Source organism: Chrysemys picta, chromosome 7, assembly GCF_011386835.1.
Source record: "Chrysemys picta bellii isolate R12L10 chromosome 7, ASM1138683v2, whole genome shotgun sequence".
In the NCBI taxonomy this organism is placed as follows: Eukaryota; Metazoa; Chordata; order Testudines; family Emydidae; genus Chrysemys; species Chrysemys picta.
This window is the reverse complement of record NC_088797.1, coordinates 109,524,443-109,585,390: the sequence shown is the minus strand read 5'-3', so window position 1 is coordinate 109,585,390 and position 60,948 is coordinate 109,524,443. Positions and strand designations below refer to the sequence as shown.

Genomic DNA, 60,948 nt, shown 5'->3' with positions numbered 1-60,948 from the left:
TTAAATATTAACTGAGATCATTAATCTCCTGCCAACATCTTCAATCCAATATTTGACTGATCGCTGAACAGAAAATCCTCAGAATCAGACATTTGTATTAAGAGTACGATAAATAGTGCATGTTAAAAATTGTCCAACAGATCTATAAAATATTCTATACCAATAAAAACAAAGTAACACAAAGCGAATGTTTTCCAAATATAGAACTTAAGCTGTGGAAAAGTTTCAACTCATATCCTGAACTGTCCTTGTTAATACAAGTTAAAAGCTAAACAGCTCCTTATAAAATATTATAAGGGTTTGTTTTTAAAGTTAGTGCAGATTAGCACATTTAGAACTCACTATGAAACAATTTTACTAATCTAGGGCCTGATCCTACAAATCCTTACTGACAAGTATTTCCTATTGACTTTGTAAGAACAAGGCCTACTTGTGAGAATAAAAGTTTGCAGGATCACAACCATAAACAGCTTTGCAATACTAATTGTGCTCTTTATTTTAAATTCTAGTAAATATTACAATATATACAATTTTAGTACAAAATTATGAAAAACTACAATTTTAATAATAAAACTGAAAATGCACCTTCCAAACGTACTTAGTAGTCAGAAGGAAATAAGTGTAATCAAATAACTGTTTGGCACAACAGAAAACACAGTAATATGCTCTTTATTGTTAAGCAACCTAAGGTCCCAATCCTGAAATTGTGTCTGCCTGGAGCACCAGTGAAGTTAATGGGGTCCACCCCACAGACCCTGTTGTAGGAGCAGGGCTTGAATGCCAAATCCTGCTGAGTATTTCCATTGCTGTCAATGGGGCTACTTGCATGAGACAAGCAGTATCTGGCTATAACTGTTATACATTTTTAAGAGTTAAAGCTTGAATTCTCTTCTTTTTAATTTCCTTGGGTACTTTGCTGAAGAGTAAACAATTTACCATTCATTATCCAATAGCACCAAAATATGCTATGCAGGGTCCACAAATTTTCAAAATTTCATACTACCTTTTATTAATCCCCCACTATTTATTGTCATGTAGGCCATCTCCCAATGAAGGCCCCCTTTGCGATTGGGCTAGGCAGGCTTCCTCTTATTTCTAGCTACTTCTGTAGGTATCCTGGCTCTTCATTGTGGCCCATGGACCAGGTTGGGAACCATTTTGCTAGAATTCCAAGGCATGTTTTCTATATACGTGTTGATTCAAGTACTGAATGGTTACAGGGACTACCAATGCAAACTCTAGGCCTAAGCATCAGAACAAGAATAATGAAGGGAAGGATAAAAAAACCTCTAAAAATTCTGTAGGATTTGGAGTGATCATTTTGCCACTGACTTCAAAGGGAGTGGGCTCACACACCAATTGTTTGTATATTTTCGATCAGCAGGCAGTTGCGATGTGCAACTTCTACTACCCAATCTTCAGCCTAATGTATGACAAGTGCTACTACAATTCCAACTGAGAATATCTGGTTAAAAACTAAACAGATTTAATGGCTTCCCCAAAGTTCCAAAAGCCTCAAGAAAAACAACTAGTTTAGGTTATTTGGTATAGCATAGTATCAAATGTTTTCCTTTGTGGAAACAACTACTAACTTTTCTAAAAGTCTTTAACAGTAACAATTGCATTTTGGTTTAAATATAATACTCATGCTTCAGTTGATGTTAGATTGAACCATAAAGTATGCAGATATCTGACCAATAAAATGACCTATTCAGAATGTATTTTTTCCACACGCTATTGTTTGTACAAAAAACTCAATTTACACAACCTGTACAAGAGCAACAATCAACCAGATTAAATGCTGAATGAAGTGTAGTGCAATCCTCACAAAGAAAATAGATATTCAAGTGTATGATTTCAGACGTCTAGGTCTCAGTTTATGCACAAGGATAGTGTAAGTGTAGAACTGTTCTGTTTGCGAAGTGTAAGTTTAAAAAAAGCAATTCTAATAAAAGACTAGTTAATTTTTATTACATTAAAATGTATAGTAGCTAAACAAATACATTCTCCAAATATTCTTGAGTTTATTTATGCAGAAAGTTATCAAGGGCCTTATATAAAAGCCCACTGAAGTCAATGGATTTGGATCAAGCCTATAGCCACGAAGTTTCATCTCTGATATTAACTAGTGGCAGGGGATTATATGGCCTAATAGACTTTTTCTATCTCTAACTTCTGCAATCATAAATACTATACTCAGCCAGCCACCGCAAGTTACATACAATAGCCAATGAGTTGTGTAGGTAAGGATGAAAAATAGTCTCATGCTAGACAAATTTGTAGAGCCATGCACTCACGTTCCAAATTTCTGATTAAATAATGGAGTGAAAGAAAAACTCCCAATACCACAACGCTTCTTTCTCCAAGGGCCTGATCCAAAGCCCACTGAAGTAAACAAACGTCTTTCAGTTGACTTCAATAGATTTTTGGATCTTGCTCCAGGACAACAGAAGTTTTTGGATAGACCCCCTACATCTGACATTCAGATGAATCCCCCAAAATGTTAAGGAAGTAAATTTTGTACCTATTTCCCACAAAACATTCACTCTTATCTTGTATGTCCATGTTCACTTGTGTAGTAAAAAAACAAAACAAAACTCGTCTTGCAACAAGTAGTACAAAATGAAATAAAATCAAAGTGAATTGCAAAATACAGAGAAAGTTAAGTTATTCACTTTTCTGAAACATGACAAATTCAGGTGTTGTAATACCCAGCGCTTTCATGGAACTTTGCTAGGATGTTTTATTCAGGTTTTTATTAAAGTGCCCATCCATTAGCCTAGGTGCTTTTACAATGATCAAGATTTAAAATATAAAAAATAGTTAACCCATACAGTGGACGGCATGCACATCTTCAGACAGTATTTGCCAGTCACAGTATTAATCACAGCTCCACATTGTAGCCACCAATATTCCTCTGCCTATCTTCCCCCACAAACAGTGGAGGAAAAAAAAGATGGCCTTTCAAACAGGTCCAGAAGGTTAAAAAACCGAGGCTCTAGTAGACCAGGAACAAAGACAATTCCACGTTAGCTGCAGTTTATATAGACTAGAATGTGTAACTTTCAAACATATAGGCAACCTAGCAAGACAGTTAAAATACATTGTTTTTCTTTTTAAAAAAGTAATTAAAATATGGCCTCTAGTTTTCAATTTATGTATTTAATAACCTTTAAGTGGGAATGTCTTGACAGTTTTTAAAAAGAAAACTGTCCTCATGCAAAGTTGTCTATTTTCTATTTCTCATTTAACATCTTTTACCAAAGTCTCATTCATAGTGTGTGTGTGTGTGTGTGTATATATATTTTAAAAGGTACCTTCTAGTTTTTTTCATATCTAGAAAACTGCTCTAGTTTTTCTTTTTAAAGAAAAAGATTAAAGGCCTAGCATAAAAAGACTTTAGAATTCACTAAAAATTTGATATCTTGATCAGATGAAACTGACAAATTTTAAATTCAAATTGTTTGTATGCATGAAAGTTTATTCTTTAACTCACAGCAAAGATTTTATTCAGTTTGGTAAGCAGTTAGTTTATAAGCAGAAATATGGTTTTCATATGAACCATACATTTCACTGTATTAACAACTTTTACTATATTTTAGGTACCAAGACTTCTTATCTTGTTTAATATCTCGGCTCTCTGTGAGCTGAGGGGTGAAAACATTATCTAGTCTGATGAACTGCAACCTATGTTTAAGGACACAATCTGGATTGGCATTTGTAGAATGTTTTTCTGGATCTTAAGTGCAAATAACTTAAATGTAACAAACATAAAACATGTTACTGCACGCCAATCCTCAACTTTTTATTTTAAACAGTGACAAAAAACTACCACCTCCATGACTCAAACATCCCTGGCATATTATATGACAACATGGAAAGAATTTTGCCTCCATTGTCAAGTTGTTTATTGGACTTCTTGTTGGGGATGAGCAAGGTCTCCTTCAGCAAGTATAAAACATATGTTAAAAAAACTAAATGAAAGCACGTTGTCAGTCAATGTTGGTTATGTTGACCTCTTGCAAAATGGCAAGCAAAGTCATACTTATTTTTACATTTGCACCCACATATGTTGCACTGAAACGGATTTTCAAACCCATGACATCCCATGTGAATAGTATAAAGGATATTGTCTGCAAAATACATGTCACAGTGCTGGCAGTGATGCAGAAGCTGAGGATCCTGAACTGGAAGGGTTGGAGCTGGAGTACTTGGCTGACTGTTACTTATGCTAGGAGTACTAGTATGGACGCTGCGATCACTGCTTGGACCTGCCACTGGACTGTAGTTCCTTTGACTGTGTGGGGGCCGAGGATCTGGGCTAGTAGGAGATGAACTTTGAGGAATATTTGTTGACACAGATGAAACTACTGCTGGTGCAGCAGGCTGCTGTATTATAAAAGGCTTTTCATCTTGGCATGGTACAACATCAGGAGATGCTGGGTTTTGGGTTTCAGGTGGCAAGCTAGACAACTGTCCTGCTAATGTTGATAGCTGATTTAATGGATTGTCTATCTTAAGGTCTTGTGGATCTCTCGGCAGGCCACCAGTCTGTGTTGTTTTTGTCATGCTTTCATATGCTTCAGTCTGAATATTTGGGATTTCATGGGTGAAATCATTAAGGTAGTCTGGTTTCTGAACCACCATGGAAGGCGGGCTCAAATTAATTAATGATCTTCTGCTGTATCCCAGATTGCTGGTCTTCTTCTGCAAAACCCCCCACATTTTCTTGCTGCTTAGGGAAGACCTAGTACCTTTTATAGGTACCATTTTATGCTTGCGTCTACGATGATGAGACAGGTTACTTCTGTCACTGCAGCGGAAGGAACACAATTCGCATTTATATGGTTTTTCACCAGTATGTGATCGCATGTGCGCTTCCAGATGACGTTCATAGGCTGATGCAAATGGACATAGATGGCATCTGTGTGGCTTTTCACCTGAAAGAAAGAAAATTATAGTGTAACAATTTATGTATATATGCGGAAAGCGGCCTAACAGAACATGAAAGAGAGTGAATGGTTGTGGGAGCTACTAATTGAATAGAGCATTTCACTTTTTAATCAACAGTTCAAATCCAGTCCAACTCACTGCTAATGGAAGGTTGCAAGGTGTCATAAGTGTTTTCAGTAGGCAAGTGTAAACATTAGAAAAGCCACCACTATTACTACAATTGGCACTAACTGAGACCCGTGTTGGAATGGTGCCAAGATATGAATGGTATGTAGTCTGAATAATACTCTCACACCTCTAGAGGTGCTTTGTCCAAAATGCGTTTGAGGTATATAGGCAAGACAGCATGGCAAAGCTTGTTCAGTTACCTGCCATAGCTTTATTTGTTTTATGAATAACTATGCTTCAGACTGAAGTTTGCAGTGTTATCAGTCTGCCTTTTTGCAAACACCCAGATGGCTTTCAAATTTAAGAAAAATATAAGGTTTTTAGGACCCTCTGGTTAATTTAAAAAATAAAATAAAAAAAGTAAACTATGCCCCCAGAGAAGTAAGTGCTGTGTCAGGGAGATGCAATTCTCGAGACACCCCTAACATCCAGCTCCCGCCATCATGGAGTGGAACTGCACTGGTTACACTGTCTGGGGAGGTTCTGTATTCAGGAGGCTGGAGATAGATTTTGGTTTTTTAATGATGCCACCTGAGCTGTGGTAGAATACCAGATATCATTTAGGCTCTATCCTCACTAATGCATTTAAAGTGTTTGAACAACACTTTTCAAACACGATTACAGGAAACACATTCATAACAGTACAGACGGCGCCTATGATCTTCCTTTAAGATAGAGAGATCCTTCAGAGTTGTTTAGAGGAAACCTATTCATTTGATCCAGAATGTTTTAAAAGCCCAAAGCTTTTAGTGCTTTGTGTTCTGGGAATTGAAACTCCAGATTTATGCTGGTAAAGAGGCTTAATGCCCTGCTGATGCTACTGATATCGCTAACTTCATAACTAGAATTATAGACCAGCTTCCATGCAGATGCTGCTCCATTAATTCTTCTACAAAAAGGGTATAACAGACTCCAGGGTATAGCAGGTCTGACCTCTCTCCTTGGCACTGGGCAGAACAGCCTTAACCTTCTCTCTAAAGAAGTTTCCACCACATAGCAGGTTCCCAAACTGACTTCCAAAAGGAGTTACGCGTCTGCAGGCATCTACGGTTGATCTCACATTGATTCAAGATTGTAGGATGCATGCATCTGCTGTTGAGCTGTCAAACCCTCCCAGATGAGAATTTTTATGTTCATGTTTCTCCCAGGGGATATTTAGTTGGTTTTCTGCCAGAGTTCAAACCAGTATTTGCTCAAGCAGGACTGGTAGATCCCGATATAGAAAAACTGGGAAACAGGCATCTTATTGCTTAGTATCACAGCTTGAGACAGTCAATTGTGAGTCTTTCTTCTAGCCAGACCTGCCTATACCACCAGCTTCAGAAGAGAAGCAAAAGAAAAAGCAGCAGCAGCCCTTGATGCAAGGTACTTTTGTACTATCTTTTCAGAGGTTGGCATGTGTCCCCCAACTGGGACTTGATATCTCTGTAATAAGCATACAAATTTATACCAAGATTAAGCAAACAATCATATAAAGACAGGAGGGGACACTGAGTACTGGAACGCCACCCCTGAAAGGTAATTTAACAGCTTTAAAGTAAGAGTTAGGGGAGGTTCCACTGTGAAATGGAAGCGTGGTGGAAAGGAGTGGGGCTCTAGTAGAACTTGTACTTTTTGGAGAATGGATTTTTCAGTTCACTAACTGATCTTTAGTGTTCAAAAATGCCTTCATTATGATTTTAGCCACCGTGCTTTTCTTGTGTAATTGGCCTACAGGCAGATATTTCAACATTATCTCCTAGTAATAAAATATAATTTCATTTACTAGTGTAAGCATAATATTTACTCAGTTTCTTGGTTTATAATTAGTTTGTGATTGAGACCCTCACAATAAAAAGAGCTATTCTTTAAGATTCAAAATCCTGCCAACGTTTACGCATATGCTAAAACTTTACCACCAGGCCTAGTCCCATTGAAATCAATGCAACAACTCATGATAGTAAAGCTAAGCATACACATAAGTGCTTATAAGATTGGGGCCTAAACAAGTATTATGAAAATACAGTATCTCACCTTTTAAAAACGTAAAGAAAAATCTTTAAAAACCCCCACAGACTTAACTTTCCTCAATTGTAAGCAGTCATCACTACGACACTGCTTGAAGATACATGCACACATCTGCAAAGCCTATGAGTGAGTTAGTTCCACATACACTGAACATAGAATACAAAGGTACTGAAACGCTGCCCCACAGCAAAGTACTTGTAGGATCCTTCATACCTGTGTGAATTCTGATATGCTCTATAAGCCGTGCTGTTCCTTTGCTGGCATAGTTGCAATATCGACACTTCAGCTTTCCATCAAATGTCCTTTCAAACCCATCCACTAACATTCCTGAGTTTTCATCCAGTGAAACTTCAACAGAAGGATGATCTAGTCCATTCTGATCACCATCTGCCCCAGCTATAAACAGTAAATGCAGTAGAGATTCTGACTGAGAATCACTGGGTTGTTGCTTTGTTACAGTGACACTAGTCCAAACTTGTTAGCTCCTTATTCCCTTAGCCCCCACACAAAAATAAACTAATGAGAAATAAGTTTTGATGAAAAAGATGTTTTTTAGAAGACTTCCCCCCCCAAAGGTTCTACAGCTTTACAGACTAGTATAGTAGCCTTCATAATAAGCATGTTAAAATGCAAACATCAGCACAGTCATCCCCCCAAAAAACTAGAATACTTGACAGCACTGAAGAGAGCCTACCTCCCTGAAGGGCATCTGCATCATTGTCTCCACTAACAGATCCAGAAATCATATTTACATGGTGTGTCTGTTGAGTAAGATATTCCTGAAAATCTTTTACGAAATCCAGAGGCTCCGGTTTCTTTTCACCCATAGTCACACTTTGAGTTTACAATAACTTGTGCCTAGAAAAATCAATCAGAATCAGAGCCCATTTCACTGAATTTGAAACAAAAGAATTCACATTTACAGAAACCACTGTAAATCAAAGATTACATCCCTATAGTCTTGTTAAATAAAATGCATATGGTCAAAAGTAAAATACACATGAACAGACAATCATAAGAATATTGTTGAAATCTTTACAGCAGCTCAATACTGTTTAAAGTTTTCAGATAGTCACAGTTGGGAAGATGATTCTCAGCAACAGTATTATAAATACTTTTTAAAATTTAATAAAAGGATTAATAAAAGTCAAAGTTTAGTTGACTATGCGGACATGAGAATAAAATTCAATCTAACCTTACCATTCAGTTCAGAAATATTTGTTAAATAATCTTTACAAAGGTTTAGATTCAAAGAGAACATTTTTTGAAATTCCAGATTTCTTAAATGCTGAGATTTGAAATCTTAGCATGGAAGAAAATTTATTGTAAAGAAGAGACAATTTTATACTGTAATTGTTCTGTAACTTAGAATTTTATGTTCAGAAATAATATTGCTCATGGACTTAATGTTAGGCACATGCACAGTTATGATTCATGAAATAATGAACCATAACTATGCATCACAGTACATTCAACATTGTCAAGAATGTTAATTACTATCTGGTAAGAAAAGTTATATTTTTATTTATTCAAGTGTCAAATCAGCAACTGAGGGGAACAGATTTCAGAGGATGAGAAATTCCAAGTTTTCAAGCGTCAAATTCGGTGTTCAATGCAATGCATTTTTGATGCATATTTTCTGTTAGTGTTATAAAATCATATCAATTATAGCGGGAACTCATTCATTAAAAAGAGTTCATTACAAAACAACATTCAATCTTAAAATCACTGAGATTTCAAAGTGGTACTGATACTATTACAGTACCATCACTTTCTCAAAGTTTCAAATAACTTGGATACATTTTACTTTTTTTTTTGGTAAAGAAACCCATTTTACTTTTTTGTAAAGAAACCCATTTCACATCCAATTGTAAAGCTCATGACTCTTACCAACAATATGAATTGAAGTAAGTGACTCTACCAATCTACTCATCTGTAAATTGGACATAAAAACCCTACCTACATTAGTGGTTTTGTGAGACTAAAGAACTGATTATTTTACTGCATTGGATAACTAAAAAATTCATTTAATGTACATTAAAGAAATTAAGTCTATATGTAAAAATACTTGAAAAGACTTGAAAAATCTTCACTGTCATGAACTGAACAGCTTGGCGATGCCTGAGGCTACCATTTCATTGATTATTCCAGTAGGAAACACAGCTGAATGACACATATCACGACAGGAAAATCAGAGCTGCAGCCAGACAAGAATACAGCAGGAGATTTCTCCAGCTATTTTTAGCTAAATTCTTTAGTTTTTCCCTGGGTTTGTTTTTTTAAAGGTCTACATGAATTGTACCTGAATTTCAGTTTCCTGCTAAGTAGCAAACATACTCCAACCTGTACTCCCAGTAGGTCAGACAGAAAGCAAGGGAGCACAGCTGCCCCACTTTCCCTGGAACAAAAGATAAATAAAAAAATTAGTCTGTCAAACTTATGTTTTCTGATTTCTTAATCAAATCTTTTTTGGCTTCTTGCTTAACCTTCAGAAGAGAGGCTCCCCTGCAACAAATAAAATTCATAGCAGTAGTTCAATTATTTCATTACATGAACTACATTTCCAGGAGGAGATCCTTTCATGGACCCCAGCCACTCCATGGACCCCACCCATCAAGCTGTATGAAGCTCTCAAATATTTCATTCTGCAGACAACTAGTAGTGATCCACAAAACTAGGGAACCACTTTTCTGTAGGACAGGCAACTGGAAAACACACTCTGTAATAGTGTTGATTAGTAGTTATGGGAAGAAGGCTTGCAGGGGCAGTGCTGCATAATTCTGTGCTCCCAGCCACAGAATTTGAGTTTAATATTTTGTATAAGACATGGGGTTTTGTTAGACTGTATTATCTTTCAATAATAAAAAAAAAATCACCATTTGTCACCTTTTTTCTAATATCGCCATTGTAAATGACCAGACTTTCCTAGAACTTTGACTTGCAATGAGTTTAAGATGGAAGATAAGATTTAGTCTGAAAAGGGGACAGTTTCAATCAGACATTTCAATTGCTGCAAATTATCACAGAAATCATTAACATCTACATTTTCAATTGGCAAATCCTTTCATTTTATGGAGTGACCAGAGTTTCATTAGATGATCTGCAGGTGTCCAGTACCAAACTCCAGATCACTACTAGGCACTTACATAGTGCTTTGCATTTTCAATGTGCTTCACTAACACCAGGTTAAATAACTTGTTAAAGTCACCTAAGAGGCCTAATTCAGCACATACCACTAATTACTGGAACACTGGTTTTCTGCAGACTATCTTTAGAGAGATGTCTATATGAACCTTTCTTTCACAATGATGCTTTGTATTAAACAATATAGTATTAGTGCAACATGGTACTGTACTGCTGATCCCAGTTTTATACACCAGTTAAGGCCCTTGCTACTCGTCTAGTAGCAGCTGGAAACTTTTCAGTGTCAACATGCTAAGCTCCTAGAATAGGGGGTGTCTCCTATACCAATTTACTACAGTGGTATGCAACCTGTGGTCCTTGAGGGCAACTGTACTAAGAAAATTTCTGTTAAAATACAAATTGAAAATCTGTTCTCTAGGAAGCCCTTCCAGAACAGAAGTGTTTGAACAAAACCCACCACTTCAGGAATCAGTAGTAGGCTCCACCCCCAACTGCTGAAATACAAAGGCAGAAAACCACTCTGGTAGTATATCCCCCATACATACAGAGATAATTTTAATAAAATATGTAAAGTCCCACAAGTCTACAGTGAGAAACAAAATCAAGACATTCCTAGTACTCCAAACTGTATAACAATTATACTTTCTAACAACTGTCACACTAAAACCACCTGAAGGTAAAACCACAACAAAATCAAATCGATAGGCATGGAAGATCCCCAGGTACCCTTGGTTTGCAAATAAGTCAAAGGGGTTTCCCTACTTGACATCTTTTTTCATTTGTTAAACATGATTTCTCCATTTTCTTTTCTCCCTTGCTCCACACAAGCCAACATTCCAATGGGTTATTTATTTCCTTGTTTATCAACATTGATTATTGGTATCAATTGTGTCTAAATAATTCTTGGGATGGGGTTAACCAGTGGAGGTTTCTTAAATAGGCTTTATTTGCTATTTTTGGAATCTGATACAGCAGCTTAAATTCAGCCCTGGAGTAAGTAGGTGCTGTTGTGACAATTAGGCCTACAAATTTACCCATAATGTGAGCTCAATGGTAAAAAGTATGTATACATTAATAAAATGTTACAGTAATCTGTAACAACAAAGGTTGATGGATAAAAGTCCAAATGGAAGACAGAATAACTGAATTGGTCTAAATAAAAAGACCAAGTTGATATGACTCAAGGACTGTTAAAATTAAACTTGTTAAAAACAGGAGATGTGGAGCCAGAAGTTAATAAACCAAGATTGGTATGTCGAATATTAGGCCCAATTGGTGGACAAAATAATGAGGGGATGGGCTATTCCCTTTTTGGGTCCTTAAAAGAAAGATTTTGTGGAGAAAGTATGAAAACAAAAAGGACATATGGAGAGAACAGATAGAGGCTACTGGGGCAAGTGTCAATATCATGGTTGCCAAACCCCAGTTTCCTGGGACCCTCAGCCTTCATCATCCTGATCCTGAGAGGTGTCCTGACAAGAACAGGCTAGAGAGAGAAGCCCAGATGACATCGCCACCCCTACCATCTCCAGCTGAATCCCAAACATCACCTGGGATGATAGTTATTAGCATCTTTGATACCATGTAAGAGACTGTCAAACAAGGGGGCTTTTCCTTCTAAGACTGGACTTTAAAAAACAACAGCTGCAACACCATCTCCAGCCCATCTCAACTAACTACTTCTCTTTTCCCCAAAACGACAGTTATTACCATCTTTTGATACCATCTAAGACATGGGTTTCTCCTTTTAAAAACACTCTCCTAAAGGGAAAGGGAACAAAATATACTGTTACAATGAAAGCCTTATTTAATACTTTGCATTTCAAAGGTTTTAATTATTTTTCATTCTTTTCTGTATCTTTAATAAAAGGTTAAAAAGATTTTTAATTATGTGCTTGCCATGGTGCTAAGCAGGCTGAGATCTCTGTATATCAAGCTCCAGGCCTTGCATAACTCTGTTTAATATTAGACCATGACTGGGTTATGTCACCACCTTTAGACCATTTATTCCATCTAAATTAATACAACAGTGCCACTCTATTGGCTTCCAAGGAGTGGTGCCCTTTTATGGCAGGGCTGAATATGGTCCACTATCCTCTCTTCTAATCACTGTAAGTTAACTCTGAGCAATCCTTTTTGCCTACCCTCTTTCAGATGTCATCAGCTTCCTCTAGGTTTAATTTAACTTGTGTTCCATTTGGTGGTGGCTCCTGCAGTAAGACAAAGATACCAGCTCATACATTAAAAGGGGGGAGGGGGAAGAAAGTAGTTTAGATTCCAGAGGCCGTCTCACCAAGTTATAACTTTAAAGCATGTCAAATATAGGGATTAAACCAGTGGTGCACAAACTGGGGGGTGCCAGAGGTTTGGAAGGGGGAGGGGAAGAGATGGGGGGGGGGTAAAGAAACTTCAGCCTTTCACCCTTTTTTAAAAAACCGTACAAATAAAAGCACAGGCTGGCTTATTTTCAACAATTTAAGTTTCATTAACTACAGTAGGCCTACGATGCCTTTAAAATTAATTTTGATTCTCTAATTTTAAAACTCATTTAATGATTAATAATTGATATTAAAAGACATAAACCAGCAACATATAAAATAATAGTTGAGCGCCTGGGACCTCTCAAGTGAGTCAGACACTATAACACTAAACTAAATGAAAGAACAGTGATCTCTATTTTTCCCCTCCACCTTCTGGCATGAAAAATAGTTTCAGATCACAAGTATTGGAGGAAGGGTGACAAATTCTGTGAATAGTAAGTGGGGGGGCTGTGACTGGAAAAGTTTGCGCACCACTAGACTAAGCCGTTCAACAATGAATATTAGAAAATTGAGTTTTGGGATGGCTTAACAGGAATCAACATTAAAAAGAACTATATTTTCACCAAAGAGTCTGTAGTGATACTCTTTACTTCAAGGGGATACTCTTTACTTCAAGGGGGAAATTGATTCATGTGGTAATTTATACAGTAACATTTCAGTCTGAAAAATTCTCACAGACGAATGAATACTGAAAAGTGGAACTGGGGAAAGACAGAAGACATGATTTAGTGGTCTGCCCATCATGTTTAAATTAACTCCAGTCTCTGGTACTATAGTTTTGAATTTCAGAAGCCCCTCATCCTTCTGATTAACGTAAATTCCCAACAGGATCTAAGAACTAACTCAAACCTCACCATTTTCTGTTTCACGTGCAAGGAATATTTCTGTGACCTTGCTTAAATTAACAAATACCGTATCATGCATTTTAAAAAAAATTCACAAAATCCTAGAGAGAGGAGAGAGAGAAAAAAAATCCCACAAGTGACAGTCATATCACATACTAAAGTTACTCATGACATGGCTATGGGTACCTGAACAGAATAAATTAAACTATATATTTTAGTGTATAATTTTTGGATGACACCTCATACTACTCATATGAAATTCTACTCATGTGGGGAATATAATTTTTTTAAATGCACCACCAAGCATCATGGAAAATGGAGGGGTAATAGATTTTGTACCTTAACTGGTAAGTTTTCATGATAATTTTGACAGGCTGTATATAATAATCTAAGATTCTGCCTACTACAAGTGTCACAGATAATTCTATAACACATTCTTTAAGAATAGGGGGTTTGTTTAATTCATTGCTCTTGGGCAAAATTTTTCATCATATACTTCACAGTTGTGTAGAGTGCTGGGCACTGGTTGTCTGCCTGGGTACTCCCATTCACCCCAAAGCTAGCTGCAATTCAGCAGTGCTGTATGCATATATTCTATAAAATGCTATAGAAGGCTTTAATATGAAAGCCTTACGTAAAATATTATTGAAATCTTCTACAGTTCTCTTGAAGAAAAAATTCACACACAAGCACTCCTGAGCCTTCTGGTTTGCTCCTACACTTCAGATATCATGGCTCTGAAATAGCTGTGACACAGACAAGCAGTTTGAAACCTTTGACAGCAAGCAAACATACATATGAAGTGTCACATTTTTCCTCAAGGAAGTCTCAAAAGTCTCTCTGAAACCACTGACTTGGTATCTCAGAATGAAGGGATTATTTCATAAAGGGAAGAACCAAACACCTCTGAACCTCCGTAACTGTCATTTGACTTGTTCTATTACTTTCTTCCCAAGGAGTACGTGTGTGGGGAGAGGGTGGGAGAAGAATCAGGATCTAAAGCAGTCCCGCATAATGCTCAACGTTTTAACCAGTTGATTCCTCACAAGAAGTTACTAACAGCTTTTCAAAGAGCTCCCACCTGGCACTCTTCAAAGTCTATGACACAAATGAGTCTTCATACAAAGGCCAAGAAACAGACTCTCCACACCCCATTCAGAGCACTGCTTCCCACACCAATTACCTGGTAGGAGCCAAACATAGGAGGAAAACAACACGACCACTGCAGAATTCTGTTAAGCAAATTGCTCTTGATTTAAAGAAAACTTATAGCAGATACATATCCATCCCCAAGGGTGTGCTATGAGCTCCAGGCCAGAGAAAACACTTCCTTGAGACTGTTCTCTCACACCCCTCTCACATTCAATACCCCTGCTTTGTGTCTGTTTAAGTTTTGTTAAAAATTAGAACACCACATTTGGAACCGCACCAGGTGCATTTGTCTCCCATCCACCCTTGCCATCTGTCTCCCGTGTGGAGCGGTGCAAGAGAAAGAAACGGCCACCCCATTTCTAGAGAAGGGAGAAACCCTCGTGGGCATCCCTCCTGAAGTCTGGGAGCGAGTGGCACCCTCATCCGCCTGGGGCCAGGCAGACATCCCACCCACTCACCTGGGAGCCAGACAGAGGGCAAGGAAAGTCCCCCACTCACCTGGAGGGAGAAGAGAAGACCCACTGCCCCCCAGGGTCCACCTCTGCAGGGCGGGGAGGTGTCACTGCTTCCGCCCTCGGCCCCAGCCCCACTGCAGCCTCCTGCTCCCCGATGAGAGGGCCTCGGCCCTGGCTGGAGAAGACAAGGGGGCTAGTCACAGGCGACGGCGGCCCCTGGGGGATGAGGGCACTGGGCGGCTCTCACCCACCCCCATAGCCCGGCGCCTGAGCTACGGGGCGGGAGCATCACTCACCTCCCCTGCACCCCACCGCTCCCAACACCCACCGCAGCCGCCATGTTTGTTGTGAGTGTCTCCCGTAGTAGTAGCCCCGCCCGCCCCGTTCCTCCCACCTCGCGAGACTAGCGCGCGCCCGGCGCAGGCGCAGTCCGCGCACTTTGGTCGTGGCGCTGGACAGTAGCTGTTGCGAGCCCGAGCCGCGGAGGGGCTCGCTGGGTTCGCCGCGGGCGGAGGGGGGTCGGCAGCCGCAGCGAACATGATGGTAGCGGCGCTGTGGCGGAGCTGCGCGAAGGTGAATCGTGAACCTGAAGGGGTCGGGCTGCCTCTGCCCCGCTCTCCTCGGGGGCCGGGAGCCCCCTTCACCAAGGAGAGGGTGCGGGGGTCGCGCCCCTCTGCCCCGATACTGTCAGCGCCCGGAGTAGGATTGTCAACTCTCTATGGGCACAAACCCCCAACTCTAGCCCCGCCCCTTCCCTGCGGCCACGCCCCCTGCTCATTGCATTCCCCCTCCCTCACTTTCACTGGGCTGGGGGTTGGGGTGTGGGAGCGGTTGAGGGCTCTAAATGGGGGTGTGCCAGACATGAGGGGTTCAGGCTGTGGGAGGGGACTCCGGGCTGGGACAGGCTCGGGCTAAGGGTGCAGGCTCTGGGCTGGGGATGAGGGGCTTGGGGTACAGGAAGGGGCTCCAGGCTGGGGGATGGGGTTGAAGGATTCTAGATGTGGGAGGGGGCTGCAGATTAAGTCAGGGGGTTGGGCTGTGGGAGGGGTGATGGCTCTGGGCTGGGGCTAGGAATGAAGGGTTTGGGGTGCAGGAGGGGGGTGAGGGGTTCAAGGTGTGGGAGGGGGCTCTGGGCTGGGGTAGGGGGGTGCAGGCTCTGGGATTCAGAAGGGGTTGGGGTGCAGGAGGTGGTGTGGGCTCTGGGCTGGGGATGAAGGGTTTGATGTGAAGGAGGGAGTTCAGGGCTGGGGCAGGGGGTTGGGCTTACTTAAGGCAGGTTGCTTGTCTATCCTAGCAGGGCTTTGGAGCTGTGCTCCTGCTCAGCTCCAGCTCCAGGCAAAAACCTGCTGCTCCAGGGCTGCTCCGCGCTTCAGCTCCGGGCTCTGCTCCAAAGCCCTGTATAATCCTGGGGCACTGTGCTGTGCCCTGGAAACTGCCAGCAGGTCCGGCTCCTAGGTGGGGGCAGCAGGCTCTGTGATGTGTGCTGCTCTCGCTGGCAGGCACCGCCCCCTTCCGCTCCCGTTTGCTGGGAACCGGTTAATGGGAATGCAGAGTTGGTGCTTGGGGTGGGGGCAGTGCGCAGAGCCCTGTGACCCCCTCGTCTAAGAGCCGGACCTGCTGGCCACTTCCGGGGCGCAGCGCGGTGCCCTAGGACTAGCCTGCCTAGGCTCCGTAGCACTGCCGACTGGACTTTTAATGGCCCGGTTGACGGTGCTGACCGGAGCCTCCAGGGTACCTTTTCAACTGGGTGTTCCGGTCGAAAACTGGACACCTGGTCACCCTAGCTTCATTAATGGTTAAAGAGTTTAACTTTCAATCCTGCTAATAAAGCGAGCCTGGAACACACATAGCATGCTATCATTAATCTAGTGTTCCATAGGAACGTTAATAAGTAAAGAAATATTTATATGTTATGGGCGTTCTCGAACATTCTTCAGATTTTAATAATCTCATCAACATTTGAAACTAAAATCTGTTATTTTCCAAAAGATCACCACTGCCCCCTACTGATACTCACAGCTTCTTATCAACTGTTTGAAATGGGCCACCCTGATTACATTGGCCTCATTACCATTACAAAAGTGATTTTTCCTCCCTTGGTATTCTACTGTTGAGAATAGCCCACTTCCACCTTAATTGAATTGGCTCGTTAGCACTGACCCCCCACTTGGTAAGGCAACTCCCATCTTTTCATGTACTGTGTATTTATACCTGCCTACTGTATTTTCCACTCCATACATCTGATGAAGTGTGTTTTATAAGCTTTTGTGGGCTGCCCAAATACATTTATTAGTCTCTAAGGTGCCACAAGTACTCCTTGTTGTTTTTGCTGATACAGACTAACATGGCTATCAGTCTGAAAGATAAGAATGTTTGCAGAACCTTTACGGTGAATTTCCTGATTTCAGCTCTTGGTGCTGTATCGCTTTTTGACATTTAAAAATAATCAGTCAGTTAAGGCTTATTGCCAGTTGGCAGTCTGCTGCTTATCGTCATTTTCATTACACCAACTCTGGATTTAAAATCATTAAATAGAAACATGTTTTTATATCATTGCATCTTCTCTGAAATGCGTACTCACTCTTAAAGTTATAAAATGTTAGATTACAGTTTATTTTGACAAGTTCCTGTATGATATCACAGTTGTGCCATAAGTTCTAAAATTATTTTAGTCACATGTTTAAATTATTTTAGTCACATTGTAGCTGAATGATTTGGATGCTGGGGCTGCAGAACACTTAGGAACAAGAAAAAAAAATAAAAATAGAGTATTAATACAACAGTCCATGTAGTTGCTAGCATTACTAGTTGATTGGTCTCAAGGCGAAGACACACTGAAAATAGTGAATAGAACTATTAATGTAAAGAAACTTATTAGAATTTAATACAATGATGTTTTGAATGGAGATAAAATCTATTAAAATGTACAGCTATTAATGTGAACATTCCAGCAAGCTTCTAATATTTGCAGTACTGAAAACAGATTCTAGCTGGTAGCTGCAATTCTCAAAACTATTCTCATTTTAAAAACATTAATATTTTTGAATCGTTGTCAAAATAACAATATATTTACCAAGATATAGAAAACTGACAGGAGAAGAAAGTATTTTGTAGGATTGATAGACACAGGTTGAAAGGAAATCAAATTGGTCGAGCCTCTTTGCTCCAAGTGCTCAAAACTTTAAATTAGTAGCACTGAAAATAATGAATTATATGTAATTGTATTTCCTTTTCAGTTACTGAATAGAGAATAAAAACAGTGGGTGAAAATGTATTTTCCTGTTTATAAATACTTGAACAATGTTTTCTGTGCCTCAAAATTAGTTTTTATAACTTTCTTTATTATTATTTGTCAACAGCTAAGAAGAAACATGCCAATCTACTTGGCTTCTTGGAAGGCTCCTCCTAGTGTCTTTAAATCATCCAAATCAGAAGCTATGGTAAACCCAACCAATGAGGGGGTAGTGTGTGCTCCCCTTGACACACTTACAGAAGAAGAAATAATGATGAAAGAAATGGGTAATTTGCTGTTCAGACTCTTAAAATGGAGCCATTTATGACTAGATGTCATGAAAAATTCAGTGTTAAATATTTGTAAAATATTTCTTTTTATTCCTTATTTATAGCTAAATTTTGAGACCAGTGTGTTGATCCAAGTTTATGTGAAAACTTGATTTCAAATTCTGTTTAGGTCATAAGTGACTAGCCTTTGCCACAATTTCTGCTCTGCTATTTTTAGCATGCTAGTTCAAGCCAAGCTAATGTGAGTCTATCTATCCATGTTGGAAATCACACTTCCCAGTTGTAGTGTAGATATCTGTAAGGGTAGAGTACTAGTATGTATACAGGGCACACTGCAGGAATAAAAATCAATAGAGATGAGACCAAGGTACGACTCTGGAAGTTATGTGGGGTTCAGGCTTTAACACCTGACCATGCTTTTGAATGTGATATTGTAAGGAAAGTGATGCTTTTCAGATTTGACAACTTGCATCAAGCCCTTACAAAGGATCCTGTAAGAGCAGAGGTGGGCAAACTACGGCTCGCGGGACCCTCCTGCCCATCCCCTCCCCTGCCGTTCCCCCTCCCCCGCAGCCTCAGCTCACTCCGCTGCCGGTGCAATGCTCTGTGCTGCGCGGTGGCGACAGCGTTGCTGGCTCCAGCCGGGCGGTGCGGCTGTAGTGCCGCCAGCCACCAGTGCTCCAGGCAGCGCGCTAAGTGGGGCAGGGAGCGGGCGGGAGGGGGAAAGGGGATTGGATAGAGGGCAGGGGAGTTCGGGGGGGTGGTCAGCAGGTGGGGCGGTCAGAGGGTGGGGAATGGGGGGTTGAATGGGGGCAGGGATCCCAGGGGGGCAGTCAGAAAGGAGTGGGGGTTGGATGGGGTGGTTGGGGGCAGGGGTTCCTGGGGTAGTCAGGGGACAGGGAGAAGGGATGGTTGGATGGGGCAGAGGTCCCGGGGGGGCAGTCAGGAATGAGAGCGGGGGTTGGATGGGGGTGGCAGGGGGCAGTCAGGGGTAGGGGTTCCGGGGGCTGTCAGGGAACAGGGGTTGTTGGATGAGGCAGGAGTCTTAGGGGGGTGGGCCATGACCCTTCCCCTAACCGGCCCTCCCTACAATTTCCGAAACCCGATGCGGCCCTCAGGCCAAAAAGTTTGCCCACCCCATGTAAGAGTCTGCGTCGCCAAATTCATTCTCAAACTTCATGGCTTGTTATGATTATCAAGGAACAAGATAACAACTGTTATGTGTGGTGTTAGTGTGTTGGGGCATCACACAGAGGGCGATGTTAAAAATTGCACTGCAGAGGTTATTTGTACCTTGACTCTATATTTCATCATTTTCGGAGGATTGAGCATAGTGAACTCAACATCCTGGAAGGTCACGAGACACCACTGAGCAATCTGAACTTTACGTTAAGTTTTTGAGCAGTGGGGTTTGAGATTTGTTTGTTTTTTGGGGCGGTTCTAAAATGATTTCTCATTACCCTCTTGTCCAAAGCCCAGTTTTCCCTCTTCACTGCCACTGGCTCCTTGGAAATGGTTTCCTTGGCTGCAGAGGGCACTGGATGCATGTTAGTCCCTTAACTGTCCATGATCATCTCATCCCCCATCTCTCTGTCCAGAACAACCTGATTCTCCCTTGTCAGCCCTCCGTCCTATGGAATGGCAGGGCTAAGCAGTGGCCCCACAGATTGAGGACTAGGCAGAGCGTACAGGAGCAGTGCAGGGATCACTGTGGAGTCATTGGAGCTTGTTTTCAAAGGGGGACAGAAATTGGGGCAATGGTTGGTGGAGGCTTGAGGGCAGAGCGAAAGTTGCCCCCAAGCTGTGATATGGATAACTATCCACTAGGAATTGGATCAAAGTAGTTGTAATTGGGCCACGGCCTGATCAGCTTGAGAGAGTAAATAGAAGAACTAGATTAAACAAAAAAACTTTTTCCAGTTTATCATTTACAGGGTTCTTGTTCAACCAAAATAATACACACCAGCAAGGTATCTGGCCACATTCACTGAAAGCATTTTTAAGTCTGTAAACTCTTTTTAAAAACAAACAAACAAACACCCTAATATGAATACCAGACAAACTAAACAGGAGAGCTCTTATGTCTCCAGGGGTTTCTGACCTGACTTCTGGTCAGCAAAGTGCTCTTGCATGAAACTCTCAGAAATTTAAAAAGGGTCTAAGCTGTAAATAGGCAATGCCCACTTACATCAGCACAGGGACTTGCATCTAGCTAAAACTATTAAACCTCTTGCCGGGAATTAACCCAAAACACCCATATTGCTCTCTGGAACACTTGATCTTCCTTCGTGGGAAACCACTGGGTTAGGGTGTTGCATATCTGTGAGATCTCCCTGCATTGGGATACGTATACCTTGATACAAATACTAAATCGCTGACTCTGATATTATGTAAAGAATTGGCTAGAATACTTATGTCCTTTCTTTTTCTTCATTATAGTGAAAAAATTTGCTCAAGACCGAATTGCACCTTTGGTAAAAACAATGGATGCAAATGCAGAAATGGATGAATCTGTACTGCAAGGACTATTTGAACAAGGGGTCTGCATATTTTATTATTTTAATTCAAGGGTTACATTATTATTAAATGTTACTGCCGGTTGTGCAACTTTTTTTTCTTTTAGATTAAGTAGTTTGAATGGATGTTAGTCTTTTCTGTTTTCAACCCTAAATTGATGTTTAGTGAGAAATTACAGTTAGAAAAGTTTAAATGTGTTTCATTCTGACATTTAAATTCTAACAAAACAAGATCAGAGTGGTCATGGTGATGAATCGCATATGTGTTGATAGCTCTGTATTCTGTTTTTCGTATGAGTAAATAACCCTATCTTGACCCCTATGCAGTGATTATCAGCTTGTTAATTTATTGTAGGCATTGCAGAGGGATCTGAAGAGATGTTACATTCTCTGACTTGCACACAAGTATTTTAATTGCTTATTACCTGTAAGTAATTTTTTTTCCAGTAGTGAAAATATTTTAAAATCTTGTCAGCCTAAATTACTGTCTGTGATAATCTCCCTACAACAGTTGTATTTACATTCTTTCTTTTTTAGCTAATGAGTATTGAGCTTGGACCAGAGTATGGAGGAACTGGATCTTCATTTTTTTCTACCATACTGGTGGTAGAGGAATTAGCCAAGGTTGACCCAGCTGTAGCTCTTCTGTGTGAACTCCAGAACACAATTACTAATAAATTGTTTATTACATATGGAACAGAAGAACAAAAGAGAACTTATTTGCCCAGACTGGCTAAAGATTTGGTGAGTTAAGTATGTCCTTTACTAAATTACATAAAATTTTATATGATTTCATAATGTTAGTGTCCATTTAGGGAATTAAATTATGCATTGCATTCTAAGGCAATATCTTCATATGCATACATTGGAATGCTATTTGAGAACTGAAATCTGTCATTCCAAAAATAGCCTGGCACTTTTGTAGCCGGTGTTGCAAGGTATTTACGTGCCAGATATGCTAAACGTTCATATGCCCCTTCATGCTTCGGCCACCATTCCAGAGGACATGCTTTTTTATCCAAGGATCACTACTATACCAATATTAATCCTCACAAAACCTTATGAGGTAGGAAGGAAGTATATGAAGTATTAGACCCAGACTACTGGTTGGCTAACTGAGGCACAGAGGGTTACACCATGAATAAGTTTGGAGAGCAGGGAAAATGTTGAAGAAGTCATGACTTCGTTCTCCCTAGCTCTAACCTCTAGACAATCCTCTCTTCACACTTATAAACCTAACTGATACTACCCATAATATATAGGTTAAGAATGGTTGAGCTATTTAACAACTTTATACTTACTTTCCTTTCAAGTCTTATATTAATGTTGCATGCAGTGCATATATTTTAAATAAAACCTTTCATGTAGTTTTCCCTTCAATTGATAGACAGGCAGTTTCTGCCTTTCAGAGGTTGGATCTGGCAGTGATGCATTTTCTTTGAAGACTCGTGCTGATAAGAAGGGAGACTACTATGTTATCAATGGCTCAAAGATGTGGATAAGCTTTGCAGAACAGGCAGGAGTGTTTTTCGTGATGGCAAATGCAAATCCTCCTTTGGTAAGTTGCTAAGGAACAATTGTGGCTATTTCCTGTGGCTGTTGATAATATGGTACTGATGTAATGTGGTGTAAATTCTTTGCATCTTGCTCCCACTAAAAATTGATTTTTAAAAATTAGTCAAATATTTTCCCAGAATCATCTATATGACAAAAATGGAGAACCTGGTAAGTATTTTAACAAATTTCTTCACACACCTGGGAAAATAAAAATGTCAAAATAGTAACTGCCCAAATGAGGGACCCAGCAAATATTGACACATCCTGTCTCATCAAAGAATAGACATTCTGAATCTTATTGGCACATCTGTTGTATCTTTTAATGTTTTTGTATTGGCAGGATTCTGTGATTAAAAGTGCAATAGAACTAGGCCTATATGCAATGGAAAGGAAAAGTTAGTACAATATTAAAATATGCCCATGTGACAAAGCACATATGAAAAGAGACATGCCATGTTTTTTCATTTATCAGTTTAGGTATAAGTAAGGTAAAGACAAAAAAAATCCTAAACTACATAGTTTAAAATGTAAAAATATTTCCACCAGTTAGCTAAAAGAGATGGTGCAATTGAAAGGTGAAAATTGAGCAGCTGCAAAACTTAATTATTAGCAAAGGTGTTATGTTTATTTATTAGAATTGTTTTGCAGTGTCCCATTCAAAAAAAAGCCTAACTTGAAAATATTTATAAAACGTTATTATTTAAGTTTAAGTTTCAACTGATCAAAAGGGTTTTTAAGTTCCATCAGTGAAGAACTGACTTTTTAGTTGAAAATCATGTAATTTCCAGTCCAGTCCAGTCCAGGTCGGTCTTTCTTTCTTTCTTTCTGTAATTTCTTCATTCATAAATAGGTAGACAAATTAAGAAAAAGTTCCATATTCTGTTTTTAATCTCCTTCATGAACACTGAAATTTTGAGGGAAATTATTAATTCAGGGAAACAATGTATTTCTGTGTCAACAAACAGACAATTTCAAACTATAAAGTGAAGTGCAATAGTTAATGAATGGGATAAGTCTCACACAAACACTAATTTCAGCTAAATGTGGAATCTGTTCATCCTCTTGCCATTTGTGTGCAACTGCTATTACTGTAAATGGGAATTACATATGTGCTATGTGAGACTAGACCGATAAAGAATTATACACTGAAATATCATGTAGCCTGTATTTTACACAAAGCTTATAAATATTGCAGCCAGATATTATGCTAAGAGAATATTAAGGTTGCAAAGTGAAGTAGCCAAAATTTAGCATATGCCAGGATTAAGGTTGCTCATGTATATTGCCACATGCCTTATTTACTGCATACTATTAAAACTCTGATCTGAATACAAAATTAATTTCCTCTTGGACTTTTCTGTGATACTGTAGCAACTGAGTGCTTCACTAATGTTAACTAATTTATTTTCACAATTCCACTGTGCTGTGAGGTAGTAGTATTACCCCCATTTTATAGATGGGGGAACTGAAGCACAGAGTGATTAAAGTCAAAAGTGTCTACTAATTTTGGGTGCCCCAATTTGAATCATGTAGGACCTGATTTTTTCAGAATACTTGGTATTTTATATAGCCCTTTAAATGTTCAAAACACAGTTTCTACTAACTTCAGTAGCAGCTGTGAGTGCTCAGCTCCAGGGGTCTTATTTTGACATTCATAAAATGAGGAACACACAATTTAGTGGACATTTGCAAAAAGTTTAGGTTGTGATTTACCTTGCATCACATAGAAACTCTGTGATAGAGGCCGGGTTAGAAACCAATTCTCCAGGATAGTGGTCAACTGCCTTAACTGTGAGACCACACTTTCTCTTCTTGCAACCCCTTGCATTCACTGCACACCTTCCAGCTTCTGCAACAAATGAAGCAGGTATCCTACAGATCACTCTCTTTCACTGCACAGTCCTGATTTATCCCATGCCAAGTCCATTCTGCATATTGAAAAAGTTAGGTGTGTGCTGTAGAAAAAATAGTATTAACGGGCAATCTTAATTTGGGCTTATCCTAACTTTTGATTGCTTTTAAAAAAAACTAGGAAATTATACACAAAAAATACGTCAAGGTTGCAAACTGAAAAACAGAAATTCCCTCATGTGGAATTATACTGACCTCTGTGTGCGTCATCCACAGGGTTGGAACCTTTAGAGCCTCTGCATAGACCTGCTTGAGCTAACTTGGTAACTGATAGCAGTCATAGCTTGTCCTCCTTTATGGGGACTAGCCATTAGAGGTGGACGAGAGAAACACTTTGCCATTGGGTTTCACAAATAGTCGCTGACAGCAGAGGAATTTTAAGTTCATTTCTAGATTCTTTTGGGTGTATGCTCTAAGTGATCAAACTCTTCTGTCCCTCTTTCTGTGTCCACAAGACCTGACTCATTCTGCCTTTGTCTCCTCCAGACAGACTGTCTTCTGATAGTCCTGTCTCTCCCCACTTCTAACTCCATATACCAGTCTCTGCCTTTCCCCAGGCTCCTTGTCCCAGTCTGTTTCCTTGCCTAAGGAAGGAATCTCAGGCTCCATGCCCCTCCCCAGGCTCCTAATCCAATTCCAGTCTTTTTGCCTAGCCAGTCAAGTGGATAAAGCACAGTTGGGTGACCTTGTTTTTGCTGATGGCACTGTCCTGCTTAGTTTGACACCTCATTTAATAGAAAAAAAAATCCAGCTTTTGGCAGACACAGCAAATGTGTTGGTTTGTTGATAAACAAGGGGAGGACAATATACATGACTATTGTTGATGCAAAAGCAACCGTTAGAGTAGACTTAGAAACACTAGGAAGAAGTAATTTTATCTGTTTAGGGAGTCAGATGTGCAGTGATAGTGACACCATGCTACATGTCAAGCAACAAATATCAAAAACAGCTGTCACAAACTTGAAAAGATTTGAAAAAGTAGTATGATTGGCACTCATACAAAAATACAAATTTGTAATACTGGCATCTTGTCTGTCCTCCTTTATGGAGCAGAGTCATGGAAATCTATAACAGAAATTGTAAGCTCAACTCATTCCAAAGTAAATGCCTGTGGAAGATCTTCAAAGTCCATTGGAAAAAGTTTCTTGCAACATCAGAAATTCTGATATTAGAGCAAATAGAGCAAACCAACCTAAAGCATAAACATGGTAAGAAGAGAGTGATGGACATATTTAGGACACGCTATTAATGATACCACCAACATGACTTCCATGTCAAGCAATAACATGGACACCACCTGGGAAGAGGGGAAAAAAGAGTCACCTAGAGAAACATGATGCAGAGCAATAGAGAAAGAAGCTAAATCCATCAACATGACTCAGAAGCCTGAACAGAGCAGCACAAGACCTAAATAAATGGTGGAAACTAGGTGGATGCTCTATGCACCTGAGGATGTATGGGGGATAAAGAAAAAAATGAAATCTAAATCTTTCCCTCTGGTCTCCTTGTCTAAGTCCGAGTCTTCCCTCCACCTTCCAGTCTCTCCAGTCACTCTCTCCCAGGCTCCTTACTGTTTCAGTCCCCACATGCCTCTCTGCTCCAGTCTCCCCAGGCTCTTAGTGCAATCTCAGTCTGTTTCCCATCGATCTCAGTCTCTTTGCTAAACCGTCCCATTATTTTTCACGCCCAGTCTTCCCCTTCCCCCCTACTTCGGGCCTGATTCCTCATTCTGCATTCCAGCCGGGCTGATTCCTCCATCTCCACACTGCCTGGGCCGCACAGGACAAGCACTGAGAGCACAAAAGAGATGTTTTTCCTGCTCTCCTTCTCTGTGTCCACTGTCACAGCAGCACCTGGCAGATGGGAGGAGCAAATACAATCTGGTAATGAAGCATCCTCAGTGGGGGTGGAATCTCTAGAGAATTTAGGTGCCAAACTAACACATCTGTACTGATCATGTGTGAACTGAGATCTTTCAGAAACTTATAATTTGGGCAGATTTTCATGGGGACAAGAAAAGCTACTGCCATGCTAAATTTGAAATCCCTGCACCACAGCCTGGATGCTTTAGGGATTCTCAATGAAGTGGTGCTAAGAAGTATTTTACCAGGGGGAAAATGTATTTTTCCTAATCTTGAAAATGGCTGAAACATGTTTGCTGAAATTCCGCTGCTCCCTCCTCCCCCCATGAGCCTAACAGCCAGCATGGAAAATTTTAGCCTGAACAGTTAAAGTTTGGCAAAGCTGTTATAAGCAATTGAAAAGAGGGTCTTCTAATGGGATGTGTCCGAAAACCTTAATTATTGGCACTACTACCATGTCCACATATAATAAGTCTTGTGACTCACCTCGATGCTTTAGGTGTAATACTAAAAAAGGCATATTAACTTTTTTTGTTTTCTCGGTAACTCTGATTATGTTGGGTTCAAGTATTTAAGGTAACTTCTGTTAGGAAATACACGTTTAACCAGATTTAGAAATGGCATAAAATACCAGACGTACTAGTAAGAGCTATCAATAATAATAAATTGATAAATTATCAAATTCAATACTTCAGACTTTTTATAGTGGATTTTATCAGTATGAAAAATGTGTAAACGAATCCTGGGGATTGGAGAATGACACAAATGAAACAGTGTTACATAATATGAAATAGAAAATAACATTACAGAAACTGGGAAACATCTTTCAATGATGTTGCAGGAACGCTATTTACAAATGAACACTGAAAAGACTCAAGAACCTTGTTACATTTTTTTTTCTCTTTTACAGTCTTGATGAATATTAATTTTTGATCATTGTGATTAATATTAAATAAGCATTATGTGATAATAGACAACAGCTATGTTTTTTAATCATGTTTCTGTGAAAGAAACCTTTAAATTATTTACATTTTTAAATTAACATACACAAGTAAAAATTAAACCATTATGGAAGAATATAGTTATTTATTAACTTAGACTTCAAGTTAATATTCGACTAGATGTTCCCCACTATTTAGTCTTAGGGGAATTCTGCACCAAAAAATTAAAAATTCTGTGTGTGATATTTTAAAATTCTGCAGATTTTATATGTCAAAATAACACAATATAATCACACCAATTTCAATTATTTTGGTAATTTATTTCAAAATAACTGTCAGCAAGTATGTCTCTAATAATATAGACAACAAAAAATTCAGAATATTTTTTTTGACAAATAGATTCCTTACTAGGCAAATTAATACAGAACTTTGAGTAATTCATTTAAACTATAATACAGAAACGTATTTCCCGCATCCCTCAGAAGTAGTAGAAAGACTTGCGTGAGTTAGGGCTAACAGAGGAACTGAGGGAGAGGGACGGAGCCTGGGAGTGAACCTGGAGGATTGTTGGGTGTGCGTGGCAGAAGTATGGAACAGATTTTCGGGGGAGGGATAGGGAATTGGGGAGTCTCCACCATGCAGGCCCTGACTGGCCCCTAGCCTCTCCCATTCAGTCAGGCACTTTACCCCCATGCCCTTGTGGCCCTGCACCTCTTCCCATTCAGCCCCGGCTCAATGCTGTCACCCCACTAGCTCCTGAGCCCCCGCCCTAGTCTGTCCCCCCAGTAGCCCTTCTGAACCCCAGTCCATAACCCCACAGCAGGCTCCCTGTGTGCCCCCTCTGTCTATCCTCTGCCCATGCCGCCGAACCTGGCTCCACAGGCAGGGTCCTGTGATGAATGCAGCAGGCTGCAGAGTGTTACTACCAGTAAGCTGCTGCTGTATGTTCTGGCATCACAGTGGCCTCTGGTGGGCAAAAGGTGGAACTGCAGCATTTCTTGGACAGAATGTATTTTCGTCACAGAGAAAAAAAAATTCTGCGCTGGATATGAATTCTGCATGTACGCAGTGGCACAGAATTTCCCCAGGAGTAAGACTCTATTTTACAGCATTGCAGGAGAAAATTGTACGTGGAAATAGGCAAGAGAATGGTGCCTAACGCCATGTACGTCCCCATCTGTCATATATATAATAGCTGTCTGCAGCCTCACCACATGAATGCCATACTGTTAAGGCTTGTGAAGGTGCTAAACTCCCCTGGTCCCTCTGATATCAATGGAAATTGATGGTACTTCAAAGGATCAAGCCTTTGGGGCTCTGCTGAAATTGGGTTCTGGTTGCTGGAAATGGGGTGAAGCACGGGAAACAGCCACTCTGAACAGCATGATTTCATGGGAAAGGCCACAGATTTACATAATAAGATGGTGTGATGTTTCAGAGAGCAATGCTAATTTTTCCACTTCACAGAGTAGAAGTTAGCGGCTTTAGTAGGAGAGCCAATGGGAGCAGAGCGCAAAAACGGGATTTGCTGTCGGGTAAAGTGATCTCAAAGGAGCACAGAGGAGGAACTTCAGTTGCATGAGGCCTGCAGGATTGGGCCAGAATTTCCAACTGCTTTGCATTCTATATAGGTATTACAGACCCTATCCTTCCCCCTTTATTTGAAGCTCTCCTCCTCACCATATGGTTGATATGACTAAGAGAGCCACTCAGACTGTTCTAAATGTGCTTTTTTCTCTGTTATTTTTTCTACAGAAAGGGATGACTTGGCCTTTGTTAAATTATTGCAATTGCAAAAGATCTAGCTGGGGGAAATAAAATAGATGATGGTTCCACATTTTGTATATTAATATAGTATTTAACAGGTTTATATTGCGATATAGAAATCAAATATTCAAAGCCCATTTGGTTTTATCTTAAAAGTCAGTTCTTTGTTTTTTATCCATTGCTTAGGGATACAAGGGAATAACATGCTTCATAGTAGATCGTGGCACAGAGGGCCTACATGTAGGGAAAAAGGAAGATAAACTGGGAATCAGAGCAACTTCTACGTGCCCAGTAACATTCGAAAATGTTAAGGTACAGTAAGTGTTCTAGAGGTTTCGGCAGAAATTTAGTAACCTTGTTAAGTGTAACTTGCATACATCTTGAGTATGATACAGGATTAGGAAAGAAGACTTGGTACGGACTTGATTTTCACAGATACTGAATTTTTGGGGGTAGCTGTGGCTACCCAGCATACCTGAAAATCAGGATTTAAGGGACTTGGATTACTCACTTGGCATCTCAGTGATACAAGTTTTCATTAGTGGTCCAATTCTGAATAATTTTGTCTGTTGTCGTTCTTGTAGTCCTGTGTGTGTTGGGGAGGTTTCTACCAAAGTATTATGGGAATCAGGTGCCCATTTTATATTGCTGCCTTCAGTTATGAGACATGTTAAATAAAGCATGTACAGCTGTGAGCGGTACTAGCAATTACAGAACAGAAAAGAAGGAATAATTGAGTGGTTTTATTCTTTAGGTTCCTAAGACCAATATCCTGGGACAGCTTGGAGAAGGCTATAAGTATGCAATTGGAACGCTAAATGTGGGCAGAATAGGAATTGCTGCACAGGTGAGTAACATTGTTTAATGTGATAATTCTGTAGTTTGAATTTGGATTGAAACCTTTAAGATATTATAAGAAAGAGGTTGGTAACGGAAAATTAAGGAAATACCTTATGAAAAGAATCTGTGTTGCCACTAGATGTCACTCTTCTTTTATGTAAGATGAAATAATGTTTGGTATAGGACTATACATAATACTGATTATTGTACATAGAATTTTGCATTATTAAAAGCAATACTGTTTTCATTGTAATAATCTATTTTGAGAACCTCAAACAAAATTAATCTCCAATGATTAATTTATTAATTTTCAAATATATCTAAAATGTCATCTTCATCATTAGAGAGACAAGGTGGGTGAGATAATATCTTTTATAGGACCGACTTCTGTTGGTGAGAGAGACAAGCTTTCAAGCTATATAGCGCTCTTCTTCAGGTCTGGGAAAGGTACTCAGTGTCACAGCTAAATACAAGATCAAAGAGATAATTGAGCATAAGTAGTTAGCACATCCAGTGTGAAAGATGCCTGCTGGTGGAATCTCTCAGGAAGCAGGTGGGAGAGCTACAGGAGGAGGTGGCTAGGCTGAGGAGCATCCATGCCCATGAGGAATTCCTTGAAAGTATTCATATGGAGACATCCAAGGCTGAGGAAGCTATCCAGCTACAGAACACTGCTGTCACACCACCAGGGGAGGAGGAGGACACTGGCTGCTGGTTGCTTCTGGCAGCAGGCCGTGCTCCACCCCTGCTTTCAACCCACCCACCATGGTGATGGAAAACCGATATGCTGCCCTGGCAACAAGCGATGAGGAATCACCCCCAAAGGGGGAGGAGGAGAAGCCATGTACCCCCAAGGTTGGGAGGATCGCAGCCACTGCTCCCAGGAGGAAACATAGGGTAGTGGTGATTGGGGACCCTCTTCTGAGGAACTCATCTGTCGCCCTGACATGGTGTCCTGGGAGGTATGCTACCTGCCAGGGGCGCGTATCCAAGACGTTATGGAGGGATTATTGAGGATCATCCAGCCCTCTGACTATTAACCCATGCTACTCATCCATGTGGGCACTAATGATACTGTGAGGTATGACCCTCAGCAGATCAGAAGTGACTACAGGGCTCTGGGAGTAAAGGTGAAGGAGTTGGGAACGCAGGTGGTGGTCTCTTCGATCCCTCTGATCAAGGGTAGTGGCCCAGGTAGAGACAGATGCATCCTAGAGGTGAACACCTGGCTGCGAAGATGGTGTCGTCAGGAGGGCCTCGGCTTCCTTGACCACGGGATGCTGTTCCAGGAAGGACTGCTCTAGATTTGATTTTGACAAATAGGTAGGAACTGGTTGAGAATTTGAAAGTGGAAGGCAGCTTGGGTGAAAGTGATCATGAAATGATAGAGTTCATGATTCTAAGGAATGGTAGGAGGAAGAACAGCAAAATAAAGACAATAGATTTCAAGAGGCAGACTTTAGCAAACTCAGGGAGTTGGTAGGTAAGATCCCATGGGAAGCAAGTCTAAGGGGAAAAACAATTGAAGACAGTTGGCAGTTTTTCAAAGAGACATTATTAAGGGGCACAAGAGCAAACTATCCCACTGCATAGGAAAGATAGGAAGTATGGCAAGAGATCACCCTGGCTTAACCAGGAGATTTTCAGTGATCTAAAAATAAAAAAAGAGTCCTACAAAAAGTGGAAATTAGGTCAAAGTGCAAAGGATGAATATAAACAAATAAGTATGTAGGGACAAAATTAGAAAGGCCAAAGCACAAAACGAGATCAGACTAGCTAGAGACATAAAGGGTAACAAGAAAATATTCTACAAATACATTAGAAGCAAGGGGAAGACCAAAGACAGGGTGGGCCCGTTATTCAACGAGGGACGGGGGGTGGGGTGGGGAGGAATAATAACAGAAAATGTGGTAATGGCAGAGGTGCCTAATGACTTCTTTGTTTCGGTTTCCACCAAGAAGGTTGGTGGTGATTGGACATCTAACATAGTGAATGTCAGTGAAAATGAGGTAGGATCAGAGGCTAAAATAGGAAAAGAACAAGTTAAAAATTACTTAGAGAAATTAGATGTCTTCAAGTCACCAGGGCCTGATGAAGTGCATTCTAGAATACTCAAGGAGCTGACTGAGGAGATATCTGAGCCATTAGCAATTATCTTTGTAAAGTCATGGAAGACAGGAGAGATTCCAGAAGACTGGAAAATGGCACTATATTTGCCCATCTATAAAAAGGTAAATAAGGACAACCTGGGGAATTACAGACCAGTCAGCATAAGTTCTATACCCGGAAAGATAATGGAACAAATAATTAAGCACTCAGTTTGCAAACATCTAGAAGATAATAAGGTGATAAGTAACAGCATGGATTTGTCAAGAACAAATCCTGTCAAACCAACCTGATAGCTTTCTTTGACAGGATAACAAGCCTTGTGGATAGGGGAGAAACTGTAGACCTAGTATATCTTGACTTTAGTAAAGCTTTTGATACTGTCTCGCATGACCGTCTCATAAACAAACTAGGGAAATGCAACCTAGATGGAGCTACTATAAGGTGGGTGCAAAACTGGTTGGAAAACCGTTCCCAGAGAACAGTAATCAGTGGTTCACAGTCATGTTGGAAGGGCATAATGAGTGGGGTACTGCAGGGATTAGTTCTGGGTCTGATTTAGGTAATGACATGGAGAGTACACTTACAAAGTTTGAGGAAGATACCAAGCTGGAAGGGGTTGCAAGTGCTTTGGAGGGTAAGATTTAAATTCAAAATGATCTGGACGAACTGGAGAAATGGTTTGAAGTAGATAGAATGAAATTCAATAAGGAAAAATGCAAAGTACTCCATTTGGGAAGGAACAATCAGTTGCACACATGCAAAATGTGAAATGACTGCCTAGGAAGGAGTACTGCGGAAAGGGATCTGGGGGTCATAGTGGACAACAAGCTAAATATGAGTCAACAGTATAACACCGTTGCAAAAAAAGCAAACATCATTCTGGGGTATATTAGCAGGAGTGTTGTAAGCAAGACACGAGAAGTAATTCTTCTGCTGTACTCCATGCTGATTAGGCCTCAACTGGAGTATTGTGTCCTGTTCTGAGCACTGCATTTCAGGAAAGATGTGGACAAATTGGAGAAAGTCCAGAGAAGAGCAACAAAAATGACTAAAAGTGAAGAAAACATGACCTATGAGGGAACATTGAAAAGACTGGGTTTGTTTAGTCTGGAGAAGAGAAGACTGAGAGGGGACATAATAGTTTTCAAGTACATAAGAGGTTGTTACAAGGAGGAGGGGGGAGAATGGTTCTTTTTAACCTCTGAGGATAGGACAAGAAGCAATGGGCTTAAATTGCAGCAAGGGAGCTTTAGGTTGGATGTTAGGAAAAACTTCCAAACTGTGAGGGTGGTTAAACACTGGAATAAGTTGCCTAGGGAGGTTGTGGAATCTCCATCACTGGAGATTTTTAAAAGCAGGTTAGACAAACACCTGTCAGGAATGGTCTAGATAATACTTAGTCCTGCCATGAGATGACCTCTCGAGGTGCCTTCCAGTCCTATGATTCTGTATTCTAAAGTACCATTTCATACTGAAAGAAATCTTTTCTGAACCCCTTCTTCCAACCTTCAAACAACTCCTTCTCCCACCCACACCCCCGACAACCTCTCCAAGTGCATCATCAGAAACAAGCTCCCCACAGATCAGGACACACCAAATCAAAGCAGCGCCAGACCCTGCCAGAACAACAGATGCAAAACCTGCAGACATATCTCCACTGTTATAATGATTAACATACCTTTCTAGATCCATTGGTCCTATACATGCCTATCCCAACATGTGGTGTACTTCATCCAGTACACTAAATGACCCAATATCAACTTTGTGGGTGAAACCAGACAATCACTATGGTCTCGAATGAACTCACACAGGAAAATGATAAAAGACAAAAACACCATATCATCTGTGGGCAAAAACTTTTCACAAAACAATCACTCTATATCTGGCTATTCAGTCCTTATCCTTAAAGGAAACCTGCACAACACTTTCAAGAGATATCAGAGGGGTAGCCATGTTAGTCTGAATCTGTAAAAAGCAACAGGGGGTCCTGTGGCACCTTTAAGACTAACAGAAGTATTGGGAGCATAAGCTTTCGTGGGTAAGAACCTCACTTCTTCAGATGCAAGTAATGGAAATCTCTAGAGGCAGGTATAAATCAGTATGGAGATAACGAGGTTAGTTCAATCAGGGAGGGTGAGGTGCTCTGCTAGCAGTTGAGGTGTGAACACCAAGGGAGGAGAAACTGCTTCTGTAGTTGGAAAGCCATTCACAGTCTTTGTTTAATCCTGATCTGATGGTGTCAAATTTGCAAATGAACTGGAGCTCAGCAGTTTCTCTTTGGAGTCTGGTCCTGAAGTTTTTTTGCTGTAAGATGGCTACCTTTACATCTGCTATTGTGTGGCCAGGGAGGTTGAAGTGTTCTCCTACAGGTTTTTGTATATTGCCATTCCTGATATCTGACTTGTGTCCATTTATCCTTTCAAAAGACAAGCCTAAGAACTTAAATTAATAACTTTGCTAGACACTAAAAATCGTGTTCTTAATGAAGACACTGGATTTATCACTTATTACAACAATCTGTAACCCACTAGCCCCTCCTTTTTGTCCTATGACTACAGGGGTATTAACAGGCCACGTTACCTTGAATCGTCTATTAGAATGTGCGCTAACTATTTCTACTAAACTATCTGTTCCCTATTGTATTTAGCTATGACATTGAGTACCATTCCCAGACCAGAAGAAGAGTTCTGTGTAGCTCAAAAGCTTGTCTCTCTGGGCATGTGTACGCTACAGAATTATGTTGATCTAAGTTACATTGGCATACAGCTGCCGCAGTAATGAAATCGCTTTGGTGTGTCCACACTATGCTCCTTGTGTTGGCAGTGCGCGTTCTCACCAGGAAAGCTTGTGTCAGTGGATGCATCATGCAGTAGCAATCACTGTAAGCAATGCAATGTCTACACTGACACTGTGTTGACCTAACTACATTGACATTGATTCTGTGCCTCTCATGGAAGTGGAGTTATTAAGCTGGCGTAGCAGGGCAGTTTAATTGGTGGGAGGAAACTTTTAGTGTAAACACTTACATAGTTAGATTGACATAAGCTGCCTGGCGTTGACCTAACTCTCTCTCACCAACAGAAGTTGGTCCAATAAAAGATATTACCTCACCCACCTTGTCTCTCTAATATCCTGGGACCGACATGGCTACAACAATAGTGCATATCTTCCATCATGTGCATTAATTTTTCAAAAAACAAATTCAGCTATTTGACAAATACACTATTTATATGATATGCAGTAAGAATAAAGAGTAATATTTAGTGCTTACAATATTGATTGCATACTTAGCAAATGACATTTGATATTATCTTTTTATCTTAATCATGAAAAAGTCCCAGAACAAAATTGATATATTCTAATGGAAGTCTGCTAAGTTTGTGGCGATATACTTAAAAAATGTACGTTAGGGCACTTAGACCAAAATGTCAATCGAATTTCTGGATTATTTAAAGTATGTGTTGTTTTGTTATGAGCCTGATTCAGATCCTGAAATTCTAATTGATATAATTGGGAACAGAGTCCAGCCCTATAAAAATTGATTTGGTTTTGTGGCTGTTTTTTATCATTCAACCTATGCTTTTAAAGGGAAATCTAATTAATGCAAAAACATATTATTTTTGTTATGCAAGTAGAAGTGATGTGTCTGTCCCTATCATTTTGGAGGCTGTCATTCTTCCTTATTCCTTTTCCAACTGCTGGCAGACAGATCAGGAGTAATAGGTCATGCCTAAATGCATGCTTTCCACATGGTAATGTAGCATGATACTAAATAGGGTTGGCTTTTCCATCATTTTTAAAGATTATCTGTGATAAAATTTTGTCAGGTATGGCCTTAAAAAAAATCTAGAGCACTGGCTCCTGTTGTTCTCAGCGATATAAATAACATAGCTCTTCTGGCAGTGAAGTACACTGTCAAGGTCTTAATCTAATTACTGCAAGTTACTGTTGTAACCTAATTAAAAGTTAAGATGGGTATTTGTTATATCTCAGCTAATACTTTGTTTTTGGCACCTTCAAATGAAGAGAAATGTGCTTGAATGAAGAACGGTAATTCTAAAAACCCTGTAGAATTGAGTTTCGTTTTGCAGCAGTAATAGTTTAGAAGGTAATGAATGTCTTATAAACATGATTGTTGCTATGAAAACAGTTTCAAATAATTTTAATGTAAAATAGTTATATGTGATGTTACATGTGCTAATTTGTTTGTCTTCAGATATACAATAGTGCAATGGAATCTAGTAGCATATAATGAAGCTAATTAAGAATGTACTACAGCTATATTTTCTTCTACCCTTTCTCTATTTTTATTTTATTTTGTACTGTGTTCCTCCAGAATTTTAAGAGTGAGTAGAGGATAAATGGTTGTGTGAGTTCCAGTGGCTCTGGAGGAAGCATCTATGGAATCTGGGATAACATAGCCCTTGTAATCTGTCCTATATAGCTCTGGCCTATGTATACAGTCTTTCCCCGCCCCCTTTTATTCATGTTTGAAAAATACTCTCTCCCCCCCCCCCTTTTATTACTGGAAAGGCTCTTGTCTTCTCTCATTGGGGCACTTGGCTTTCAGTCAAGGACCTGTCTTCTTAGGGGTCTGTAAAATAACACACTTTTGAGCACCATATAAAAGTTAAGTAATATAGTTAAACTGATCAAATAGTTGGCTACCGAATTCTGGTAGCCCACCTTTATACTCTAGTAGCCCAGATAATTCTCTGTGGAAAAGGTGTTGTTTTTGTTTGGTTGTCTTTTTGGGGAGTTGTTGTATTTTTGTGAGATTCCAGTTTCAGGATCATCACTGTTAATTCTGCTTTCTTACCATCTGTTCATGTCTCTTGTCCGTCTCCCTTTCAGTCTCTATTTTTTGTTGTATGGAGGGCTTTGGAGCTGTGCTCCGGCTCCTTTCCAGCTGCAGGCAAAAACCTGCAGCTCCGCTGCTCCGCACTCCAGCTCCAGACTCTGCTCCAAAGCCCTGCTTGTTTGTTTCATTTTCTGTCTTTTTCTTTCCTCCTATTAGGAGCAGCAGAAAGGAGACTTTTATATTTGTAGCTGGATACCGAATTAAACCAGCTAGGATCCTAATTGATTTAATTGTGCATCTGACTCTCATTAGTAAATTCATAACTTTGCTAGACATTAAAAAACATGACCTTAATAAAGACACTGAATTTATGGCTTATTACAACAATCTATAACTCACTAACTCCCCTTTTTGTCCTATGACTACAGGGATGTTAACGGGCCACTTCACCTTGAATGTACCCTTAGAATATGTGCTAACTACTTATGCTAAACTAACTGTTCGACCTTTTATTTAACTGTGACACTCCAAGTACCTTTCCCATACCAGAAGAAGAGCTCTGTGTAGCGCAAAAGCTTGTTTCTCCCACCAACAGAAGTTGGTCCAGTGCAAGATATTATTTCACCCATATTGTATCACTATTATTAATGGATTCCGTAATATTCCCTCTCTTGTAAGAAGAGCTACGAGAGCTTGTGGGATCTTTTCTTCATGATCTTCTTTGCAATCAAATATTCTTCAGAGTATTAATCTTCTATCCAGACCTGAAAAATCTTTGCTTGATCATCCTTGCTCAGACCAGTCTGTCAGAAGCTGGGACAGGCATAAATGCTGTTTTTAAAAGTGTGTTTTTTATAGGAGATTTCAGTTTTCCCCCCAAATAGTAAATAGGAATCATGATATGTGGCAGCCTTGTGGTATGCTCAGACACAGCTGGCCCTAGACCTCAATATATCACCTTCGCCAATTACAAGTATATTCTATTTTTGATGCTTGTTTAACTCCCATTAGCATTAGTAGAAGGCTGTGGAATCACAAAAATGTAGGGCTGGAGGGAACCTCGAGAGGTCCATTCCCTCCATGCTAAGGCATGACAGAGGTATACCTAGACCATTCTTGACAGGTGTTTGTCTAACCAGTTCTTAAAAACCTCCAATGACTGATTCTACAACCTCTCTTGGTAACCTATTTCAGTACTTAACTATCTTTTTTCCTAATGTCTAACATAAATCCCTTGCTGCAAATTAAGCTGATTGCTACTTGTCCTGCTTTCAGTGGACATGGAGAACAACTTATCACCATCATGTTTATAAAAGCCGTTGACATATTTGAAGACTTCTCAGGTCCCCCCTCAGTTGTCTCTTTTTTTCTCAAGACTAAAGGCCATTTTTTAACCTTTCCTCATAGGTCAGGTTTTCTAAATCTTTTATCATTTTTATTTCTCTCCTTTGGACTTTATTCCCATCCTTCTTGAATAATAATCCAGGAGAGGCCTCACCAGTGCCGAGTAGAGCAGAAAAATTACCTTCCACATCTTATGTAAAACACGCCTGTCAATACTCTCCAGAATAATAGCTTTTTTTTTTTTGTTCTTCTTCCTTTTTTTGCAACTTCATCACATTCTTGGCTCATATTCAATTTGTGGTCCGAGCTGGTGTTAAAGAAAAACTTGTACCTGTATCCTATGACATTCAGTTTTGAGTCGTTAGGTAGGAGTAAGAGTTTAAATGAGTTAATCTAACATGTTAGATATTTGAGACAGCATGTTCAGGGAATCAAAGGCTCAGGGGATTTGTATTGCAGTACTTTCAATTTCTAGGTCACTAATTTTCATCAAGCCTAGCTAGATAGGTGATGATTCAAAGTTTTGCTGTATGGCTCTTGGGCAGCCTATATGAAGTTAATTGTTACTATTACTCCAGTTGCTAGTAAACAGGCATCCACATCACAACTGGCTGCCCTTTTGGTAGCTTCAGTAGAGCTGCTAAAGGTTGAATAGGCATCAGGTCTCCTAAAACTGTCCTCTAAAGGTGGTCTCTCCAGAACATTATAAGGAAGCTTGCGCTACTGCCACCTCCGCTGTACCAGTTCTGTAGATGAAGTACTCTAATTTTTTATGCTGTCAATCTGGCACCTTCATAACAGCAACATAATTTGATTGGAATTAAGTTTCTATAGGTAGTATATATATTTATATTTATTCACTGTTTGGTATACAGTGATTTTCCTGTCTAAAGCAGTTAGGGCTTTTCACAGAATCATATACTGAGATTAAAAAAGTTTACTTGGGCCATCCTTTGACGCCTCTGAATTTTACAGAAAAAGTTCACTACATCATTTTCACTAATATCTTGCCTTGATTTACAGGACTTCACTGTACATCCAGATGGTTATAGAATAGGTTTATTTTTCATGCAGACTCTTTATCATGACTCACCTGGACAAGAATTCTAACCGTAGTAAAACCTCAGCTAAGGTTCTGGTTAGAATTGTTTTATTATATTTTGTATTTACGTCATCTTTGGTTTCATTATTCCTGATACTACACAGAGCATATTTCTTTTTACAGAGAAAAACTAAGCTCATCTCCTTGAATGCCGAAAAATTAAAAAGGCACACCATCTGCCCAGAAAAAGAATTACTGTAATTATTACCTCCGTTGGGTACATTTAATGTACAAATTGTTTACTCAGTGTAATCTTTGTTTCTCTGTTCATTCACAGATGTTGGGATTGGCACAGGGATGTTTTGACCACACTATTCCATATGTAAAGGAGAGAGTCCAGTTTGGGAAAAGCATATTTGATTTTCAGGTATTCATCAGTGTATATATTAAAAACTGTCTACTTAAAAGAGTAGTAATCATAATAGAAAATGTCAGGGATGAGTCATTTGATTAAATAACTATAGTGCTCTTGTGTTATTTAATGTCTCCCCTTCTCAATGTCTGTGAATGGCAAATTGAAAAGAAATTCAGATAAGCCTTAATTTGGCATATACGCTCTGCAGATCTAATGGTGTATCTGTTTGTGCATGTATTTTATATGTATGTTAACACCTGACAGGATACTGGACTAGATGGACCATTGGTCTGACCCAGTGTGGTCATTCTTATGTTCTTAAGTGCCTAGTGCAAGTACTCATTCAGCGGAGGCATGATTCACTGCTATTCCAGAATTGGAAGTACATTAGAAGTAGTCATCTCCTTAAGGTGGGGAATGGCGTTGGAGTCACTATTACTGAATGGTTCAGCCATATTCACCTCTTGGACCAGATCCTTTGCTCTACTTAGGACTAAATCAAGAATTGCCTCCCCTTGTGTGTTCCAGGACTAGCTGCTCCAACAAGTAGTCATTAATGGTGCCTAGAAATTTTATCTTTGCATCTTGTCCTGAGGCAATATGTACCCAGTCAATAGGGCAATAGTTGAAATCTCCCATTGTTATTGGGTTTTCTATTTTTGTAGCCTCTCTAATCTCCCTGTGCATTTCACAATCACCATCACTATCTGGATCAGGTGGTCAGTAGTATATTCCTACTGCTGTACTCCTATTATTCAAGCATGGAATTTCTATCCATAGAGATTCTATAGTACAGTTTGATTATATTTGACTTCATGCTTTCTTGCATATATAGTGCCACTCTCCCACCAGCACGACCTACTCTTATTCCTCTTTAGTTTGTATCCTGATATTACTGTGTCCCATTGATTATCGTTGGTCCACCAAGTTTCTGTGATGCTTATTGTATCAATATCCTCATTTAATACTAGGCATTTAAGTTCACCCATCTTAATATTTTGACTTCAACTTACCAAGTTGTAACAAATTTAACAACCTAATGTGCCCATTGGGTCCCTGTGTTGCTGTGAGGAAGGTTGGCTTGGGGGGAGGAGAAGTGGGGAGGGAATGAATGCTCAGATCAATCAGGCAGTGAGAGAGGTATTCATTCCCAGCCCCCAAAAGTCTGTTAGTGTGATGTCCACAGCAAGGCCCCAGAATCCAATTTTTCTCCGTTGTGCGGGGAGGGAAGTTTTGATCAGGATGTAGAATGGGGTCCGGGCAGGGAAAAAAGCTTATTAGTCCACTCTTGAGTACCCAGGAGCCAATAGCCTTATAGTGCAACCTTCTATCCAGCCAATCAGCCAAGGAGCTCTCCCTCCTCAACCACATGAAGCTGAGTATCCAGGAGGAAGGGAAGAAAAAAGGCAGGTGCAATTTTTCAAGGGGCCCAGATTTTTCTTTCTCCTGCTGGCCCAGATAAAGTCTCACCACCTCTGAAAGTGCAAAAAGGAGGTGGGAGGGGATGACCTTTTACTAATCCATGTGTAATCATATTTTATTTCAGAATGTAGGTTTGAAGCTTTGAAAAGCAATACACATTTTGCTGCATATTGAAGTTAGGCAGCTGGATAATACTTTTAAGAATATTAGATGTGTTGTAAGTTCTGTCTAACGTCGGGCCTGCTTATTATAGGGAATGCAACATCAGATAGCTCAAGTGGCCACCCAGCTGGAAGCTGCAAGGTTGCTGACCTATAATGCAGCCCGACTTGTAGAAGCAGGAAGACCATTCAGAAAAGAGGCAAGCATGGCCAAGTATTATGCTGCAGAGGTAACCAAAAATTGCTTTATTTGGTACATTTAGTTCACTTGCTGTTAGTTTTAAAGCCATATTTTTGCTAAATATGTTTTTTAAAAACTTGTTTTCTTTGTAAATTGAGCATAGTTTTCTCTTGTTTCCAACATGCAGTTTTCAGATGGGATGAAAGTAGGACAACTGAGGGATAAATTGTATAACCCCCTTAAATAAAATACAAAAAAATCGCAAACAGCAGAATTAAAGAAAGGAAATGTAGTATTATTTATCCACTCAATAAAACCTCAAATACTAGCAATCACCCACAAGGAGATGTTCTGAAAGATTCCATCACCTCAGGATTCACTGCTGTGGTAAGGTAGAGGGGAATTAATCTCTGGTCAAGAATGCCTCTCCCAGTCATAATGATAGTTCAGCATATAAGATCCGAAAACGTCTATGGGCATAGAATCACTTCCTTTTCACTTGCAATGGTAGCCAATACAGCAATTAAAGTCTCTTTCTTGGTAGGGAAGGGACTCTTGCAAATAACTATTCTGACTTCTTCATGTCATCAGGTGGGTGAAGTGGGAATGAACCTTAAATTGGTGCACAAACAACATTCTTACAAAGTTTGCACAGGATAGGTGGCTAAAATCTCCATTCTTTCCTTTTCCCTCCAATTGCTGCTTTAATTATTGCTTTGTTTTTCTGAAATTAGATGGAACAAATGACATTGACTGACTTCTTGGCAAAGGTGTGTCCTGGGATGGTAATTGTGAATCTAATTTTCCTTAGGTTGCAGCACTGACAACTAGTAAATGTATTGAATGGATGGGTGGAGTTGGATTCACAAAAGATTATCCAATTGAAAAATACTACAGAGACTGCAAAATTGGTAAGCAGCAATTTCTTATGAATATATAATATAGACTTGGGTTTGGTATTGTTTCAAGGTTGTGTTTCAATTACCTGGATACCAATTTGTTGGAGATATTTTCCTTTCAGCAAATTAATACTGAGGTATGACACTGATAAGGGTCAGAAATATCTAGGTATATGAGCCAGTCTGTCTATCATATTTAAACAAAAAAGTGTGTGTGTACTGCTTTAGTGTGAATATTACTGTTCAATCCAAATTTCAGTTCAAATGAATCAAAGGTACTTAAAAATAAAATTGAAACCATAAGAGGGAGGAGAGAGTTTGAGTTAAAAAGTGTCAAAGTGACTTAGGGATACAAGTCTCACTTTCAAAAGTTACTTAGCCACTTAGGCTTCTAAGAACTGTACTAAGTCACTTTGATAGTTTTGACAGTTTTAGATTGACTTCTGGCTTTAATGGCTGATGTCAACTGTAAATACTTTCAAATTTGACTCGAAATGTGGAAATTGCTGTTCAGGGAAATTTCTTACCCCCCAAAATAAGTCGACTGTTGATATTATATACCAACAAGAAAGTTTGCTTCATTGTAGTCAACAGTAAAATACTTTAATATTTTATGTGAATATCAGCTCTGCTTTTCGTTGTTAATATGAATCTTTGCTTTATTGTCTTAGAGCTCTATTTGAATCTTTAGAACAAGGATTTAAATTACTGTTAATATGCTTAGTTCAGTTTTATTTCCTTTGGTTTGTTTCAGGTACAATATATGAAGGAACTTCAAATATCCAGCTGAGTACAATTGCAAAATGCATAGGTCAAGAATACTGAAAACCGCAAGGACGTTGTGACTGTTCACACTGAAATTTAGAATCAGCACGCCTCATTGGTGAAATCAAGGGTTACATATTTATTCCAATTTGTGTGTGTGTTTAAAAAACAAAAACAAAACCCTAATCATGGAATTTTATCCCGAAAACAGTGCAATGATTTAAGTGATTAGGTTGTTTCAGACTGTAGAGATTGACAAAAGTAAACAAACAAACAAACAGGAGATCAATCCTCAACCTGCTTTACTGGCACAAAAGGGCACAAAGCCACCTGAAGAGGCAGCTGATTCCCCCAGGGCAGAGGTATCATCGACTGGTGTAAAGCCAGCTATATGCCATTTGGTGTGGTGAGAATGGGTAGACTTGGAGAGTTCAGCTGTCCTTGCTACCTTTGTCTGGTGAGCGATTCCTATGGGGCCGCTACAGTTGAGGTAACTTAGAGCAATCATAGCCTATTCTAAACTATATCTGGAAGTTTGGGCCCTAGCAGTCCCTGGATTGGGGATCTTGAAAGGTGGCAAATAGGCATCTTCCACCCCATCCCCTCTTCTGCTATTTAGGCTCTTCATATTTTTTAATGCTAAGTTAAATTCTTTGTAAAATGCGTTAAAGAATCGTTTATATAATGTGAGGATTAATGTTTGTAAAATGCTTTGAACAGGGAAAGTACTATAAGTAATAAGAAAACTATAATGCTTATCAACTAGAGGTCAGATTAAGAGAAACTTGGTAGTTCTGCAAAAGGACAATGACATAAGCTAGTTGATAAGCATTATAGTTTTCTTATTACTTATAGTACTTTCCCTGTTCAAAGCATTTTACAAACATTAATCCTCACAACCCGCCCTGTGAGGGGGGGTATGGCTCTTGGGGAAACTCGATGGAAATTAAAGGTATTCTGCAAAAGAGAAAAGTTTGTATCTTTTTTCTTCTTTATAATATAAAGGCTGAAAAAGCCAGAATTTTTTTTTTGGTCTGCTTCTTTTTACATTAGACACAGACCTTGCTTACACTGAAAGACTCATTAGTGACTGGAGAATCAGTAAAACTAAGCATAAGACCCAAGTGACTGAAAGCTTAGCAAGTAAAAGGGGAGGAATATTTAATCACTGCTTTTAATTCTTTGGGTTTTTTACCCATTTAATTCCATCAACTATAAAATATTTTGAAAAAAGGATGTTTTTGTTAAAGATTCAGAAGCATTGTTTCTTCCATGACAGTATGAGAGGTCATGATATACATAGTCTGAGAGTCCCAAGAGATACTTCAGCAGTTCTACAGAAGACTAGACTTAACATTCTTGATATTTATGAGGTAAAACAAGCAGACTTCTGCATGATCCTAAAGAAGCAAAAAGCAGAGTGCCATTTTTATAGAAGTTATTTGTAGGTCACTGTTGTGACTTGCCCAAGGCCGCCAAGGGAATCACAGTAGGGATTAGAATTTGGGGCGTCATCATCGCAAGACTTGTGCTTCAACCCTGCACCATTCCTCACTTTATGGTGGTTGCAGCTTCAGCTTTAATGTGACTGCTTTAGTGGAGTGACTTTTCCAACAAATGCTTAAATTAGGGTGACAGTTGTCCCTTTGCTGAAGGGAATAAGAAGTTTCAAGATTCATTTGATCAGTGGCTTGGTGACTTTCAAGAGAAACAAATTTCAAGTTGTTTGCAGACATACTTCCAGCTAAACTAAAAGAAGCTGAGGGTAAAGTTCAACCAGAGTTGGTTATTTTAGGGTTTATCTTAACTGAAACAGTTAGCTCAAGTTACCCCACTCCAGCTAGCCTAGCTTGAGTGAGAGCATCCACACTGTGAAACACTTAAGCTACACAGATCGATTGGCTTAGCAACTGATGAGTTGTGCTAACATGGTGAACTGTAGCCTATAGCTGCATCCCCACTATATTACTAGCTTGAGCATCAGCAGTGTTCGAGCTTCAACCTGCACTCCCTGATGGGCCAGCTAGTTGAAGTTTAAAGCACCACTGAATTTGAGCTAGAGATTTGTATGTTGACAGGAGTACCTGAAGCTAACACTGCGGTGAAGGCAATCCCCCAAGTGCCTTGATCCAAATTAAGGCTTGCTTTGGGACAGATATCAAGGGTTGTGTAAGAGGGCTACTCTTTGTATGACCTCTATGGAAGTATGTCATATTGGTAAAGATCTGCTTAAAGCAGGGACGGTGCTACCATTAAGGCAAACTAGGCGGTTGCCTAGGGCGCCAAGATTTGGGGGTTCCGAAAAGCGGTGCCCCCATTTTTTTTTTTTTTTTACAGCGTTCCTACGCCCCCTCCCCAAGCGCGCGGTCGCCGCTCCACTTCTCCCGCCTCCCAGGCTTGCAGCGCCAATCAGCTGTTTGGCGCCGCAAGCCTGGGAGGGGAGGAGAATTAGAGCAGGGGTGGCGTGCTCGGGGAGGAGGCGGAGCAGAAGTGAGCTGGGGTGGGGAGCTGCCGCATGGCTCCCCGGGGAGGGAGGGGGGGAGCTGCCGCGGGGGTGCCTCAGGGCGGGAGGGGGAGCTGCCGCAGGGCTCCCCACCCCAGCTCACCTCTGCTATGCCCCCTCCCCAAGTACGCCGTCGCTGCTCCATTTCTCCTGCCTCCCAGGCTTGCAGAGGCAATTAGCTGTTTGGCGCCGCAAGCCGGGGAGGGGAGGAGAATTAGAGCGGGGGCGGCGTGCTCAGAGAGGAGGCGGAGCAGAGGTGAGCTAGGGTGGGGAGCTGCCGCACGGCTCCCGGGGAGGGGCCTTAGGGCGGGGGGGGGGCAGCTGCTGCGGAGGGTGGTGCCTCAGGGCGGGGGAGGGGGGGGCGCAAGGTGGAAGTTTCACCTAGGGCGCGAAACTTCCTTGCACCGGCCCTGGCTTAAAGTGATTTGGAAAAATCAGAATATTGCAATGTGTCTAATAGCCTCAAATCTGCCTTCTGTAATCCATATGGTCATCTTGAAAATACAACTAGCCATCAGATAGTTGATTTCAGAGAATTAGTGCCAGTCTTTCCATTAACACTGAGACACAAAACATGTTTTGTCTTAAATGCGGTGTGCAGTTATACAAGTAAGTACAGAGCACTTTCCAAGAGAAATACACATTTATTTAGTGTTTATCTATAAAGACCTAAACAAATTTGTATGTAAATTAATTGTAGCTATTGAGTTTCCGGCAAGATGCCATTACAGCCTTTGCTGCTGCAAAAAATTACGTACCACCGTCCTAAACACTGGTCTCCCAAGAAACGGATTGTCTGATGTTGGGCCAAATTATTTAATCTCGTTCCATTAGATTCCATTGCTGCACCAGTGCAGACTCTGGTGTAGCAACTGAATGGGTTGTGCCTTCTTGCCTAGGTCTTCGGGGAACTGAGTTGTCCCCCAGTCCAGGTTAGAGCAACTCCTCAGGACTTCCCTGAGTTGCACCTTTGCATTAGCTCTGTTATTAGCACTGAAAAATAACCTGGGCATAGGATTGGCCCTCATGTCTCCCGCACCAGGGCTCTTTTGATACATTGCAGAGCTGTCTTTGTACCTGTCAGGGAAATCTGCTATCCTGAGGATGGAGTTTACAGCTGCTTTTTAACTTTGTTATGCTATTGTAAAGTGGCTTCAGTGCTCCTATGAATTCCCCCCTTGTGTCTTCAGTAAACCCAGCTCAACAACTGGACTGAAATCACATCTTCAATAACAGGAATGTTGCACCGGTGCTTTCCTAGATTAAAAATAAATATGAAAGTTGTCTTTTTAAAAGTGCATGTGTTTCTTTAAATATAGCACCTATATTTTGTATCTGTTGTAGAGTCTCTAACAAACTCGTTTTAATAAGATATCAGAACTACTAAATTTGAAACTTTTTTATTGAGGCTAAGTAGAAAAATTTTGGTCAGTTTTTTGTGCACTAATTACTCATTCTTGTTAAAGTTCTGAGGCAGATATTAAGTTTAGGGTATGGTTTCTACATGGAAAAATATTCAAATATGCTATTTTATATGATGTGTTCTGTGCTTTTGTTCTCAATCATATTTTTCTTCAAATTTCAAGACTCTGTTCTGCTTCTGCAAAATGAGTTTTTGAACTTCACAAAAAGGAACAAAAATAAATATTTGTTTCAAATAGATCCACTGTCTTAAAGGAATCTGGTGTGAAATACAAAGTAATTAATTTTGAAAAGAAACTTGCTCTTGAATATAGATGGAGTCTTTAACTTGACCAAATAATTACTGAACAATTTACAAGTATTTGTAGAGTCTGATCACCAAATAGAGAGAGGAACTGGCATTCAGCTACCTGATTTGAATGTGTTTGAAATACCTAGATAGTTTTTAATTCTGTCCAAGAGGTGCAGCAAGAGTATTGGAATGAAATTTAAAAAAGGAAAAATTGGTTTGATATGATGAAAAATTATACCATAAATTCTATTAGATTGTGGAATAATCTCCTAGTTAAAGTAGAAGCCCCATTATTTGAATAATATTACATTTAAATGAATAAAGGGCTTGAGAATGTACTGTAGTAATCAATTGTGCATTGAGAAGGTGTGGATTTATTGATATCCTCAGTTGGAAGATACAATAGAAGTGCAAAGCTTAACTTTTATTTTTCTGATGTATGTATTTTTTAGAAAATTGCTCGTACAGAAGAGCTCATTGTTCAGTGGTAGGATATTGACTGTTATAGTTTTTCTAGTTACAGTGTAAAATACATATGAAATTTCCATATTGCAATCCTTTGGTTAAAGTCCGTCTTCAACTGACATCATAGCTATTAAACCTGTCACCTCATGATAATGTTCCAGATATGGAATATCTGGTTTTACAGTAGCTAACTATGGCTTTTTGACTTTATCTGTTAAAATGTTTTTTCAGTTTGTATGTATTTATTCAAATCCAGGGCATATTTGCTATATTAATCTGGCATTCTTTTCATGGAAAAAAAGTTAAATTTAATAACCAGCACAAATACCCAAAAGTTCTCAACTTTGATCCCGTTTCTTCAGTCGTCAGATATGAATAACTGAAGTAGACACACATAAAGTGTCCGTAAGAGTAAGAATTGAAGGGGACAAGTGTGTATTTTTTAAGATGCTTATGAGAAGTCTCAAGTGTTCTATAACTTAAGTATTATGTAACATTTCCCCCATTTATCAGGTTAAGTACTGTAGCTGCAGAGCATTTTACAGAGATGGAGTTGTGCAGTTCTCTCATAGGATTGATTCCTTATATTGGATTTAGTAAGGTGATGTGGCATGGCAGAGGTCCATGACTATATTGAATTTGTCTAAGATTTCATGAAATATTAATATTGTGTACCTCATTTGCAGTTGTGTGCATGCTGGGGTGGAGGATTTACAAAAGGTAAATGACTAACCACAGATCTTGTTTCCAATACTGTAAAGCCTGTTCGTGAACTATCCAGATTATATTGAGATAAACATACTACTAACTCTAATAGTTGATTCAAATATTATATACAAATAGTTGATTCAAACATTATATACAAATTTATGAATATTTACTGTTTAGTTTATCATAAGTTTATGCCTTAATCCTATTTAAATAACTAAGTCCTGTTTACTTTTGTTTCAGAGAGGAACTAACTATTCAAGATGAAGTGGCGAGTTACAGATTAGATTTATGACTTATTACAATGGTGGCTTTATTAAGATCATGATTTTTAGCAAAGGTATGAATTTAAGCTCCCAGGTTCATTTTTTGAACTTGTGAAGGTTTCCTTTGAGGACGAGGCCTCAGAGGTCATGTTTGGAGTGATTGTTTTGTGAAAAGTGTTCACCAAGGGATAATATGGTGTTTTTGCTTATTTTTCTGTATGAGTTTGAGAGTGTAGTGATTGTCTGGTTTCACCTATGTAGTTGTTATTGGGGCATTTATTCCACTAGCTGATGTACACCACATGTTGGGATATTCATGTGTAGGCCCCATATGCCTCCAAGGGATTGAACTGCTGCCCCATTACAGAACCTGATATATTAATGTGGAGAACTAGAAGAATTCTGTCATTGACACCACTATCAACAGTCAGAAGAAAAAAGAATCATCTGAATGATTGGACTGAGTGGACAAAACCACACACTTGACCATTACATGATTGCTTTAGGGAAAAAAAGGCAAAACAAACATCACATCCACCACAATCTCTCCGCTGCCGAGAGGACAGCTATATAGTCCCTGGAACCCAACCACCAGCTAGTGATCAAAAGAGCAGACAAAGGGAGTGCCATCATTGTTCTCAACCATGACGACTATGTCAATGAGGCCAACTGACAACTCTCTGACACCACCTATTATAAAGAACTCAAAGATGACCCCACACCACAATACACTCAGGCATTTAAGAATATCAAATCCTTCCCCAAACAATTCCAAGAGAAACTCTCCAACCTTATCCCCCATGAACCCACCCCAGGGACCCTTTCGCATGCTTCCCACAATACACAAACAAGGGAATCCAGTCAGACATATATCCGGCCATGGCATTCTTACTGAAGGGATATCGACACAGAAATTGTCCTAAAACCACTCACCACACAAGGGGCCAGCTTCTTCCTGGACAAAGTCAACTTTCTCCAGAAACTCCACAGCATTAACAGCCTCCCTTTGAACACCATCTTTGCCACAATGGATGTCTCCTCCTTATACACCAGCATCCTTCAGGATGGTTCCCTAATATGCCAGCCTCTTGATGAGCCACCTTGAGGAAGAATTTCTGGACAAATGCACCACAAAGCCCCCCATGATATACCTGAGATATATTAATGATATTTTCATCCTCAGATTTTCACCAAAACTTCAAAAACTACCACCCATCCATTAAACTTTCTCTAGAACACTCCCAAACCAGTATCAACTTCCTGGGACATCATGATCAGCTTCAACAATTAAAACCCTATAGACAACTATATACAACCCTCCCCTCCTCCCCGATCACCACAGTAACCACTCCAAAGACACCATCTACAGCCAGGCCCTCAGATACCATAGAATATGCACTGAGGAGAGTGTCAGGGATACACACCTTAACATACTTAAAACTGCCTTCATCAAACAAGGACACCACCACAGAAGTAGATCACATCATGAAAAGGGCCACCAAAATACCCTGAGAAAACCTGTTTCAATACCACACCCCTCTGACCACACCCACCTAGTTGTCACCTACTACCCCACACTAGAACCCAAATAGGGTGTAACTAAACAGTTACAACCCATACCTGATCGGGACCACATCCTGAAAGATATCTTTCCCAAACCCTCTTCTGCCCTTCAAACACCACCCCGATCTCACCAAGCTTATCAAAAGCAAGCTCCCCACAGGCCAGGACACCAACTCAAAGCAGCACCAGACCCTGTCACAGCAGCAGATGTAAAAGCTGCAGACATACCCCCAGTGCTATGATAATCATTACCCCAACCTCCAACACACCTTTCAAGATCCATGGGTCCTACACATCCCACCCAATATGTGTTGTTCCTCGTCCAGTGCACTAAATCCCCAGTAACAACTATGTGAGGGAAACCAGAGAATCAGTACACTCTCAGATGAAGTCACACAGAAATATAAGATACAAACACCATATCACCCCTGGGTGAACCATTTTTACAAAATTATCACTCCATATCTGCCCTTTCAGTCCTCATCCTGAAAGGAAGTCTGCACAATGAGTTCAAAAGACAAGCCTGGGAGCTTAAATTCATAACTTTGCTAGACACTAAAAATCATGGACTGAATAGAGAGACTGGATTTATGGCTTATTACAACAATCTATATGTAACCCATTAGCCCCCGTTTTTTGTCCTATGACTACAGAGGTGCTAATTGGTCACTTTACCTGGAATGGCCTCTTAGAATATGTGTTAACTATTTATGCTAAACAATCTGTTGCATCTTGCATGTAGTTGTGAGACTGGACTACAGAACTTACGTCAGTATAACTAAGTTGCTCAGGGATGTGGAAAATCCATAGGTAGTTATACTGACCTACTCTCTGGTGTAAACAGCACTGTGTCTCCCGTTGACAACGTCCTCTCGGGAAGGTGGAATACCTATGCCGATGGGAGAAGTCCTCCCATCGGCGCAGGAGGTGTTCATTATGTCTACACTACAGCTGATGTTGGCATAATTTATGTCGCTCAGGGGTGTGAACAAACCACCCCCCCCCCCCGTGTGACATAAGTTACATCAACGTAAGTGCTCGTGTGCACAGTGCTATGTTGTGCTATGTATGTGTGGTCAAGCGAGCATCAAGAGCTGCTTCTCTCCTCCCCTCCCCTTATGCAGACCAAGTGGGGAAAGTGACCTGGTTGCAGGAAGCCCTGGCGTTGCTCCTCGCTTCCCCTCTCACAGCCCCCTAGCGGTGTGTGGAGGAGCAGCGTTCTGTGGGGGATTGGGGGGAGTGAGCAGCAATGCCAGCTGCTCCATGCATCCAGGTCAGTTTCCCCACATGGCGCACGATGGGGGTGCAGGGGTTACGGGTGAAAGGGGGGAGTGCAGGGGCTGGGCCGCAGGAGGGGGAGTGCAGGGATTGGGGCGAATTGGGGGTGGGGAGCCTGTATGGACCAAGGGTCATGGGGGGCACCCAGAGGAGCCCCTGGGTGCCAAAATATAAGTTCACCTAGGGCAGCATTTTCCCTCAGGCTGACCATGGCTGCTCTGCTTTATGTGTAGACATGTCCTAAGCAGTACAGCATCGCAGCGGCACTAGACAAACCCTGAGTACCTTTCCGAGACCTGAAGCAGACTTCTGTGTAGCTCGAAAGCTTGTCTCTCGCCCCAACAGAAGTTGGCCCAATAAAAGACATTACCTCACCCACCCTGTCTCACTAATATCCACAGACCAACGTGGTTAAACAGCACTGCACACAACATTTTGAAGCTCAGTGCCAAGCTAACATGAAGTTTCATTCTAACATAGATAGGAAAAAGGAATTGGAATATCTATTTCAATAGAAAAGTGCCAATTCTAAAATTATACAGTATAAAAATGCTTAATGTGACTATATATCTGACTCGGGACTTCACTATTTGATAATAGATGTAATATTAGGCTGCTTTAAAATCTTGGCATTATATTAGTCTCAGCAATGAGAAGCAGCATTTCTCTAAACTAAACACTGTTCTGACCACACATATTAACTCTGTAGTAACAAGTATGTCACGAATACCAGCCAAATTGCCACTGGGTCAGTGCAACCCAGTGGCAGTATTCAGAATAAAAGATTCAGGGGTAGGGGAACCTGTCATGTTACTTGATCTGCTCTGCTTAATATATAGCAGATACTATAAAAAATGTATGAATGTGCAACCAATCTAATGACTCAATTTTTTTGTTAAAATATAAGAGTTTAATAGAACATTGTATGTGCAACATTCCATTATTACATGAAGATTTTTTTTAAAATAAATATAAAATCATAAAGATTTTGAATTTAAAATCTTTACATGGATTAGTAGACGACTTGTTGGGTCTCTCTGAAACTGGCGCTCATGTGAGTTCTCTACTAGCTAAACAGGTATCTAATCTCAAAATGACTTCAGAAAATATTGAGCTAGGTGTGCAAAATAAATAAATCCTCAATAGTCAGTGAATCTTTTTTTTTTTTTTTTCAAAAAGTTTAAGTACCCCCAGTGGATCATCTGCGCCCCCTCAGGGCCAGGGTTGCCACTGCAGTGCCCTGCTAACAATTCCTCCCCTCCTCAGGGCTCCCTTACTACATTCACACCAAACTAACAGTCTCTTCTGGACAGGCTTTTATTCCTTTTTCATTTTCCCAGTACAGCAAGCCAAAAGTGAAAACAATATAGCAATTACTATGGTGGTCCTGAGTTCTGTCCACAGCCTACTGCCAGGACTTCTGCCTCTGATGGTTTCAGCACCACACTTCACTTCACTTCACCTGACCCAACCCAACACAGCTCAGCCCTGCCCTCTTCACTGCAGCTTCCTGTTGCTCCTGGAGTGGAACCACCTGATCCTACCTGTGGCTCTTTTATAATCAACGTTGGCTAGCCCTAGGCTCTTCAGCCCTGAAGGAAAAGCCACTGTACAGTACAGTAACTAAATAGGGATCCGATTATCAAGTTCTTAGCACCAGCAACTCCCGGTGAGAACCATGAAGGTTCACTCTCCCATTGAAAGAAGGGGAGTTGCTATGTGCTGAGCAATTGAACATCAGGCCAAAAACATCTAAAAGGGGCTTGATGGATCACACTGAAGAAAGAACAATTATTGGTTTTCCCTAGTGCTACGAGACAAGAAAAAGATAAAACTCATCAACAGGAAAACCTGCAATATGACAATAAAAATCCTTAGCTATGCTGGCAAATAAGCAGGTCCATCTGCCTAGGAAATCGGTATTTATGGGCAGAAAAGTGAATGCCATGCTTCTGTATCCAACAAAATTGAGGGCCTGTTAACATTAATTGTTTTGGAATGTCATACTGGCCACTGATGCCAAGTCAATGTGGCATCTTCTATCAGTTTGTTTTTTTTTACTCTTGCAAATCAGAACCCTAGGCCCTTCCATCCCTATTTATTAACGGAGTGGAGGGAACATTCTCTGTTACAAAGTCAGTCAAAATAAAACCTGCCCAAACAAGTGTCAACTGCTTTTGAGAGAGATGTGAGATGGAGAGATGTGAACATGGGCAGACTGGCAGGAATTTCTCTTGATTGGCTCCATTCTGTTCTCTCTGAGATGACCCAGAGGTTTAGAGTGGGTGACCGTTCCTTTGCCCCAAGTGCTGTCTAGTAGTGAAAGAGTATTGCAGCTCTTCTTGTACAGTGTATATGTGAGGCCACAAAGGAGGCTGCCATAATAAGACATTTCTTCTGTTTTTGACAGCAACAGTGCAACTGCATTAGTGCTGAAAAATGGGTACTAATTTTTCTCATGTAGACAAAGGAGCTATTGATGCCATCTGGTTGCAGTATGCCTGATCCATGTTTTGTATATGTATTACACTGCTCCTCTATTACTTCAGAACAGATTAGTGTGGTGGTTCAGATTTTTAACTTTCTGGCAGAGTTTGGGGCTTGGAGGAAAACTAGCCAGCTAAAGTTCTATCCATATAAAACAGAGGTTGATGGTAGATTGGGGGAAATTAGTTGGAAAGAGCGAAGTTGATATCTACACCTTCAACTCAGGGGAAGTTACCTGCTTTTGTTATGAAGGTTTAGTCAAGGTTCCTGTTGCACTGTGGTTGATTCTCAATGTCCATGTAGGGGTGGTATCCAGGAGTAGCTTTTCTTTTCCATCTTTGTCAAGGAGCCTGATCTTTCCTTAGATACAGATCTTGTTGCTATTGATCTTGCTTTCATCACTTATAGATCAGATTATTATTACAGCATACATTGTGCATGGGTTGAAGACTGCTCTTTCCTTCATAGTTGAAGACCAAAGTGCTGTAATACACATACTATAGGCTAACTTTAGATGTTTTCTGTCCTCATCCAGAAATTAAGGCTGAGCTCTTGGATTTAAAGGAGTTCAGCCCAGTAACTGCCATCAGACTATACAGTCACATGCATACAGATGACCTTCTTTCCAGCTAAACATCTGGGTTAGAAATACAATTCAGGCATCCTGAGAAAAAAATTCACCATCTTTGATTTAAAAATCATAAGCCTCTACTAAATGAGCTAACAGAATCTCTGTTAGTTGTCAGAGCTGAGCGAATGATTTGCAATGAACAATTTATTGGATGAATTTATCCTTTTTATGGAATATCCATGGCAATTTCACAATTTCCTTAAATTTATTTGCAGGTGAATTTAGATGCTTTTTGTGATACTTCTCTCCTCCTCCTTCTCCTTTGGAACTTTTAATAATTTGCTGCTCATGTTCAGTCCTCAATATTCTGAATTCAAGCTATATTGCTTAATATATGGAGATATACCTATCTCATAGAGCTGGAAGGGACCTAAAAGGTTATCGAGTCCAGCCCCCTGTTTTCACTAGCAGGACCAATACTGATTTTGCCCCAGATCCATAAGTGGTCCCCTCAAGGATTGAGCTCACAACCCTGGGTTTAGCAGGCCAATGCTCAAACCACTGAGCTATCCCTCTTCATGCTTAGGTATGTTATTTTTTTTTCTCTCTTCAGTATGATGAACCTAAGCACTTTGGGCATGAATACTCACATTCTGTCTTTTGAAATTCACTTTCTGCAAATAGCCACACACACATCTTCCCATAAACATTTTTGCTGGTAAAACTTGCGTGAATATTTGTGGAAAGCAAATACAAAAGAGGCATAAACATGGCCAAAGCAAATTAATTTGAAAAGTCAAACAATTCAGATCTAGTTAGTTAACTAGTTACAGTTCACACAATTCTACTTTCCAGTAAGATTGTTATTCCCATTTCAAGCGAGCCACTAGAGGGCAAGCCATTCCCAAACTGAGCACATCTGATTCTGTACAGTAGAGGGCAGAGGTACACATTCATGCAAGCCTAGAATGTAAATCATGCTCACAAGAAATCACACAAATACTAATTTTAAAAATTTCAGGAAATCTTTCTTTTACCAATATACACACAAATGAATTTCATGTCTGAGTTGGCATTTAAGTTTCACAATAATTTCTCTTTGGCTTAGATTGATTTAGATGATTAGAGTGACTTTTCATCCTTGTAAGGTTCATTTAGCATGTGTTTTCTACTTTACTGTGGATCTACAGTCACCGATCTTTTCCTTTTTTTTTAATTTGGGAGTAAGGTGACAGGTGGGGAAGGGGAAGGGATTTGCTGAAGACAGCTAAGCACGTTCCCAAAAACTGCATTTTTACATCTTGACAATTTTTAAAAGTTAATTTTCAGTTTCAATCCTATTTCCAGCATTATTTTGTCAGATTATGATAAACGTACAAAATTTACCACCTAGTGGAAAACACTTAAGAGCATTATTGAAAGTGTAACACTTAAGGATCAGGCTCATAAACTCTGGATCCATTAGACATTGATGACAATCCACCTACACTTAACTGCACATTCAACAGTGTACAAAATCTAAATATTTTTGTAATTTTTCCATCTGCCATTCACATTCTTTCAATCATTTTTAAAGCTATTTTTTATGGTTTACAAACCAACTTGTTTGAAAGTGTTTGTTATTTAACCTAACTATTAACTAGGTATAATCTAATGCAGAGTACTGGGGGAGAGATTTTTCAGAGCTCCAGAACTTACCTTTCACAGAACTAAATTTCTCATGTCTACTTATATACTCAAGAAATCTATTTATAATTAATAAAATATGTGGTCTACTTTTATAGCAGTTCCTTAAAATAAATTATATTATAATAAAGTATAAGTAGATAACTTAAGGAGTAACTTTTTTTAAATGAAGTATTGGTCTTGTCTCTCCTCTAAACAGGTTGATTTATGGCTGTTTGCAGTTTTTGAGAATACAAAACAATTAATTAATGTGTGAAAAGAACAATGAATTAATCCTAGAAAGCCCTGGAGCCTTTAAAGCCCTGAATCATATGTTGAGCTCGTTTAAAACTTGCATAAGAAATTAATGTAGAATAAAGCCTTTTAATTTGAAAAGTGCATCTATAGTAGCTGTCCCTAGGATATCTTCTGGATCATTATTCAGAAAGGTTAAGAAGGACTTTATTTTTTTATATTCAGTATGTATTTTCCAGTTACAGCTCAACATGGTGCATTTCAACTTAGAGAGAGAGATTTTTAAAAGAAATGGGGAGCTTTTTATTCACCTTCCACTTAATTTCCTTGCTGCCATGCCAGTCCCAGCTTAATGAATGTAATTGCTACCTTTGATGAAAATACTATTATCAAGATCACACATTACATTGGAAAACAGTTTTTCTTTAAACACACTACTGCAGTCTCTAATTATGCATGTAACAAGTGGCTCCTGAACAAAAGAGCATGTTGTCTACAATTGCTAGGAATTGGAGCAAGGCAAATTTGAACAAAGGACAGATTAGATTTGCTACATGCTCCACAAAACCCATTCCCCTGATTAATTTCCTGCAAAAACTAAAACAATTCTCTCTTAAAAGAAACTAACCCTCATCTCCTGAATGATCCATATGCCATTTGTGTCAATCTATATGATAATGGCTACAGATTTAAATTATTAACTATTAGATGTAGTAAAATAGGAAAGCTCTTTTTTAAACTTATCTTTTCATATGTAAATAAGTAGTACATGCTCTTAAGGAATAATGAACAAAAAAATCTGACTTTTCTGTAGAAATCAGGAGCCAGAAAGCACCCTGCTATCTGAAAGTCTGAATTGTGCATGCATAATCCAATTATTTTGTCAGTTTATTCTAAAATATATATTCTCCACATAAATATCTGAGTAGTATGATCATGCTTCCTAACCTAACGTTCTTCTGACTTCTCAGGAATGACATGTTTTATGATTGCTTTTAGTATGCTCTTATTTTTTCTAAAGAAGAGCATTTCCAAAATTAATTTAATTAAATATTTCAGACAAAAACAATTCCATTAATAGATACTAACCAGTCAAAATCAGAATTTATTCCATGAAACAGACATTAAAAGCCGGTAAAGTCAAGTTTTGGAACCAGCATATATTCATCAATAAAATACTGAGCGTATTAACTGAATTATTTCATTAAACTATTAAATGTCATGCTTTAAAGCATAATGTTTGTATAACCAGACCACCTAGGAGCTCTACTCATGGACCAGGACCAGGATGAAAGTAACATAGAAGACTTCCTGGTATGGGAGGTCTGGCTCTGGGCACCCGGAAGGGGTGGGGCCTTGGGCACAAGGGGTGGGGCTGGGAGTCAGCCTCCCCCAGCCAGCCCAGCCGCGCTGCCTGACCCACGCCCAGAGCTCCGGTGACTATTTAAAAGGGCCCGGGGCTCTGGCCGCTGCCACAGTAGTGGCAGCAGCCGGGAGCCCCGGGCCCTTTTAAATCCCTGGGCCCTGGGTCAGTGGCCCCTTTTACCACCCACCCCCGTTGGCGGCCTGCTGGTAGGGTCCCTACCAGCAGGGCTGCCGATGGAGGGGTGGGCGGCAAAGGGGCAGCAGCGCTTTAACGTTGGCTGCGTACGGGCCAATACCGGCAGCCACTTCTTACCGGTACGCAGTACCAGCCTATTTTCACTCCTGACCAGGACCCTATTGAGCTAGGTACTGTAAAACAAAAAAGACAGCCCCTGACCCAAAGAGATTATTTCTATTACTGTAGCACCTCAGCGCCCTAATCATGGGCCATGACCCTATTGTACTAGGTGCTGTACAAACACAGCACAAAAAGACCGTCCCTCCCCCCAAAAGATCTTACAATGTGAACATGACAACAGCCGGATAGACTGATTTTATTTTCCAGTATTTTTCAGGTAACATCATTAGGCAAAAATTGCTTCGTGTCAAGAAGCAAGTTCCATAATGAATCCACTCCTGTGTATCCTTACTCCTGTGTATAGTCCCAGTAATGATCCCTCAGTCAATAAGACTACTCACCTGAGTAAAAACGAGTCTTCTGAGAATTGGTTTGCCAGCCCAGCCTCCTATGTTTAAGTCAGTGGATTGACAGGCTGTATATGTTTACCACTGCCCTCTATGGTATAGAATCAGAACTATTCAGCTGTGTGCTGATGAGGCCCCCTTTTACTCGTAACAGCTGAAAGCGATTTTTCTTTGGTTCAAGTGGTAAAGGCTTGTGCTTTTGGAAGATGACAATTTGAATTATGTCCCCGCTGTCACTATACAGTCCTAAGTGGCCATGGCACACAGCATAGTAACATCTGTGAAGTTCTCAAAAAGCCATAGATTTGTTACAAGGCTAAAGAATTAAAAAAAAAAAAAACAATGCTGTGAGCTTCTCTTATGTGGTTCAGGAGCTGAGACTCACCCAGCACTGGAACAAGAAGTGTCAACCCTGTGCTCTATAATAAGGTTATTAAAGATATTAGACATTTAAAAATTATACAGAGGCCTCAGATAGCAAAATGCAATTTAATGGGATTGTTTTATACATAATGACATTTAGAAGTTTGTTTTTTTTCATGCACTAAGACACGGCAGAGAAACCACCACAAAAGTTAATTTTTCTCTACTCCCACTCATTGCACATAAGCATCCTGCCCTTCTGGTCTCTATGTTTTAGTGCCCCGTTGATGTATGTCAACAATACTCTGTCCTATAATATCTAGTCTAGCTCATCTGTAGCCTTGTACCTGAGAAAAAGCTGATCAATCTCTTACACTAGAAGATCATATTATACAATGTAAATTAGCCAAATATAATGGATAAGATGGAGCACAAGAGAAAAGATTCTAAACTTTATCACAGACAATGAACAGTAATAGATTTTCCATTCATAAATCTAGGTTTTTCACAAGAGTTACAATGACAACAGTAGGTGGCTGCAGCAAAAATTTTCTTTTTCACAATCTGTATTACAGCATTTTCTGTAGGCATCCAAATGAAAGGGACATTCACAGCTATTCTCCCTCTATGGGACTGATCCTGCAAGTATTAAGCTCTTCAACCATTCAAGTCACTGGGAGTTAAAGGGCACTTAGTACCTTCCAGGATCAGGTTCTGTATACATGCATGAAAGGTAGGCTTCTAAAGCCTTATCTACCCTGGGGACTTCAGCCACTGGTATAGTTGCCCTAGAGCACACCCCTGATGGGCACAGGCAAAAACACTACAATCTGTGGCTTGCACCAGTGTAATTTATTACTGCTTTAAAATTGCATTGTGACTACATGGAGATTGTAAATATTGGCAACGTTTGGTGGGCGGTTTGAGCAACATTTCTAATTGTCAATTTATTAAGGTGAAGCTCTGCCTCTTTAAGAGTAAAGTACTCTTTTTTTCTGCTGCTTCTTTAAGAGGTGGAGGAGACCTTTCCTCTGGGTTTATTGTGTTGCCCACCATTCTAGCCTACCTGTGCCTTATATGGCTCCCTATCACTAGAACACTCCTGCATACGCACCTTTTGTCAGGAAGTCTCATGTGTATCCCTCATAATTTCAAGACAGTTCTTTCAAACCTCCAGCTCCTCCTCTGGTATCTAGTTTGCTGACTCCTGTCTCTTCAGGTCCCTAGAATCCCTTGCTCCAGCTCCCCTTGCAGCCATTTTGCTTCTTCTCGGCTGTACTTTCCAGTAGCTTCCTTTGGGTCTCCCATTGTTTTCTTCAGCTCCTTTATCTGTTTCCATTCTTCATCCTCTTTATTCTCTCCTCCCTCCCTGATTGCCCCACTTAATTAGGTTCCTGGCCTCTCCTAACCTATCCTTGGCCATCTCCTAATCTATCCTTGGCCATCTCATAGGTTCCTTTCAGATGTAAGCCATAAGAAAGCCATGAGATCTTTCTTTCACTTGGCACCTTGAGGAAGAAAAATAGAGAAAGAGACTGTCTCCTGGAACCAACCCTTTTTATAAAGTCTCAGGGCATCCACCCATCTGGCCTTACATTGGCCAGGTGTCTGATCTGGCTCCCCTCTCTGAATAACCTTGTCATATCCCTCAGAGTCATCTGGGATAAGCAGGGGAGCAATGAACAGCCAGAAGCTTCACTGTGCTGTAAATTGGCAGGGTGAGTTGTTAGAGAGTAAGTATATTAGTGATGTGAAATTGCTGTGCAGAAATGCACTGTATTTGATGGGACAGATAACTAAATGAGCAAAGCAAGAAAAAAAAATCATGAGCCAAATAGCATTTATCTAGTCAACAAGTTTTGTTATGTTCCTCTGCCCTTTCCATTGCTGCTTACGTAAGCAATTCATTCACAGCGATGGATTTCAAGCTAATTGTCCAT

The 60,948-nt window shown here is 40.1% G+C and overlaps 2 protein-coding genes and 1 long non-coding RNA gene across 19 annotated transcripts in view; 2 read left to right on the top strand and 1 right to left on the bottom strand.

The window, feature by feature from the left end:
- Window positions 1-2,700: 2,700 nt before the first annotated feature.
- On the bottom strand, window positions 2,701-15,785 carry IKZF5 (IKAROS family zinc finger 5). Of its 16 annotated transcripts, XM_065552274.1 has the most exons (10): window positions 15,632-15,785; window positions 15,089-15,220; window positions 14,520-14,621; window positions 12,417-12,482; window positions 11,983-12,033; window positions 10,005-10,101; window positions 9,431-9,526; window positions 7,823-7,986; window positions 7,342-7,524; window positions 2,701-4,940 (listed from the first exon to the last, which is right to left on the bottom strand). In XM_065552274.1, exons 8-10 carry the CDS (start codon window positions 7,953-7,955, stop codon window positions 3,997-3,999), a joined length of 1,260 nt encoding a protein of 419 aa, XP_065408346.1. In that variant the 5' UTR covers window positions 7,956-7,986; window positions 9,431-9,526; window positions 10,005-10,101; window positions 11,983-12,033; window positions 12,417-12,482; window positions 14,520-14,621; window positions 15,089-15,220; window positions 15,632-15,785; the 3' UTR covers window positions 2,701-3,996. The 16 variants fall into 16 exon arrangements, with proteins under 16 accessions (XP_065408346.1, XP_023959331.1, XP_065408350.1 ...); XM_024103563.3 differs by lacking the exon at window positions 11,983-12,033; XM_065552278.1 differs by lacking the exon at window positions 11,983-12,033 and having other exon boundaries at window positions 10,015-10,101; window positions 15,632-15,771.
- ACADSB (acyl-CoA dehydrogenase short/branched chain) lies at window positions 15,477-44,125 on the top strand. 2 transcript variants are annotated; one of them, XM_065552268.1, is made up of 12 exons: window positions 15,487-15,618; window positions 18,405-18,564; window positions 21,007-21,107; window positions 21,439-21,510; window positions 21,621-21,827; window positions 22,471-22,641; window positions 29,308-29,433; window positions 29,876-29,968; window positions 39,595-39,684; window positions 41,348-41,485; window positions 42,248-42,347; window positions 43,090-43,378. In XM_065552268.1, exons 5-12 carry the CDS (start codon window positions 21,624-21,626, stop codon window positions 43,158-43,160), a joined length of 993 nt encoding a protein of 330 aa, XP_065408340.1. In that variant the 5' UTR covers window positions 15,487-15,618; window positions 18,405-18,564; window positions 21,007-21,107; window positions 21,439-21,510; window positions 21,621-21,623; the 3' UTR covers window positions 43,161-43,378. The 2 variants fall into 2 exon arrangements, with proteins under 2 accessions (XP_005305942.2, XP_065408340.1); XM_005305885.5 differs by lacking the exon at window positions 21,439-21,510 and having other exon boundaries at window positions 15,477-15,618; window positions 43,090-44,125.
- Window positions 44,126-58,105: 13,980 nt separating this feature from the next.
- Window positions 58,106-60,948, top strand: part of LOC135972789 (uncharacterized) — a 51,067-nt gene continuing 48,224 nt past the window's right edge. The window contains exon 1 of the long non-coding RNA XR_010589309.1: window positions 58,106-60,948. This exon is cut by the window's right edge and continues 24,053 nt beyond it. This is a non-coding gene — a long non-coding RNA (uncharacterized LOC135972789).

Bases quoted from the DNA above. Each gene is read 5' to 3' on its own strand.
- IKZF5 (XM_065552274.1), bottom strand. From the start codon at position 7,955: ATGGGTGAAAAGAAACCGGAGCCTCTGGATTTCGTAAAAGATTTTCAG. The intron at 7,525-7,822 runs GTAGGCTCTCTT...TACTGTTTATAG, and splicing joins TGCAGATGCCCTTCAGGGAG to CTGGGGCAGATGGTGATCAG. The intron at 4,941-7,341 runs GTATGAAGGATC...TCTTTCTTTCAG, and splicing joins GCATATCAGAATTCACACAG to GTGAAAAGCCACACAGATGC.
- ACADSB (XM_005305885.5), top strand. From the start codon at position 15,583: ATGATGGTAGCGGCGCTGTGGCGGAGCTGCGCGAAG. The intron at 15,619-18,404 runs GTGAATCGTGAA...ATTTGTCAACAG, and splicing joins TGTGGCGGAGCTGCGCGAAG to CTAAGAAGAAACATGCCAAT. The intron at 29,969-39,594 runs GTGAGTAACATT...GTTCATTCACAG, and splicing joins GAATAGGAATTGCTGCACAG to ATGTTGGGATTGGCACAGGG.